This window comes from Eleginops maclovinus, chromosome 16, assembly GCF_036324505.1.
Source record: "Eleginops maclovinus isolate JMC-PN-2008 ecotype Puerto Natales chromosome 16, JC_Emac_rtc_rv5, whole genome shotgun sequence".
Taxonomy (NCBI): Eukaryota; Metazoa; Chordata; class Actinopteri; order Perciformes; family Eleginopidae; genus Eleginops; species Eleginops maclovinus.
Window position 1 is genome coordinate 4,371,074 of NC_086364.1, and position 71,471 is coordinate 4,442,544.

General features: G+C 40.8%; 4 protein-coding genes across 5 annotated transcripts; 2 read left to right on the forward strand and 2 right to left on the reverse strand.

The window, feature by feature from the left end:
* The first annotated feature begins 3,697 nt into the window (after nucleotides 1–3,697).
* si:dkeyp-113d7.10 (uncharacterized) lies at nucleotides 3,698–23,380 on the forward strand. 2 transcript variants are annotated; one of them, XM_063903527.1, is made up of 5 exons: nucleotides 3,698–4,260; nucleotides 11,728–12,021; nucleotides 14,148–14,486; nucleotides 16,608–16,840; nucleotides 17,481–23,380. In XM_063903527.1, the coding sequence occupies exons 1-5, from the start codon at nucleotides 3,870–3,872 to the stop codon at nucleotides 17,724–17,726; spliced, it is 1,503 nt and encodes a 500-aa protein (XP_063759597.1). In that variant the 5' UTR covers nucleotides 3,698–3,869; the 3' UTR covers nucleotides 17,727–23,380. The 2 variants fall into 2 exon arrangements, with proteins under 2 accessions (XP_063759597.1, XP_063759598.1); XM_063903528.1 differs by having other exon boundaries at nucleotides 17,484–23,380.
* A 982-nt stretch (nucleotides 23,381–24,362) lies between these two features.
* Nucleotides 24,363–33,626, forward strand: si:dkeyp-113d7.1 (uncharacterized protein LOC407709 homolog). The gene is made up of 3 exons (XM_063903526.1): nucleotides 24,363–24,591; nucleotides 26,430–27,028; nucleotides 30,205–33,626. The coding sequence occupies exons 2-3, from the start codon at nucleotides 26,639–26,641 to the stop codon at nucleotides 31,339–31,341; spliced, it is 1,527 nt and encodes a 508-aa protein (XP_063759596.1). The 5' UTR covers nucleotides 24,363–24,591; nucleotides 26,430–26,638; the 3' UTR covers nucleotides 31,342–33,626.
* A 5,564-nt stretch (nucleotides 33,627–39,190) lies between these two features.
* On the reverse strand, nucleotides 39,191–43,928 carry LOC134877861 (keratin, type I cytoskeletal 13-like). The gene is made up of 7 exons (XM_063903529.1): nucleotides 43,310–43,928; nucleotides 42,088–42,170; nucleotides 41,414–41,570; nucleotides 40,611–40,772; nucleotides 40,410–40,535; nucleotides 39,722–39,942; nucleotides 39,191–39,435 (listed from the first exon to the last, which is right to left on the reverse strand). Exons 1-7 carry the CDS (start codon nucleotides 43,883–43,885, stop codon nucleotides 39,312–39,314), a joined length of 1,449 nt encoding a protein of 482 aa, XP_063759599.1. The 5' UTR covers nucleotides 43,886–43,928; the 3' UTR covers nucleotides 39,191–39,311.
* Nucleotides 43,929–65,784: 21,856 nt separating this feature from the next.
* On the reverse strand, nucleotides 65,785–71,074 carry LOC134877863 (keratin, type I cytoskeletal 13-like). The gene is made up of 8 exons (XM_063903534.1): nucleotides 70,600–71,074; nucleotides 69,440–69,522; nucleotides 68,167–68,323; nucleotides 67,595–67,756; nucleotides 67,240–67,365; nucleotides 66,659–66,733; nucleotides 66,342–66,490; nucleotides 65,785–65,992 (listed from the first exon to the last, which is right to left on the reverse strand). The coding sequence occupies exons 1-8, from the start codon at nucleotides 71,038–71,040 to the stop codon at nucleotides 65,854–65,856; spliced, it is 1,332 nt and encodes a 443-aa protein (XP_063759604.1). The 5' UTR covers nucleotides 71,041–71,074; the 3' UTR covers nucleotides 65,785–65,853.
* Between the last annotated feature and the right edge of the window lie 397 nt (nucleotides 71,075–71,471).

Here is a 71,471-nt window from a genome sequence, read left to right on the forward strand (position 1 = left end):
TACTTTTGGTACTCTTAATATATTTTGATGCTAATAACCTTTTTTTTTTAAAAGTATGTTTGAAGACTAGACTTTTACTTTTAGTCATGGACTAAATCAGAGTACTACTTCCACCTCTGTGCACAAAATACTTGTATGAGATTTATTGTAGAAAAATAAATCTGCATTTACTGTAGTCTCTTTAATATCTAATATATTTTAGTTTTCTGCAGATCTAGTCTGCAGAGTTTCAGTTAAAGTGTATAGGTTTGAGGCTGTGGAGGAGGAAGTTTCTGTTTTTATCTCTCCTCGCCAACCAGTTTATATTAAAACCCCTCCTACAGTTTACATGCTACAAACAATGGCTTTACTGAATGTTGTTTTATTAAAGGTTCTGTTGTATTTATGTCAGCTCAGATTTTTATATAAATGTTATGCCTCGATCATTTCTTATCGTTTTGTAGTCCTTCTGAGCCTCTTTGTAGTCATTTAGTTTCACTATGTCCTCATTTTGTGTCTCTTTTGAGTTCTTTTCGTGTGTCTTCGTTGTCATTTTGTTTCTCTTTTTTATTCATTTTGTGTCCCTTTGCAAGTGTTTTGTGTCTCTTTGTAGTTGATATGTTTCTCTTTGTAGTCATTTTGTGTCTCTGTCGTCATGTTGATGCCATTGTTGACATTTTGATGCCATTGTTGACATTTTGTGTCTAGTTTTACTAATTTTGTGTCTCTTAGTCATTTTGTTTGTCTTTGTAGTCATGTTTTTTGCTCTTGGTAGTCATTTTTCACGTCTTGCACATGCTATTGTTTCTCTATTTGTAATCATGTTTTCTGTCTTTGTAGACGTAGTTATTTTGTGTCTATTTTAACTAATTTTGGGTCCCTTTGCAGTCATTCTGTGTCTCGGTGTGGTCATGTTGTATCGCTTCTTAATGTTATGTGTTTGTGTATTCATTTTATTTTACTTTTAGTCTTTTGGCAGTTGTTTTCGTGTGTTTGTACATACTTCGAGTCGCACTGTTTCTTTACTGTGTTTGTGATCGCTTTGTGTCTTTGTTGTTACTTGACTGCCTTTTCCAACATATAATACCATTGGAGGCTCTGCCCATGTTTTACCTGCAAACGTTTTAATGGTTTAGGTTTCCTGTCTCATCGCCCTTTAATTCAGCATTACATCACTGACAACACCACAGCGTGTCAGCATGGGGGGAGGGGGGGGGGGGACAGCTCTGCTTTGTGTCCGCAGAGCCTGCTCTCTCATTGAGCCATGCCGCAGCGGAGGGACACTCCCCCTAAAAAAACCTGCGCTTTGTTGCCATGCCTTACGGTAACGGTGACGAGCCCGGGCCTGTAGCGTGAAAGGGGGGCGGGGTCGGCATCATGGTCGCTGAGCTCCATCTTTTTGTTGTGAGGGTTTGCAGGGTCCGCAAGCTGTACCTGGCCCGCACACACGCCCCTCTCTCGGCGGCCTTTGCTCACTCTACGGCAACCTTTGTGGAACCAAGAGGCGGCTTGAATCTGCAGCGGCGCCCGCTGAATGCCTGGAAGTCTGCAGCCTTTTTTTCCTTTTTTTAAACTTTCTGTTTGCAGGCCTGTGGTGTGAATGCAACATGTGAATGCAACGCTATGTTATGTCATCAGTGTGTTTTCAGTACATGCTCATGCAGACACAGACCAGAGGGGAAGTTCAGATCATTTCCTGATTTATTTCGGTGTACACGCATCAAAGAGTCCTTTCAAAATGTTTAATCATCACTTTAACTGCACACACACCCTTTAAAATATGCTTATGGTGCGTTACTGTGCAGAATCCTGTTCCTTAATATGACCTTTAAGAGCTGTTCATTTAAATGTTAACTGTTTATATCCCTTCAATCATCACTTTAACATAGTAAGTAATATTTTACAGAATATGTTTTGTGTGTCTGACCATGAACAATCAAGTGACTATTATTTAATTTACATTTTGCCAATATAAGAAATGTTTTTTTAAAATCACAAAATGTATGTCGTAAGACATACCTTTGACGCGTCTACTTTTATTTTTGTTTTATTTAGAATTATTCTTTTTTTTTTTAACCTTGCCTTACAACAAAAACATTGTGTTATTGTATTATTATTATTATTATTATTATTATTATTATTATTATTATTATTATTATTATGTTACAGTTTTAATGTAGTACTACTTAAAAAATGTAATATATAAGACTTTTTTTTGGACAAATCCAGAATAAAGGATTTCTTTGTGTAATAATATATTTAAATCTTGTTTTTTTTTTTTTTTTCCGGGCAGTAGTTTCCAGGGTTTCCATACTAGCAATCTAATCCTCCAGAGTATTGAAGTTTTCTGTGTGTTCAAATGACTTCTGCTACTTTTCTTTAAGCGTACATATGTAACATGTCTTTCTCTCCACACTCTTACACTTGGATCAACAGGGCTTCGCCTTCCTTAGAGAAACAAACAGAGCTAAGGCTGATTGGAGGTTTTTTTTGGCTGACGTGGAGTAGGGAGGCCCGGTGGTTTTATAAGGCGTGGGTGCCCGTATAGGCCTGTATATGTGGCTAATCCTATAGGCTGCTCCTACAGACTTTTTATTGTCTCCTCCTTGGAAACCAGCCATTCCTTAGGAACGCTTGTTTTTAGGCTGCATGGAGATGAGAAATTACCCAGAGAGGAAACACATGGGTCCTGGGTGTGTGTGTTTGGGGGGGGGGGGGGGGGGGGGGGAGGGGAGATAATGAATTAAGAGCTGACAGAAAGTGGATTTGCCACTAAACCGCTACCAAACACAAATAAAACATAAAGAGACACAAAATGGCTACAGACAGACAAAATGACTACAACGAATATGAGAAAAAGAGTCACACAATTACTTAAAAGACGCAAAAATGAACTACAAAGAGATACAAAATGACTTTGAAAACACAAAATGACTTTGAAAACACACAAAATGACTTCATGGACACAAAACAACTAAAATGAGACAAAATAAGACTACAAAGTCACACAAAACAACAGACACAAAAAAGCAACAATTAAAGAAACATCACAAAGAGACACAAAAGGACTTCAGACTTCACAAAATCTCTAAAAGAAACATAAAATAAGGACAGAGACATAAAATTACGAAATAGAGACACACGATCACAAAGAGACATAACAAGATTAAAATACGCAAAAAATGATGACAAATTAGACACAAAAAAGACTACCAAAAGGTAGAAATAAACATAAAAATTCAAAATGACTACAAAGACACACAAAACAACTACAGAGATACACACAATGACTACAACAAAACAAAAATAATAACTATAAAGAGAGATAAAATGTCAACAGAGACACAATTTAGTATCAACTATCAATTTTACAAAAGGGCTTTCTATGCAAAACATAAAGAGGCATAAGTAAGAACATTTCAGTAACTCCAATAATATCACAAGATTATTTTAATGACTAATGTTGTTTAAATTATAATGCAAAGCAACACTTCTTAGTACCATTATTGCAGTGTTGCAGCCTCAGTGGTGTAATTTTGGAGGTATTTTGCAGTAATAACACGGTCCTGACATTTCGGAGTGTTATTCTCCGAAAGCCAAAATGGCGAGGTGGCTTACTGCAAGGGCGCGAGCGTGCACGGCCGAGACATGTGGGTGGTAAAAAGCTGCTGCACATCTACTCGGGTCTTTCCGGTAGATCCTGCAAAGGAGCAGAGCCGCGCGGTGCGCGGAGGCAGAGAGGGCAACAGCCGGAGGAGCCCAGCCGAGCAGCCGCCGTCACCACGAGCGACCCGGGCTTCGGTTTTTACAGAGTTTACCCGGAGACACGGAGGCCTGGGGGCTCGGGTACAGAATAATGAGAGAGCCCTCTAACCGGAGGGGGCGAAAACATGAACGGGGCCGTGTACATTTCGTTTTTCCAGGGCCAGCTGGAGTCCGTGCTGGAGCAGGTCGTTCAGCTCGCCGTCCAGGAAATAAGCAAGACGGTGGGCTCGAGCCTCAACACGCTGCTGCTGGAGACCGCTGTGAAGGAGCAGGAAAATCGCAGGCTCCGGCTCCAGGTGCAGACGTGGGAGTCAAACCAGCGCAACAGCAGCAAAAACACCGGAGGGTCCCCGGTGGCGGGTAGGAACAAGGCTGGCAGGGCGGCCGGCGACGAGAGGGCGGACAGCGGCAGGACAAAGCCCGAGCACTCGCAGCTACACGCCCCCGGTGGCCACGGCACCGAGACCTGCCTCCACACCGACACACGCCGCCTGGAGCAGCGGGGACGAGTCGTTGGTAGGCAGCCGTTACACAACACGCACATTCACACATAGTCACGCAAACATACAGTTGCGCGGGGGCACTCCTCCCTGTGTGTCTAACAGCACGCACACGTTGCGTAACTCTTCAGGCCGATTTAAGGTTTATGAGTTTAGGGAGAAAGTGAGGCCTGCAGGTGCTGAACAAAGATCCATGAATGGGCTGCAGCCGGACAAATAAGCTCCAGAAGGGGATAAATATGGCTCAGGGAAGCTTAAAATGGGTCATAACTTAACTTTATAATTGAGGTTTAATTGGAGTATAATAGAGATCAGAGTGGTTATAATAGCAAACCGGGACTCATTTTCTGTGAATAACATGCTGGTTTAATTGGACTATAATCAGAATCTGGTTTAGTGCCAAACAGGGTGAGACAAGGAATTTGCTAGTGTGTAAAATGGTGCATACATAAACACAAGTTGTAAAATAAGAGCAGTTAAGGGACCATTTCAAAAACTAGTATAGAACTTGAAAATATTTATGATATTTGATGTTGCACAGAAATATTAATATAACAAAAAGAAAATCAAAATAAGAATTTCACAAATTACTCCTAAAGGAACAAAGAAGCCTCAGACTGGTGCTGGAAAGGGCTGTGACCACATTGAAGTTGAATCAGCATTTCATAGGGGAAGAAAAGAACCGAGGCGGGAAAAAGGAGGCAAACAAAGATGTGGCACAGGAGGTGATGTATTCCGAGTGTGTTTTTCAGTCATTTCGCGGGTGTCAAGTCAGATTAGTCATCAAGAGAAGCATCACCATATGCCAAAACGTGTCTCCACAAGCTTCCATTTGTAGTCTCTGGACTAGGTCGACGAAAGGTCAGATACATGATTGTGTATGCTCAAAAAGTTCTGATGCTAGTTATTACTAACTTGTGCTAAACAAGCATTATCACAACATTTTTTTTGTTGCCCTGGCCGAATTTTTTAACCAAATGCATGTATAATGATATTTTGACAATATTGTAGGGTGGACATTTGATATTACGATATCCAAAATCTAACACAATATTTAGTTTCATATCAGAATGTATCCGACATCCCTACTATTTGGCTCAATACAGGCCGGGGGCGCATAAAACTGAAACTGAACGGCTTTCTTATTTTGTTTTAAAACCAAAATATAATGTTTATTTTCATTCTAATTTCAAATTTTCAGTTAATTTGCACTCGAGCAATAGTAATAAGGCCCTAATTGTCCAATATAAAACATAAAAAGTCAAACATTTTTCTCTTAATAATCTCAAAATGTGTAAATACTCAACAAAGAAACTAAAAAACTGAGTTGAATACTATAAAATCTTGTTTAAAGTGTGAAAAAGGACTGTGAACTCTGCACAAGGGGGTGTATATTAGTGGGCTCCGTTTCAGAACGACTTCCTCTTCCTGTCACGATATGAGCCAAGCTCTAAACACAGATCCAAGATGGCCGCCGGTCTCTGTATACATTCTAAAAGTATAAAACCATGAGAGTTTTTCAACAGGAAGTGATCATGCTGTGTATATTTATCATGTGACAATTTAAAGGAAATGCATATTTTCATATTAGCAATCAATATATCTAGGTTTTCTTGCTTATCTAATAAATTCATCTAAAAATCAAACTAAATAGTTAACAAACAACTTAAATAACTAACTAAAAATCAACATTTGAATATTTCTTTCTGAGAATAAATGTTTTGAACAGTAAAACACATGATTTACTAAAGCATAATTTACTATATGATTTACACTATTTAGAGTATTTTTTGTCCTGATTCATGCAAATAGCTTCATATCACTACGCGATTTGAATGATTTATGTAAACTGTTTCTCGAGTTCTTTGATAAATGTCTTGAACTATTAATGAATTATTTAAAATGGTTGACAATTTATTTGTTTCCCCTGCTTTGCTAATCCATATATTATCTTTGCATATTTGAAATTATAACTAACCACATTAACATGCATCAAATATTTGTTGCCACCATACTGAAAAAGACCAAACTCATACAGAGCTTTTACATAATGAAAATAAATATTCCAATAAAAATTCCCTAAAAACCTTTTTTAACACATTAACAGGTTAATCGCGAGATAGCGTTGACAGCCTTGGTTTTTATGCATGTCTGTTGGTAGGGAAACTCCCTCCGCAGAGAGCACATCGATGTTAGCCTTTGCAGACCATTTACATGCACAAAAATATATATAACACTACAGGAAAGGGAAAACCTTTAAAAACTAAATAGGGGCTCTTTAAAAGAAATTCTAAGTCTGTCACAAAAGAAAGAAAACATCCCCATTTGCATAAAGTCTGCATTACGCATATTATGCAATCAAAACAGAGGGATTTAGATTGCAATGACATCATGTGTTTTGGATTTTACTGTGGTTTCAAGGATCTTGGATTTTCACTGTAATCAGTATCAACTGCTAAACCTCTGGTAGTGTGACATCCGTCTAAATAATCTCAGTCACATTCAGAGGTGTTTGTTTGTTTGGGTGTGTTTCAGTCTGCAGCACACACGCATGCCAATCACACACACATGCAAAGACATGGAGCAGAAACATCCTCAGACAAGGTCGCCTCACTCTCACGCATGCATGCACACATCTGCGCACTCAAACGCAACAACAAGGCTGACATGCAAAGTCCCCCCTTCACCCCCCCCCTGCGTCTTTATAACTAGACCACGAACCTCACACGCCATCATCGGCCAGAAGAGTGACATCACAGCCAGGACACACAATCACTGCCGGCTCTCGGCTGGAGTTTATTCATCGTCACACACACACAGACAACCACAATATGGCGAGTTTATTAATATTTAACACCTTTCAAAAACAAGGCACAAGATGACAAAATGACACTTTTAAATAAGACTTGAAAAAGGGGAATAAAATGGCGGATAAAACACTTTTTTGTTGCATGCGATACACCTCAGAGTATATATTATATTGTAGTTACTCTACTGATTATAATATTTCACTCCCTTCCTGTTGAGTAAAAACTATGTATCTTCAAATGGTTTCCACAATGATGTCTTGTGTTACAAATCCAGTGCACCCGTTGGACTGCAAAGAAAGAAATGTCAATATGTACAGGAATATTTCAGTAGGTTGGGGAAGTATACTATCGCATATATACATTAGGCCTATATATTCATTTTACTAGTTCTCAGTAGGTTGTGTGATCCAACTAAGTTGACATTGTGAATAATTGTTAGTAATATGTGGTGACTGAATTTTGCAACGTTATTTTTTTGGAGGCAACATTACTTTGTCAAATTTCTTAGTATTTATATTATTTGTTATTTATTTAAACGTGTCTAAATATCTATATAAATGGTACTTTTTATCTAATGTATTTTACATTTAGATTCGTATTTATTTTATATTTAATTTAAATTAATAAAAAACCTAATGTCAAAAGAATAACTTGTTCACTTTAAGCATGATATTTCCAAAGTCATGTTAAATACTTGTGATTTTAATATTAGCCATATTGGGTGTGATTTTCACCAAAATAAAACAAAACAATTTCTCTCTCTCCATGCTTTCACTGACTATCTGCGGAGCACAGCAGCAGAGTGTCGTCTGCACGTTGAGATTAACGGAGACAGCTAGATAATGAGACCACAGCCCTGACACGCTGGGGTCACAGTTCACACTGCTTTATTGTTAGGGGGGGTGGTTTTCATGTCTGAAACTAGGCTAGGCTTTCACTGAGATGTGTGCTCACTGAGGACACAAAGGGAATGTGAGTGTAAATTATCAAATGAACCCCTGCAGAGATTTTCAGCCGCTGGAAACTGACAATAAACGCTCCTGAAATGTTGGTTTGAAGCTGGGGCTCAGGATTACTCTGTTTAATTAATTCTACATGAAGCATTGGGTCTTTTTTAAATGAATTAAGTAAAAATATCAATCCCAGTTTTCCAGATGCCTCACAGATGTATGCAGATGTTTAGTACAAAACTCTTTAGAAACTGATTGTCAGGGGGCCTGACCTACAAAATGTAACTTGAAAACATAGAAATGAAAAACAATTACAAAAAACAGAACACTTTTTTAAAGGTCACTAAAACCACTAAATCCTATAAATATTGCTTACAAAGTGCATTAAGTTGCTAGAGGAAAAAAAACCAAATAAAGCAAAAATCACCACAAAGACTAAAAGAAGACGCAGAGCAATACAAATGATGCACACAGGCTACAAATGGAAAGAAGAACACAATTTGACATAAAACCACTACACAGACAAAGGACAATAAGGTCCAAAAGGAGCACAGAGACGGAAAAAGAAAAAGTAGATGCAAAACCAGAAAAAGATGCAAAGTAATCACAAAATGACTAATAGATGTAAACATTACCACAATGATTACAAAGTTACTTCCAATATAAGCAAAATGATTGAATATGGATGCAAAACCGCTACAAACAGGCAAACCACTACAAATAGATCAATAAGACAAGTGTCTTGTGCTTTTTAGGAACAGGGAGGGGCTCCAAAATGTCTGTGCCCAGTGGCCCATTATCTCATTATCTGTCCAAGAGAATTTGCTGTTTTAGTTTGTTTTTAACGATGGAATTTTAATTTGTGTATGGAGGACAAAAGACAACATTGTTGTGCGTTATTAAACATGACTGAGACCAAGCAGAAATTACAGAACATGGAAGTTCAAAAAACTGTCATGCTGACACAGAGTGTCTCCAGTCAAGTGGAAACCCAGACATAACATGCCCCCCCCCCCCCCCCCCCCCCACATACACACAGACACACACACTTCCTACTCCCATTAAAGACCTGCTGCAAAGTATGAATGGAAGTTTATAATAAGCCTGAGAAAAGATCCTTTCTGGAACAACAGTAGTTGTTTAATATAAACGCTATGCATCTAATCCCGCTAAATGTGCTAAAAGATCAATTCAGACAAACTTTATTAATCACAAAGGGGAAACTCCAACTGTAGCAGCCCAAAGACACAGATGTTTTCAGTAATGCATAGATTAATTTTATTTATGGATTCTTCAATAACGGACAAAAACTGGCATTTGGCCCAGACCGGCCCTCAACCATCAAGCCAGAACACAGTAGCAGCTCCTGACCAGAGGAAAATGCTAACTAGCAGTGCACACGCAACTGCCAACATACATGTACCTGAACAGGCCGTCAGAACAAAAACAACAATAATGTTTAATTGTATCGGCCCAAAAGGCACGTCAGTGCCCCGGGAAAGTACCTGCCAGATGGCCAGTCCAGCCATGGTTAACATATTGAAAATAGAAAATAATTTTTCCTGAATATCAATCCTGATGTGTTAGAAAATACCTTGGCATAGAATCGGAGATGAACACTTGAATGACGGAGAGGCAGCTTAGAGCAGCAGGTATGTAAAGTTAAAGTACAGAGACTAATGCGCAACGTCATTAACAATGGCAAATTAGGACCATAACCTTCTAGCTGGATGCTCCACCATGTGCCGAGGTTAGCACCATGTGCCGAGGCTAGCACCATGCGCCGAGGCTAGCACCATGCGCCGAGGTTAGCACGACATAATTAAAGCAGCCTTTACAAGATACTCAATTCCCTCTTTGCTCACTGCGAGGTCAGACGCAGAGCCTCAAGCTGCAATCAAATGATACGCACTACAGTGACTCTGCGCTGCCGTTTAGATTCGGTGCTTCCCGACTACCAATAACCAGCTGTGCGTGTCGCCAATGGTGGCGCATGAGCCTTATTGCCAGCTCACAGAACAGTTTTTAAAACGTTTTTATTTTCAGACATCAACTAACAGTAATAGTCAGTGTCCGAACTACGGGGGGACTCGGGGGATCCGAGACCCCCTGAAACTGACACGAGATCCCCCGAAAACATGATTTGGGAAATGTTGGGGGGTCTCTAAAATATCAGTCAAGTCAAGCGCAAGAGCAAGCGCCCCCCCCACCCCCGAGAGAAAAATGGGACCCCCCGAAAATCTCGGCATAGTTCGAACACTGGTAATAGTGAACACAATAGATGCTGGTAGTTGGTATAAAGATAGCAATTTTTCTATACCTTTTCAGCTGATTATTTTCTTAAGTTTCAGATTCCTGTTTTTGGCACTTCTAAAAAATATACAATAAGTCCTGTTAGCTCTTTTTTTGTTGCTTTTAAGTGGGTACTTAACTTAGCGTGGGTCTACTACTGGGCCGTCCTATAGCTCGGTGGGTAGAGCAGGCGGCCATATACTGGGGTTTGACCCATGCGGTGGAACCAGGTTCAAATCCGGCCTGAGTCCCTTAGTTGTGTGTCTTCCACTCTGTCTCCCTACTTCTCATCTGTACTATATTAAAGGCACTGCTTGCCCCAAAAATTCAAAAACAACATTTTTGAAACAAAAGTAACTTACCTCAGTGGGATGCAGGAAGATGGTGCTTATTGTGCTGATCGAAAAGAAGATATGAAGAATATTAACAGTTTGTTTGTAATACATTTGTTTGGGATTTTTAGTTTCATTATTTATTTATGTGTATTTAAAAGCAGAAAGGGGGTCACCCTGGGTTTTATCGGAGGACAGATGGACAACCAAGAATGTTTCTTCTTGGATAACTACTAGTGTGTGTGTGTGTGTGTGTGTGTGTGTGTGTGTGTGTGTGTGTGTGTGTGTGTGTGTGTGTGTGTGTGTGTGTGTGTGTGTGTGTGTGTGTGTGTGTGTGTGTGTGTGTGTGTGTGTGTGTGTGTGTGTGTGTGTGTGTGTGTGTGTGTGTGTGTGTGTGTGTGTGTGTGTGTGTGTGTGTGTGTGATGAAGACATTTCTTTAATTTAATACAACTATTAATTGCATGCTCTTGTATAGCTGCTGATATAACACGTGATTTACTCCTTTTTAAATATCAGATTTATTGAAAGATGAAACTACAATATGTAGGTTTAAAAGATCATTTCAATACGTGCATGAAACAAAATTTCAGGGACGTTTAATCTGACAAAAATAATAATGGTTTTGATAATCATTGACATATCACAGAATGTGTGAAAGAAGTGCCCCTAACATTTACTATACATAATTGTTTTATGAAATGGCTATAATTCAGATAATGGTTAGTTTTTCAACCATTTTTTGATATGCAATATCTTTATGGCAGTTTTACTTCATTGAGATTTCCCCCGTAAGGATGACAAAGCAAAGTTTCTCAGGAAAACTTTGTGTTTTATTGTAAAAAATAACCTGGCTACTGATAATGACTCAAATGCACAGCAGTTACAGCTTACTTGTTAAAACCGTTTAATCTTTCAACAATTCAACATACTATATTTGAACATAAAATAAGGCAAAATACATTCCATTTAAATGCAGGAATAAGAAAAAATACATGTAGAACGTTATGTAAAATTAAATACTGGCTCATAGAATAAATGCTCTTATAATATGTGATGAGAATAATATCTGATGATGTGTCACTCCCCCCCGCCCTGCAGATCAGCTGAAGTCTGTGATGGAGCAGGTGTTGGACTTTGCGCTGCACGAGCTCACAAAGATCGTGGAGGCTTCGTTTGATGACCTCCTGCTGGAGATCACCAAGATGGAGAGCGAGCAGCATCTGCTGGAGGAGAGGATGGACAAGGGGATGGCAGGAGGAGACAAGGGAAGAGGTGGAGCTGGGGGCCGGAGGAGGGGGTCTGAGAACGATTCGGTGTCCCCCAGCGGGTCTGACGATACCCAGGAGGAGCTGGCCGAGGTCCCCGAGTCCAAGGAGACGCCAGAAGCAGACAGTGAGCCCCTCACTCAATTTTACTAAGGGCCACACTTGAACATTTTCAGATCAAGACAAAAACAAAGAAAAAAAAAATATTTTAACTAAAAGAATCTTTAGCCATCAAATCAGTGACGCAAAATAATGAATTTTGATTGAACTATAATTCAAAAATACTAACATAGTCAACATCTGATCAATGCTAAAACTCAATCAGGGGTTTTTCTAGAAAAATATAGTATGAGGGTGCTAACGTCACTTCCTGACAAAATTACAGCTCTCCCACTTTCCCGCGAAAATAATGCATTAGAACAAAGCGGAAAATAATCAGTTCTTCATGTCTTAAAGCTGCTGAGTCATATATTGCACCTCAAACAACAAATACATCCAGAGTTACGGTTTCTTTACTTCCTCTACATAAAAAAGGAGAGTAAAAGAATAGACCTAATTCAGAAATCGCCTCAACTGGACAAATCACAACAGGTTTCAGACGTAGGGAGAAAAGAGGTGCTGCAGCACAGGCAGTATGAGAAAAATAAAGAGCTTTTTGAACATTAAAGCATGGAGACATGTCCCAGTAGACACTACATACTGATATAATATAGTGATCTTGTAGTTTACATGTCCCATGCAGCTTAGCATTCTGCCGTGAAATTATCTGCACAAAAAACCTTCAAGATTATAAAAAAACATAGTATTATTCTAACTATTATTAATAGTATTTCTGACCTAAATATGATACATCAATGTCAGCGTGCTTCAAATTGGTCCATTTCTCACGTGAATCAATTTCTGTGATGCTAGGTCACCTGCTCCTTCCCCCTGCAACTAGACAGGGTTAAAATGAATGAGAACACGAGTTGAGATGTGGGCCTCAGACCTTTAGTTTGACACCTGTGCTCCGGGGCAGGCTACGCTGGGGAAAAACGAAATGCGTCAATCTCGTTCACGCAAAGCAAAAATGAAGAGGCTAGACCTCTGGAGAACTTTGCCACATTCCCCCCGAGCCTTTCCAAGCAGACCTGGAGGAGTGTGCTGCGGCTCGACACAGACAAACTACCGGGGCCTGACTGATCTATGTGCTGCTTTATTATTTGGATGGATGGATGGATGGATGGATGGATGGATGGATGGATGGATGGATGGATGGATGGATGGATGGATGGATGGATGGATGGATGGATGGATGGATGGATGGATGGATGGATGGATGGATGGATGGATGGATGGATGGATGGATGGATGGATGGATGGATGGATGGATGGATGGATGGATGGATGGATGGATGGATGGATGGATGGATGGATGGATGGATGGATGGATGGATGGATGGATGGATGGATGGATGGATGGATGGATGGATGGATGGATGGATGGATGGATGGATGGATGGATGGATGGATGGATGGATGGATGGATGGATGGATGGATGGATGGATGGATGGATGGATGGATGGATGGATGGATGGATGGATGGATGGATGGATGGATGGATGGATGGATGGATGGATGGATGGATGGATGGATGGATGGATGGATGGATGGATGGATGGATGGATGGATGGATGGATGGATGGATGGATGGATGGATGGATGGATGGATGGATGGATGGATGGATGGATGGATGGATGGATGGATGGATGGATGGATGGATGGATGGATGGATGGATGGATGGATGGATGGATGGATGGATGGATGGATGGATGGATGGATGGATGGATGGATGGATGGATGGATGGATGGATGGATGGATGGATGGATGGATGGATGGATGGATGGATGGATGGATGGATGGATGGATGGATGGATGGATGGATGGATGGATGGATGGATGGATGGATGGATGGATGGATGGATGGATGGATGGATGGATGGATGGATGGATGGATGGATGGATGGATGGATGGATGGATGGATGGATGGATGGATGGATGGATGGATGGATGGATGGATGGATGGATGGATGGATGGATGGATGGAAGGAAAATGTTTGACATTTATTTTGAAACTGGCAGATGTCAGTCATGAGAATCACTGAATGTTTTGCAGGACAAAGGATTCTCTCTGTTTACATGATAAGAGTTTCATCCTCCCGCCTTCTCTCCTCTTTACCTCCTCCATCTTCTTTTACCTTCCCCTCAGACCTGGGGCGCCCCCCTGTCCTCTCCGTAGCTCAGGACTGGGTTCCCATACTGGACAAGGTGTTCGGTCAGAAGTGGTGCAGCGACGTGTGGCAGATAAAGGAGATGGATGGCGAGGCGGGGACCGGTACAGGGCGGGGTCTGGGTGAGGGCCGGGTCCAGCAGGTGGCCCCCCTCTCCAACACCTCTGTGACCCTGGAGCCCTCCCCCTCCTCCCCCCAGCAGGACCCCCGCTGGACCCCTCTGGAGGACATGGAGGTGTTTTCTCCAGATGAGGAGGCTGCAGGCAGTCAGAGGGACACGTCGGGCCCCCGACATGGACGCCCCCACAACCCCACAGGTGAGCCAGAACTCCTTCAGCTGTGTGACAGGAAACATACCCTCTACACACACACACACACACAAACACACACACACACACACACAGAAACATCACACACCAGAGAGCAGGGAACAGAAGCCAGACCTTTTGGGTCTTTGAGTTCTCCGGCTTAACTAAACCTAACAACTGGGGTCTCGCTAAGCGGTCCTATGGCGCTGATCATGAAAGGGGGGCGGAGTTAGCAGCATTTGGCTAATCACAAACATGGAGAAGAGCACTGGCAGCGGAGCGTCATACGTAATGAAAACTAAACTATAATATTAAACAAATAGGAACAAGTTAAACTTAACCAGGATAGAAAGCAACCTAGTTTTAGCGGAAGAGTGCAGGAAGAACGGCAAAAATAAAAACTGTATGAATGTGTTAACTAACTGGTTTATAGCCAAGTGTCACTGCCCTATCATACAGAGAATCATTTTACCTTTAGCAAGATAACACTTCTGCATACAGAGCAGGCACGGCCACACACACCTCAGGAGCTCACACACATGAGTGAATTTATGAAGTCATATGATGTGTACTTATATTGTGGGGCATTGTTAGTTATTAAAGTCACCTCGTCTACTGATTGTTTTAATAGTCAGATCTGCTCTGAAGATGGCACTGGTATTGCATTTGGCTGTTCAAACTGTGTTTCCTTGAGCCTGGAATCAGAAGCAGAATTCTTTTATTCGTCCATCATAAGGGAAATTTACGTTTTCAGAGCAAAAGTAAAGATAAAGACAAAAAATAAAACGCTATTAGATAAAGACCATGCACATAATATTTTAAATTCTAAGTTATTCCAATTTACAGAGCGCACATTTGGGTAAAATATGTCTTCATAGCTTTAAACTTTAAGCACAGAGCTCTGATTGGTCAGCAGGCAGTTCTTTCACTGGTGTTGAGCTGCTCCGAGCAAGTTATGTGTTCAGCATTAGTAACCATGGAGATCTACCCCGGGAAGAAGTAGGAAACTCAGTAACCTGGTTATCCCAAATCCTGCAAAAAATGACCTTTTTTATACGTTTATACAAAAATAGAAGGAAAAAAGAAATAACCAAATAAATGGGAAACATGAAAACCATAATAGCACAGAACAATTCTAAAAATATATAAAATAATACAAAAATGAAAATAAATACATGAACATAAAAACATTTCCCTGCAATAATGTGAACACAGGATTGAGACACACACACACACACTTTATTTATATATGTATTTTATTTATTTAATCTTCCTAATTTAATGAACCACAGTACTTATAAAAACAAGTTAATTCGAAGCATTTCTTGTGTTATTTATGCTACTCGACTCCATCTCAGAGGGAAATATTGTATATTTTATTGATTTACCTGATATAAGGTATTTAACATTAGCGCCTTTATTACCAGCCGTTAAATTAAAGTGATGAACACATTAATTTAACAATAACTTCTAATATTATTAAATTATATATAACATTCTGCAAAATAAGTACTTTTACTTTTGGTACTTTAAGTATATTTTAAAGCTAAAAATCTATTACTGATGTGTGTGGGTGTGTCTCAGTACTGCCCCCCACTGGACAGTTATATTAAAATCATTTAGAACCGTAAAACGCTGACGGGGACATCTTACTGCACAGTTTATAAGCAGGATTTCCTGTACTTTTACTCCACTACATGTAGGCTATTTAATCCTTTCAGTTACTTTACAGATCTGGATTAATGATGGTAAATACAATCAGCCCTTAAATCAGACTGTAGTTCACCTGGAGTAAATCCAGCAGCTACCCTGCAGTATACAAAGCCATTCAAACTAGCTGCACCTTTACCAGCTCTGAGAACACTTTAATGATCAATAATTATAACACATATCAGAGATATTATTCTGAAATGGACCAATCAAACAATGACTACTTTTACTGTCGCCACTTTAAGTACATTTAGATGAGAGTACTTTCTACTTTCACTGGAGGAACATTTTGAATGCAGGACTTTTACAGTAACTGAGTATTCCTACACTCTGGAACTTCTACTTTTAGTCAAGTACAAGACCTGAGTACTTCTCCACCTCTGCTGATTACCTTCCTTCCTTCTCGATGTTTCTCTGCAGGCTCTTCAGGGCGGCGCTCCTCAGCCTCGATGCTTCATCGCCTCCTCACGCTGCCATCTCAGCTGCTGGACGAGGAGGAGGACGCTGCCAACGACACGCTGGTTGCTCTCGCCATCGAGGGAGTCAACGACCTCCGAGAAGCCATTGAACAGCCCCGCCCGTTGCCCCCGCCCAACAGAGAGGAGGACGAGGAGGAGGAAGAAGAGGAGGAGGAGGAGGACAAAGGAAGGAAGGTAATCGAAAAACATGCGTCTTTCAGTTAATTTCAAATATATCCGATGTTTTGTCAGTGAAATAATAATCAAATATTTTTGTAAGATATGAGAATTTTCAAGAAAAAAGATGTTCAAAGAAGTTGGGGTTATGTTTTTGAATGGAGAAACTTTTAAGAAAATAGGATGTATGTCCAGGGTAACGGGCGTTAATATTTATAAAAGAATGAGTCCAAAGTGTTTTTTAGAGAAAAATAATATTATTGTTTCCAGAATTAAAAGAAAAATATTCTTAATATTACCAGTGAAAGAATCTTTCAAGAAAAAAATCGTATTTGGAGAAAAAAGTCTTAATATCTGGATAAATAACGTTTAATATTTCGCGAAATAAAGTCATATTTCTTGGATAAAAAGTTGAAGTATTAGTATTAGAAAAAAGTAATAATGTTTGATTAAAAAAGTGAGTTTAATACCATGTTAAAAATAATGAAGAACAATAGTTTAGGTTAATTTTCAAATGTTTTCATCCAATACTAGATTTTATGTTTGGTGTTGTTATAATTCTTTCACTTGTTATTGTAAGTTGTTATGGGGGAAAGCATCAACATAACAGCTGACTTTTTTTTGTATCAATAATATCTGTTGCTGTGTCCTGTGTTAGCAGAAGAAGCGGCGGCGTGTTTGGTCGGAATGTGAGGAGTGCGGTCGGAGGTTCAGCCGGATGTCTCTCCTGAAGGCTCACCGGCAGACGCATGCCGCGGAAAACACAGCTGCTGTCGACACGGCGTCCCCCGCGCCCGCCAGCAACTCCGCAGCGCTCCACTGCTCCACCTGCGGTAAGAGGTTCTCCTCCGCCACCCGCCTCCATAGCCACATCCGGGCCCAGCACCCCGGGACCCGGACCTGACCTCCAACAGAGTCCAACAAGAAGCTAAACAAACACCAGAGCAGTATCCACAGAGCAGAACCAGAACCATGAAGGGAAACGCATCAGGATCCCAGTCCAGAACGCTCTGGAGGAAACAAACATGACCAAAGGGATAGACCCGTTTTACACTCTTAAATACTTTCATTCTGAAATATAGACTAGCAAGCCGACTCCAGGCCTTCTGTAGAGCACTTTATTATTAAAGCTGCCACTAAATTATTTATTCAACTATTTATTTATATTTCCCATTAGCAGTTAGTCTATGAAATTACAAAAAACTAAAGTGAAGACGCCATTAGCTGAAACTAAAATAATTTCTTAAAACTATTTGTAAAATAGTTTTAAGTAGCAGCATTAAAGTAATGAGAACTTTTAAAAAATGTATTTCCAAAAATTGGATTTAAAATAAAGTTGAGCAATAAATGATCGATAAAATATTTAATATTAAGACCCTGCAAACATAAATTATTATTTTAAAAGATTAAAAATCACACAGATAAAGATTTGAAAAGATCTCAGGTCTAAGATCTGTCTATCCCTCGTCATTGGTACCCGACAACCAATCAGTGTATGGAGGAAGGTCACATGATCGATGATCATCCATAACCAGATGGAGTCCAGGTCCGATCTTGGTTCTGACTCCGGATTTATCAAGTTCAGGCGCTGACAAATCGCTAACTCAAGTTATCAAAATATTCAGCTTTTTTCAACATTGATCATTTTGAATGTAATTTGGTAAGAGATGAGTATAAGCCAACAAAACAATCAAAAAGTCCCGAAAGCTTGACTCCTCTTTCAGATTCTGAATTTTAGCGATGGGGTCCGACATGTAAACAAACAAATCTGCCAAACAGGGAAAATATTCAACTGATTTCACCATTGAAAGGCATTGCTTGAAAAGATGAAAACTGTACTACTGTCAAACAAGGGGAAGTTAAATTAAATAGAATCCTCTTAATCTAGTATTACCATCCAAGGTTTCTTTATGGAAAATTCTGCTCTGTCCTGCCCCTGTTGAACTGGTGTTACCTTCTAGGGGCTTTTATTTTGAAAATAGTTTTCTTATTTTCTCCAGGTTGCAATCAAAGAGTTTTTTCTTCAGGATTCGCCTATTTGAAAATAAGAGTTTTTTTGTGGCTTTTTAAAATGACTTTAACTTAACAACTGTTAAAAGCTGAATAGTTTTGATAAAACATATTTGTAGACATCTGAACTCCACAAAAGACTTATTAATCCCAACTCTGGATTTAATACAGGAAATAAAGAACCTGAACAGGGAATTATTGCTGTGTAAGCATCAAGGGCAGAGATGACGAAGGGAAAAACTTCATGTTTCAATCTCCTCGTACATGCATCTCCTCTTCTTTTTTAAATCCTGTAAAACACCCTCTTGGACAAGAAACAAGCCCCACCTCATGAGGTGAGTCTGAGTCCCAGCAGGAGATTTTATTTTTATTTTTTTGTTGTTGCAATAAGCTTGTGGCCTCAGCAGTCGGACGGTCGGAGCTTCCTGTTGATGATCGTTGTTTTTCCTTCTCGTGTTGGATCTGTAAAACGTGAATTTGCAGGTGGATTGATTCCTGATATCAGTTTTTGTTTCAAAGTGCCCTTTTATTGTTTCTTTCAACAGACTTTTTTTTTCTTTTTTTTCTCCAATTTGTTTTTAGATTATCGTCAGGTGCAATTTTGTCTTCAAGTTTTTTGGACTTGTAAAAACAAGCAAAAGGAAGAGAAACTTTGTCAGTGGCATCGATTGTTTTGGACTCGATGAATGTGAATCTCTGCAGTTGTTTTTGTACAGTTTTTACTTTACAGACAGAACTGAAGATGAAACGAGAGAATAGATGAAGTTTTTTTAATCTGTAATGGTTACCTCCTCTGCATCTTTCTCTCCTTGCTTACATCCTTCCTTCATCCCTTGTTCTTCGGTTAAGCGACCTCATGTTAACACACGGATACCTCCTGAAACAAACACAACCACCTTTTTTTTCGTATGCGATTTCTGATTGGTTACCTTTTAATTTTTTTCTGGCTTCAACTAATTAATTATGTGCTTTTATTTGCTTTAATTAATCAGGTCTGTATGAAGTATGTATTTTTATGAAATGGTGTTCCTGCAGAAGCCGTTGACTGCCAGGAAATAGTCAAAATAAAGAAAATAGTCTTTGACTTATAAATATTCAAAAAAGATTATACAAAGCTATCATTAAGAGTTTATAACAATATAAATCTCAGAAAATCATCAAAGAAAGTTTTCTTTCTATGGCTGTTCACTACACACTGGCTTTACATTTTTATTCTTTTCTTCACTCAATAGGTATTAAACATATGGTAGCCCGTTAGTGCCAGGGGAAGAAAATGTATACAGAAATGTAGTTTTCAACTTAGTGAAATCTATCAAAAAAATAAATAAACTAATAGTTTTATGGATAAAATCTAATTTTTCCTTTTTAATTTCACTAAAGGATCAAAATTCATTTAAATTGCCCCAACTCGTGTTGGTGTTGTTTCTTTAGAATCATTCCTACCTTTCCATCTGTTTGTGACTTTATCTTTTGTAGCATGCATATGTCAAGAAAAGATGGAAGGAGGGATGTCTGTGAATAGAAGGGTCAGATAACAGATATAAAAACAAATATCAGTGATAAATCTCAAGATTTCATGTTTCTGCTCTGCGATGCTTCAGCACGAACAATCGAGACATATCCATTGTCTTTAAGCTTTGTAAATGTGCAAACTGAACGTTTTTCTAGCCTCAAGGTGATTCTGTTTTTACTTGTCTTGAAAGATATGTAAGCAATATGAAGCCAAAACTCTGCCCAGCGGATTGAGTTTGATTTACTGTCAGAGAGCTGATGGTGCTCATGATGCGCAAAATGATATCACCGTTTCCAAAATCATTGGTTTGATTTTGCTGCATCATGCCCACGGGTCCTCTGTGGTATAATACTTTCGCTAATACAATATACTAATGATGCCTAATAACTGTTTAATTGTACAGCCTCTACATTAATAACAAAAGCTAATTATCTGCTCTGCAAACATCTGAATGACCCCACCGCATTTGTGCAAACGCCAAGCATCTATTTCTTTTTCTCTGATTTGTTGCACTTTCAGCCTCCACGTGTTCACACATACCTCATTTTATTTTGTAAAACATCTAGTGTTTTATATGTTCCTCTTCACACATACCTCATTACCTCATTTGACTACAATGTGTTTGTTTTTTTTCTGTTTTTTCGTTTTTGGATTTGACTCAGAAACAGAAGCTGTCGCGTAAAAAACACAAAGCTGCAAAGAGATGGTCTTTTAGGATTGCTTTTTTTTATCATTTTAAAAACGGATTTATCTGCCTTTAATAACAAGCTATGACAGCTTTATAAGAGTTTGCCCCAAAATATGGAATGCTATTTTTGCAGGTGGTTAATAGTTAAAGAACCATTTAAAAGAAAAATATGCATAATGTTAGATACAAATTGAGACCATTTAGTTAGTTGAATGTTTTGAATCTTTCTTTTTGTTACACTTAAAGTTTGAGCACTTTTAAAGCACTTAAAAGGAAAAAGAAAAACAACATCAATTATTAGTGTTGGGGAAGATGCAATTACTAACGACAGTAGGATAAAATGAGATGAAAACATAAAATGGTAATAAAGAAAGTTAAGTTACCACATGAAAAATGTGAAATGTGCAAAAAAAAACAAAAAAAGTTAAATTTAGTAAAAAATAAACTAATTTTAGATGTTCTTTTTTAAAATCCAAAACACACAAGTGAGTAGTTATGTGGTTTTTACATGACAGCTCTGTGAATAAGCTTTTGGTTACTGTCAGAGAAAAACCTTGTACCTCTAAATGTGATCTTATTTTTCTGACTGAAATTCAAATCTGCAATGAACTTTGTGTGACAAACAGAAAATGTCAGACCCAAGTGGAGGTTATGAGGTTTTCTCTGACACAATGGCGCCTTTTAATCAATCAATGCTCCACCTGTTGTTGTTTACAGAAATACATGGAAGAGAGAAATGCTTCTGGTTGAAAATACATAAAAGGGAAAATTGTGAACTAACTAAAAGGGACCTCAGAGAGTACAGACCTCCGCTAGAAGAAATTAAACCATGCAGTAAACATCATGCTATTAGTTTTTCCGTATTTCCTGCTGACAAACACAAAGAAAATGGAACTAATAATTTTAAACGGATATTCACAAGTTGTAAAAGTGAATTAAAAAGTTTGAATTTATATCAAAAGGGACCTTATACTAATATTAGTAATACTAAGCCAGAATTGACAGTAAATCATATCTGTGATGTTTGGTTTTAAGTGATGCTAAAATCTTCATTTGATGTTCTTTAAAAAAAAAAAAAAAATCATATGATGACATAATCTTTATCTGAAAATGGTCAAATACTGATTCAATGTTTTACAACAGAATAATTGTAAACGGTAATGTCGTACTCACTTTTATAATAACTCTTCAGGCTGTCGTTGCGATTATACTTACCAATAATAATTTCCACCAGATGCATTTCTCTCCAATTTGTTTTAAAAAGAGGGAGTCGTTAACAGTTGTAAAAGGTCACACTATAATTTTTTCATTAGCACTGAGACGCATTCATGTGTTCATATCACAGAGCAGATCCCGGCTCCTTTGATTTTCATTTTATATGTCAGTTTTCTGAAAGTGGTTATGTGGTTCCCATGTGTAGCGATGACAATGTTTCAGCCTCTCCGTTAAAACGGGCTGCGAAAGGAAGGGAATGGAAACTTAACGTTTAAGCAGAGGGGACCGCTCTTTAAAAAAAAAAGAAGTGTTCCTTAAATAAACCATATATTCATAGTTAGTTTGAAGAAGTAGAGCTGGAGTTATTGGAACTTCATGCTGGGGTTCCTCAGGGAACGATTCAAGGTCCTCTTATTATTTGATGCAACACGGGAATGAGGGGTGGAAAGGGATTGTTTTATTAATTTCAATTTTAATTGTTTTACTTTAAGCAGACTGTGTGTTTTTATTGACACAGGCAAATGTGACTAATGTTTAAAGCCTGGAAGTTTTATTTCTTAATTTTTAAATACCTATTTCTACTCCCTGTATAATCTCAAAGAACTGACTTGCTCTCGTCTGTCAAAGAAAGTTCATTTTGTGTTTGGATTTGATGCAATACTTTGGATAAAAAATGTGCCCTTTTTTGTAATTTACCAGTCCAATAAAACCAAATCTTAAATAGTTATCCTGTTTAAAAAATGACATTTTAAAAGTGCTGCAGTTGAGTGGCAGGCAGTTGAAGCTTCAGTCAGAATAAGGAAACTTAATGTTCAAATTAACTCAGAATTGATATGACCTTTGACTTTTTTGTCAGTTTTCAGTTAATTATTGCCAACTTTCTCCATCATTAACCAGTGAACTATGGTAAATTCTCACTGTATGTTAGGCTGTTTTTGTGCCCGTGTTGATCACAGCAGCACCGTCTGAATGTCAAATACGCCACATTACAAAATGTCTGCCATGATAATGTTATGATGAAAGCTATGGTGATGGTGCATTTTTTTTATTTCTAGACCTGTTTTAGTCAATGAGACCGGGTACTTTTTAGTGTTAAAATTCAAGGAAAACCAATAAATGTTCACAACGACCAGCCGGGCCTGATGTGTCTGATTTACACTCTGCTGATTTGGGGGGGGGGGGGGGCACTAAATCAACTGCTGCTTAACAGCTACTGAAGTATAAAACAACATGACTATAAATCACATTTGGGATTTATCACATGATTAATAAATTGGTTTTACTCTGGTTAAGACTATCAATTTCTCCAACACTCTTTTTTTATCGTTATGAATGTAAAGTTACATGGGTTTAGTTATACTTTATAAGTGATAATGGGTAACTGCAGCTGTAGTCTAACTTGAACATAAACAAAATAGTTGATGATATATATATCTATATATATAGATATATATATATCAATAAACAAACTGCAGTTAGCCTAAAGGTTTTCTGCCAATCATATTGCCTGGGGGGTTCAATTCATATTTAATGCAATTATGATGGACACTAAAGGTAAAACATGTTTTGTATGCTCTTTTCCACCTGTATTGTGTTCAAAATGTATGAGTGTTACAATACAATCATTCCTCTTTATATTCTGAAGTACAGAGGGCTTTGTTCACATAAAACAATGTGTTCTAATTAATAAAACACTTTGTTACTAAAAATATTAAGATAATGCCTCATTTGCATATCAAATGTAACATTTCGGGAAACTTGTACACAAAATAATTGTTTTAATGCAAGTACTCAACTGCAGATGTTTAATACTGTCGTGTCTCTCTTAAATATGACAATTTACTATTCAATGAGCTTGTTAATTGCTCAGGAGGGACGTCTTCAACCGCCACTTGACCGCGTTGACCCGGATCAGCGGGGGCGCGTGCTACACGCTCATTCATTCCTTTGTGATAATACACCAAGCGCGTGGAGCTAAAATAAATACACGGTCACTGATGATGCTGTAACAATAAAAAAATATTACCGTGCGCGTACCCGCTCGGGTAACCGTGCGACAATAACCCACCTCTCACCACTACCGTTGCCTTAGTTACCTGTGTACCCGCCAGAACGGGTATGCGCACGAGCGACCATTGAGCAGGAAGGAAGGAGAGAAGGAAGGATCGAAGGGGGAGAGAGGCAAGGAAGGGAGGAAAGGAAGGAGGGAGCGGAATTAGTCAGCGATAGAGGGGAGGAGAGGAGGCGAGGCGGCGGGTTGTTATGCCGAAGTGGACGTGGCGGGTCCGGCGGAGTTAGCTACAAGTGACCGAGGCGGACAGCAATGCACCGGACCAACCGCAGGTAACATACCACTAGCCCCTCCGATCTTTACAGCTCAGCCCCGGTGTGTTGCTTCTCTCCTCGCCGCTCTGCTCAGTTTCCGGCTTCTCCTCACAGCTTGCACCGCACTCTCTGACAGATCCGCGCGGGTCGCCGCACAGATTTCATAATTTGACCCTTTTGTTTCTGAGCTGTCAGCAGCTACCCGCGGAGCCCACCCCGCATGCTAACCGTAGATAGTGCCCCAGACAGCGGAGGAGGATAGCTGCTCTTCTCCACCCGCCTGTCTCTCTTGCCCGCTTCACTCTCACTTTCTCCCCCCGTGCTAACATCAGCTAGTTAGCTTAGCAGGCTGCCAGTGTGATAAACAAGATGGCCACTGGCTAGCTCTGCTAGCTAGTTAGACATGGCATCTTGCCCTGTCTTTGTATGCCAGAAATGTGCGTTTAAATAAATGTTCCTCCCCTGTCATGCGGAGTTTTCTCCCCCGAATGGAACAACCACCGAAACTAAACCTCCCCGCTGATGAACCGGGGGTAGCGGTGTTATTGTGAAGGCATCCTCTGAGGGGAAAATCACCGCCAGATTGTGTTTGCTGCGGGAGGCTGCGTGGCGGGTTGAAAAGGCTACCTGAGTGTTTGCAGAGACAGGTAACCCCCTCACATTCAGCCCGAAGAGAGAGAGGACTGAGCGGGCACACCGAGGGCAGCAGACAGGGCTCAGCAGGAACTTAATGGCCTGTTTTCAAAGAAAAGTAAAGACTTCTCGTAGTTTGACGTTAACGGCTGATACCAGCCTGCAAACTTTACCGTGTCGTGTGTGTGTGTGTGTGTGTGTGTGGGGTGGCCTCTGCAGCCAACAGGAGTAACAGTTCAGAGACTCTACTGCAGGAAAAGCATTATCACTTTGAAAATACTGCACTACGGCTACATGTCCTGGGTTTAAAACGTTAGTAAAAGTATTGAGTTTGCAGTAAAATGTAATTAAAGTACTTAAATAAATGTGTAATTTGTAAATAAATGTGCAGTGAAATGTAGGTAATTTTAAAATGTTTGAATGCACAGTTAAATTTAGTTAAGGTACTAAAGTAAAGTTATCCTTTTTGCATCAAGCTGTATGTAAAATATTGAGTTGAAAATATTGTGCAATAAAATGTTTCTTCTAGTGTTTTATATACAACTCTATTTAGTGCAGTACAAACACAATAGCAGAACATTGAAAAACATGAGAAAAGTACAAGTTATACAGACATAAATACCAGCACACTCACCCAGTGCGAACATAAAATTACAAAATATATATAAATACATCACACTCAAACTCTCAAAGCTCTTTTGTTTTAGCTTGAACTTTATATATATGAACCATATGTCTGTATATATAACCATTTCATCCTCAGACAAAGACCTGCAATCTGATCCACAAAATCTATGGAGTCATAGGCGTAATATTGAAACAAATGTGGAAAACAAGAAACTAAATGTGTAAAATATATGTATAATTGAAAATAACTTAATGATTTTAAAGCAATTTTATAAGTAGGGGAAAAAATCCTAAATTATGTTTTACATTTAGTTCTTTTTCTTTTGGGGTCGGTACAAAATGTAGACTTAGGGAAGCAAAGATATGTCGACTGTGATTGGTGTATCCTCGTCACATGATAAGTAATGCTGCGTTGAAGGTTGATGTACTTCAAAGTATGGGCTCCCTGAAAAATAGACAACAGCATCACTCGCATTTGAGCACACTTTCCGCGCATCAAAGAAAAAAAAGGAAAACAAGCGTGCATAAAAAGCAATATGTGTACAGCTGCTTACTCTATCTAGTGTCTTGAAACGGTGTCTTTCACTTTGTTGCAGGCTGGTTCCAGTCCGGTGTGGGTGGTGACCACAGCAGTGAGGAAACACTCTCAGGAACACGCTCCCCCCCGCCGCCACTCAGGACGGGTACATTTCTACAGCAGAGGGAGGGAGGGAGGAAGGACCCGGGCGGAGAGGGTTTTGGTCCCGAGCGCTACCCGAGGTGTTGTACCGCAGAGAGGTGAGGAGGAGCAGCCCCGCCCCTCACCATGACGGACTTGGAGGCTGATTGTTTGAGCCTCGGCCTGCCCCCCGAGTGCAGCTCCCCTCCCCCTTCCCTAGACGCCCCCCTGCAGGTGGACTGCGTCCCGGAGGTAGCTGAGCCTCTGGTGATGCTGCCGTGCGTGAAGAGTGAGCCGGAGGACGGAGACCTGGAGCCTATATGCACCGTGGATCTGTCGGAGATCCAGCCACTGTCCACCGCCGAGCTGGGCCACGAACAGATCAAGATGGAGATCAGCGGCCTCGACTACATCAAGTCGGAGCACCACGGCCACCACGGGGATCAGCACCTGGACCACTTCAGCCACAGCGACGCCACGGAGCTTGATTACAAGTCCCACTACGAGCCCAGCTCTGTTTTTGACTACATCTCCCAGGTACCCCTCTGCTCACAGTAGGTTTGCTTTTGCCTTTTATGATAGTCAGCTGAAGGTAACAGTAAAGGCAAATCTGATTCCAATAATCCTACTATAATAAGGTCATCTTTAATTACACCCACAACAGTTAAGTGTGTGTGTGTGTGTGTGTGTGTGTGTGTGTGTGTGTGTGTGTGTGTGTGTGTGTGTGTGTGTGTGTGTGTGTGTGTGTGTGTGTGTGTGTGTGTGTGTGTGTGTGTGTGTGTGTGTGTGTGTGTGTGTGTGTGTGTGTGTGTGTGTGTGTGTGTGTGTGTGTGTGTGTGTGTGTGTGTGTGTGTGTGTGTGTTCAAATGATTGCACATACAGTAATACACAGAGAATTGATATTGGATGAATTGTGAGTAGCACTGCGGACCACTTGTAGCAGTGCTATTATGCTGTTACCATGGTGAATATGTACTATATGACTAAATCCATGTCAAGATATTTGTTATTTTTAGCTTTGACCGTATTATATAATAACATTTTAAAAACAAAACAGATATTCATCTCCTAAACATGATTTTCTTTTAACTTTGTCGACAATGTAAGAGAACACAGTGAGACGCATTAAAGGTCCCCATATGATGCAAAATGCACTTCTTGCTGTCTTTTATACATCAATATGTGTCCCCGGTGTGTAAGGAGACTCACAAAGTGTCAGAAAATACAACCCTCTTTCTTTTGCTCCTTACCCACATCTCTAAAAACGGGGGTACAAACGAGCTGATTCAGATTTGCTTCAGTTATGACATCATAACCAAAATGTGGTCTGGCTTTACAATCGAACTCCTGGCAATGCCCCGTGTGTGTGTGTGTGTCTGTGTGTCTGTGTGTGTGTGTGTGTGTGTTCAGCAGGACGGACTTAGAGTATTTGTGTATATATAATACTTATATGTCTCTGTTCTAGTGGTAAACACTGAGAAGTGTTTCAGAAATAATGCTGGATGTGGTTTGGAACATAATATGGGGTTTAATCACGGCAGCGTTTAGCGAGTATCTCCGTTAGAAACTTCTCTCTTCAGAGGAGAGATCATGACGCTCCAAAGGGGCGTGGCCAGCTTCAGCTCAGCTCAAATTTAAAGCGACACAGAATCAGCACTTCAGGAACAGGGCTGAGATAGAGGGGGATGAGTCATGCTACAATGGGGGATCTGTTTGGTATTTTGAGCAAAACACTTCACAGACAAGTTTTGTATAGATAATGCCCTACATTATATTGTTCAAATATAGCACAATAGGAGACCTTTAAACCAAAAATATGCATGAAGTGGCTCTAAATAGGAATGTAATGTGACTCATTCTCACAGTTATCAGCCATGTCATTAAAAGTTAATTATATGGTATTGTATCAGCATTCAAGAATATTTGTAGTCAAAATGGCTTTTTCCGCCTTTTTTTATATGCTGTTTACCCATATCAAATTCAGAATTTAGTGGTGTAGTGATGATCATAAGGGCTCATGGACAAAAAGCATTGGGATTATTCCATTCCATTTTAAATGATTGTAGAAAATAAGATTTGTGTCAAACAAACTTTTCTGATACTTAAACATTTTGTTCAGCAGGATAATCTCCACATATTATCTAAACTCCTAAACTAACAGAAAAGAGCTTATGTTAGATGAACTACATCACCACCACTAAGCTAAAGGCAGCTAATGTTTGGTGTGTTGATGTTCAGTCGTTTTATTTCGCTTCTTAATAGCATCCTCTGTTTTAAAGATGCATAATAGTTCACCAGTGGGGCGAGACATGAAAATCTCTTCAGCTTTAGTTTACCAGAGACCATATTTCATCATTCTAACCTAAAAGACACATTATTAATAATAATAATAATATTAATAATATTAATACATTTGAGTTATAATGCCCTTCCATTAAAGATCTCAAAGTGCTACAGGTTTTAAAAAAAGGGAAAGGACATAAAAACAAGATGAGCAGTTTTCTTAAAGAATAGAAAAGGTTTTAAAAAAGATCTAAATTGAATAAAACTGTTGACTTCAAGAAGAGGAAACCAGATGTGGTAAAATGCTACCTCATTTCCGGGTTCAGAATATTAGTGTGCATGTTTAATCAAGTCATTGAAGGGCAACATACTTTAAAGTTGGTACACAGGTGAGCCAGGAAGTCTTCACAGGAAGTGGAATGACTATGTATTCTGTGGATGTTTTCACAGTAACAGAAACTCCACCTCACTGTAACCGGCTCGATGTATAACTGTTCGACCTGGACCAAAAGTAAGCCCTGCTAAAGAGACTCCGGTCCTGATCCTGATCTTGTTAAGATAATGACAAATCTTTTCAAACAAATCTTTTTAAATAGCTGCTTAGCCCTGAGCTCATCCTCTCTCACGGCCCTCGGCTTCAGATGGATTATAACTGCTGGTTTTACTTGACTTCAATAGATTTTATTCACACTCAAAATACACATTTAGCAACTTTAATTATTTGACAGCTTTATAACTAGTCTTTATAAATTAAGCTTTTTGCATACAAAACTCACTTAGAGTTTATAAACATGATGCTTCGTCAATATTCAAACAAGAAAAGCTGAAACAATGCGTCCATTAATCTTTAAGTTCACTGGCAGAAAGTGCATTAAAAACTATTTTGATTTATGTACTTTTTTTAAAACACATTTTCCTGATTCTAATCGCATACATTTTCCATGCAGCCCAAAAAAGGACTTGGCCGTGTTAACCTTTTTATTCCAGTGTGAGTGTCCAGAGGAACATTTGCTGCAGGTCCCCAAGATTACAAACAGCTAGAAAATACTGACGGAATCTTAGTGTGTTAACACAGGGGTAATCCTTGAATAAATCTGAAAGGCATTGATATTAAGAACTTAATTGGTATTAAAATGTAAAGCGTTGAAAATGCTCAGACATTAAATGTGGGATTTTGTAAATATAATTCAAATATTTTTCCAGTAATTTACCAAATGCCTCTCGCAAAAATGTCACAGATCAGGATAGTAAAATGTGTGTGTAAAGTTGATGACAATTATGTTATAATGTCACGACTGGAAACATGGTCACAAACCTATTCACGAGATGTTCACAACATGGGTATCTTCCGTTCTGTTTTCTGTCTTAACTTGTGATATGATTTGGTGTCATAACTGAGTGCTTAATGGCGTGCTGCCTGTCTGCTGCAGGTGACGGACACGCTGGAGTACATCAAGTCAGACCATCATGTGGACCTGCAGTGTTACTACACGGAGCTGAGCGGCCTGAAGTGTGAGTACCCCGATAACATGTCCGGCCACCTGCAGCACAACAGCCTTGAGTCCATCCACATGGCCGAGCTGCGCACCGAACTCAACAAGCTGCGGCCCGACGCACTGCTCATGGACGGCATAAAGCTGGACCCCGAGTTTGGAGCCGGTGCACTGTACGAGCTGCAGCCGACCGAGGTGGGGAAAGCGGCAGGGGATGCGGCGGGGCAGGGAGGAGGCGCATCAACCAAATCCCAGAACGCCGCAATGAGGAAAGCTCGCAACATGCAGGGGGAGAAGCCCTTCTCCTGCACGCAGTGCGGGAAGAACTTCAGCACGCTGGGTAATCTGAAAACTCACCAGCGCATCCACACCGGAGAGCGGCCCTACACCTGCTCGCAGTGCGGCAAGAGCTTCGGCCAGGCGGGGAACCTAAAGCGCCACCAGCTGATCCACACGGGGCAGAAGCCCTACGTGTGTGCTCACTGCCCCAAAGGCTTCACCAAGGCGGATGACCTGCGCTCGCATCAGCGGCTGCACACTGGCGAGCGGCCGTTCATCTGCGTCACCTGCGGGAAGAGCTTCGGCCAGTCCAAGGAGCTGAAGGCACACCAGCTGAGCCACACAGGAGAGCGGCCTTACTGCTGCCAGCACTGCGGCAAGAGCTTCACCAAGGAGTCCAGCTACCGCAACCACGTGCAGATCCACACGGGCGAGAAGCCCTTCACCTGCTCGCAGTGCGGCAAGACTTTCAGCAACTCGGGTGTACTAAAAACCCACGAGAAGATCCACTCGGGTGAGCGGCCTTTTGGCTGCACGCAGTGCGGGAAGAGCTTCGGCCGCCTCGGACACCTGAAGGCTCACCAGCAGATCCACACAGGGGAGCGGCCCTATGCCTGCCCCCACTGTGGGAAGACTTTCAGCCAGTCGGGCCACCTCAAAGCTCATGAGCAGATCCACAAGCGGGATCGTGCTGACACGGCCTGCAGCAGCAGCAGCAGCAGCAGCAGCAGCAGCAACAGCAGCAGCAGCAGCAGCAGCAGCAGCGGCAGTGGGGGGGGCAGCGACAGCAGCTGAACTCCACACCCTTTAACCTCTCGGAGAAACAAAGTATTATTACTCTTTTTTTATAAATACTATATATAAAGTTTTTTCCTTATGAATCTTTTCTTACATTTTCATACCTTTTGCATTATATCTGTGGGCAGGGTGCTCTGACTGATTTGCTCTTATGCAAGTGTCTGCGTGTGTTCATGTACTGTATGTGTGTGTGTGGGGGGGGGGGGCTGTAGATAATCTTTAAACTGAAGTCCCACTACTTATTCTGATACAAGCACAAATACTTCAGTGACCAATCTTGAGTACTTCATTTAGTTTTTTACTGAAAAAGACCAGCAGCTGAACCAGGACCGTGTTTACTCTTCGTCGATACTATTATTAGTAGTATTGTTATGAATACTATTATTAGTAGTATTGTTATGAATACTATTATTAGTAGTATTGTTATGAATACTATTATTATATTTCACCAGCGCTCACAAGTTTCCTTAGCACTTCACAGTGAGTACTTGTTGATTACACTTCACAGTTAAGTGTAACAGAATACAGAAACTTTTCGTACTTTTATAGCCTCATTCTAAATGTTTATCTGGATAAAATCCAGAGGCAATTTACTTCACTTCTGTTTACACTCAAAAGATGTAAAATATTGTATGTAAAAAAAAAAAGGTGCCGAGCCAAGAGAGTTGACGTTACATAAAAAAAGCCCTCTGAGATTAAAGTAGTACATTTATGAAAAAAGACTTAATTACGAGAAAGACAACCAAGAAGTAAGAGAAAAATGATCTGAGATGTTTTCTGAGATTAGTGGTCTTTTTTTTTCTTTTTTTCTAATTAAATATACTATTTCAATCTCAGACGATTACATGTTTTTTCCTCATTACTGTACAACTTTCATTTACATGCTGGTACAAATTTGAACATTTTCAGATTTAAAAAATGTAAACATTAATTTTACAAAAACAATAAATGAATCTTTAAAAACCCAGAAGGAAATAGGAACTTAATTTGCATTTCTTTTTAAAGTTAATTCAAATAAAGAAGGCACTTCCACTAACAGCGTAGTTAAAATCATCAAATTAGTTTGAATTAATATTCCATCAAATTAATTTTCCTCTATTTACAAAATTAAGTAGAGAGTTATGAGAGTAAATACAGATCTAGAGTCACATCATATAAACTACAATAAAAGTAGGGATGCACAATCTTTATTAGACCCAATATAAGGATGTCTATCATGAATTATAATCCAAATAAAGCCTACCATAGGAAGATTAGAAGAAGTATACAGTGTGCAGACAACAAAAACGGATTTTATGTTATTTAAAAAAGGTTTTGTTACCAACAAATGTGCTCATTAGACTTTATTTTGAATTTTAATCTTCTATTTTTATCAAGTTATCAACTTTTTTTTAAAGTGAATTGGCTGAAAAACTTCCATTGCGTTCATCCCTACTAAAATAAATAATGAACTGAAAATGAAACACTTAACCAAAACATGGAAACGTTCACACCTTTAATTATCAGTCTAGCTGCCAGTTTAGTGAACCTGGAAATGTTGAGTACCCCAAAGTTGATGGTAGTATAATACGGTCCCCAGCACATAGAAACTGCCGGATGCTAACTTGCATACATTCGGCAGTTTGTACCATTAGCATAAAAATATGGAGGTTATCATCCGGCTATTTGTATGTGCTGGGACCCGTACTATACATCTCTAACATAAAACTGAACTTCAGGGCTCAAAACAAATGTCCTCTCCTGGTTTTACCTCAGACAGCACCATGATTAAAAACAGAGTCCAGATTTAAGATAAGGGAAAAATCCTTTCAAAAACAGACAGATTAAAAATCTTTTTGTATTTTTGCTAAACAGGGTCCTGGTTCAGTCAAAGTACATTTCAATCTTTTGCCAAGTGTGTACTAGTACTTCCTGTTTGAGTACTTCCTGCCAGTTTACTCGTGTTTCTTCCCCGCGCTGGGAGATTACTGTATTGTTAAAAACCTAATGATATCATTTAGTGTTTTTTTTACTGCCTAGTATTGATCAGGAGGTACCGCAGTGACGATAATCTGCTGATTCGACATTCCTCTTGGTTTTTGTAGCAGGATTTAAAATCATTCCAGTTTTTAGCGTTGTCGGGCTCCACAAGGACCAAAAAAACCCAGACGGCAGCACAAAGAGCCCGACTCACCGATCGCTCACTGTGGACACATCTTTATTACCGCATTCCTAATAAAATATAAGAAGAAAAAAAAGAGCGTCTTGTACTGGAAAAAGATTATTAAAGAAACTAATGACAAGCCGGCTGTGTTTTGGCTTTATTTTTGTCTTTACATCCTTTTTTCAAGGCACAACACCATATTTGTATATTATTACAACACATTTCTTGTCATTACTACCTATGAGTGACACTTGTGTATAAACTGTTGAATAAATCTTGACCACCAGGGGGCAATGGAAGGTCATGTTTAAATAACAAAACTACTCGTTTTAAATTCTCATCTCCTTCATTTAATAAACGCAACTAACAGTATTTTATTTTCACATCATTTATTCACTTTATTATTTGTTTTAAATAATTAACATTAGAATGTTAATCAATCTGACTGTTTCTACTAAGCTTTGAAATCATTTAAAAATCGTAGTTTTCTGCAAGAAATACATTATTATTATTTTATATTAAAACATAATTTTTTCCTTTTTAATCTCAATTAATTCATTGATTAGTCGTATGCTCTGACTTACTCCTTTTTTTATGTTAAGAAATGTAAATGCAAAATATGACATAAATTAATGTTTTTTATCTTTTCTTTAACATCAAACATTTTTTAACATACTTTCTTGGATCTTTAATTTTGTTTATCTTTGGAAAACAGCATTTGACATTTCAAGATATGGAGACTTGTGATAACGAGAAAAAAATGTAAAATATTATTACGAGAAAATGGAGGAAATAAGATGTCTGAGTCATGGCCCTTCCGTATATTTGATAGAAAAACAAATGAGAGCAAGTGTTTATAGTTTTGTTGAATGTCTTTTATGTTATTATAAAGTAATGTTTGTCATGTGACTTCTTCCATCAATGAAGACCATGAGATGTCATTGAAAGCTCTGGAAACAGTAAGTTGGATTAATTTTTTTGTAATTTCTAAGATCAAGTTAATTAAAAACAAATAAAATAACATGTATGAATAATCGATTATTAAACAAAAGTTTGGAAAAAATCTTCAATAATTAAATTCAGAAACTAAATCCGATACTTTTCCTTTTTCAGATGTAAGTAAAATTGTTAATAGTGCAGAGAAAAAATACTACATTAAATGTCTAGAATTAGAAATGTTACCTTAAGTTATTAGCAAAAAAATATACTTAGAAGTAAAAAAGGCAAAAGTTACCTGCAGAATAATACAGTTGTTAAGAAGAAGCTAATTTTATCTGCTATATATTGCTGAGTAACAAAATATTTAATCAGCAATCATGATTTTATGTTTCATAAGTACAATATTTTCCTTTGAGATGTAGTAGAGTAGAAGTATTAAGTAGTAGAAAATGTATATACTCAAGTGCAAGTATCTCAAAATTGTATTAACCCTTAAATGGTTTCAGTATCCTGGGGATACAGCCATTATACAGGCTGTGTCCATGTGTAAGATGGGTGAAATAACAATGTAATTACGGTGTAATATTTGTGACATTAATATTGGTGTTACCTGGGTATACCTGGGTGCTATATTGGTTTAATAACAGTGTAATATAAGTGTAACACAGGTGGAATAGGTGTGTTATAACCAGTGATGGGCAAGTTACTTCCAAAATGTAATACAGTACATATTACTTATTTGTCTTTTTAAAGTAATAAGTTACATTACATTATTACTGTCTCTGAACTGTAATGCGTTACACTACTTTTGCGTTACTTTGAGTTACTTTCACCAGAAAAAATAAATACAATAATTAAAGCTCTCTATCTTTCTGGCAGTACATGCTGAACATTAGGAAAATAGCTAGAAATGAAACTCCTGCTCCGTTTAAGTGGGCTGAATAATATGTGATACCGGTAACATTACGTCTCTGTGTGTTATTAACAACATGTTAGTGGAGCCTCTGCACTGCCCTGTAACCTGCTGTATATGAACAAGTCTCTATGGCAAAGTTAGCTCACCTTATCATTGGTGTGTTTACGGGGATTTTGCTGACAAGCTTTCTAAAAGCCGGGGACTCCACAGAGGACAGAGGCTGCAGATCTTCAACACTCTGCCACGAGTCTCTGAACTTCTCGGGGTTCAAGCAGCAGACCCAGAGAAAGGTACCTTCTGGTGCTTTGGCCTGCGCTCACTCCTGTCTTTCTCTTTTCTCTCCTCTGATTCTGCAGCTCTGCATTGTGAGCCTGCAGCTCTGCGTTGTGAATCTGCAGCTCTGCATTGTGAGCCCGCAGCTCTGCATTGTGAATCCGCAGCTCTGCATTGTGAGCCTGCAGCTCTGCATTGTGAGCCCGCAGCTCTGCATTGTGAATCTGCAGCTCTGCATTGTGAGCCCGCAGCTCTGCATTGTGAATCTGCAGCTCTGCATTGTGAGCCCACAGCTCTGCATTGTGAATCCGTAGCTCTGCATTGTGAACCCGCAGCTCTGCATTGTGAATCTGCAGCTCTGCATTGTGAGCCCACAGCTCTGCATTGTGAATCTGCAGCTCTGCATTGTGAGCCCACAGCTCTGCATTGTGAATCCGTAGCTCTGCATTGTGAGCCCGCAGCTCTGCATTGTGAACCCGCAGCTCTGCATTGTGAATCTGCAGCTCTGCATTGTGAGCCCGCAGCTCTGCATTGTGAGCCTGCAGCTCTGCATTGTGAATCTGCAGCTCTGCATTGTGAGCCCGCAGCTCTGCATTGTGAATCTGCAGCTCTGCATTGTGAGCCCGCAGCTCTGCATTGTGAGCCTGCAGCTCTGCATTGTGAATCTTCAGCTCTGCATTGTGAGCCCGCAGCTCTGCATTGTGAATCTGCAGCTTTGCATTGTGAGCCCGCAGCTCTGCATTGTGAACCCGCAGCTCTGCATTGTGAATCTGCAGCTCTGCATTGTGAGCCTGCAGCTCTGCATTGTGAATCTGCAGCTCTGCATTGTGAGCCCGCAGCTCTGCATTGTGAATCTGCAGCTTTGCATTGTGAGCCCGCAGCTCTGCATTGTGAATCCGCAGCTCTGTATTGTGAGCCCGCAGCTCTGCATTGTGAGCCCGCAGCTCTGCATTGTCAACCCGCAGCTCTGCATTGTGAATCTGCAGCTCTGCATTGTGAGCCTGCAGCTCTGCAATGTGAATCTGCAGCTCTTCATTTTGAATCTGCAGCTCTGCATTGTGAGCCTGCAGCTCTGCATTGTGAGCCCACAGCTCTGCATTGTGAGCCTGCAGCTCTGGATTGTGAATCTGCAGCTCTGCATTGTGAGCCCGCAGCTCTGCATTGTGAATCCGCAGCTCTGCATTGTGAGCCCGCAGCTCTGCATTGTGAGCCCGCAGCTCTGCATTGTGAGCCTGCAGCTCTGCATTGTCAGCCCGCAGCTCTGCATTGTGAGCCCGCAGCTCTGCATTGTGAGCCCGCAGCTCTGCATTGTGAGCCCGCAGCTCTGCATTGTGAGCCCGTAGCTCTGTATTGTGAAACAGGCTTACTGAGTTACTATTCTACCTGCACAATTGTTTCTCTGGTGTCGGAATGTCTCGCGATGTTTGTGAGTTCTTTGAAACTAAGCACCACATCATGTCGGGTTAAAATGTGTTGTAACTGCGGTACTGAGAATTGTAACGGGTATTATATTACCCAAATTTCAGAAGTAATGCGTTATATTACTGCGTTACAGCAAAAGTAATACATTACTGTAACTCTGCTACTTTTGTAACGCGTTACACCCAACTCTGGTTATAACAGTGTAATTACAGTGTCATCACAGTTTAATTATGATGTCACATGGGTGTAATATTTGTGTTACATTGGTGCTATATGGGTCTTGTAACAGTGTAATATGTAATAATAATATAACATGGGTATAATATGGGTGTAATAATTGTGTCACGTGGGTGTGGTAGGAGTGTATTGAAGCGTAATTTGGGTGTAATAGTGTAATATACTTTAGATGTTACATGGGTGTAATAAGGGTCTAATAACAGTAATGAGTGTAACATTGGTAAAATAATAGTGTAACAATGGTGTGTAACTTGGGTTTAATAGGGGGTGTATAAGTGTGTAATATGGGTGTAATAACAGTGTGTTTAGGGGGTAATATGTCTGTAATATTTGTGTTACATAGGTCTAATATTGATGTTACATGGGTGCTATATGGGTGTTATACAGATGTAATCATGCTGTAATATGGGTATATTAATCTGTAATAGGGGAGTAATAACAGTCTGATTACGTTGTAATAACAATGTAATATAGGTAGGGATGCACCGATAAATATGTGATACATTGGCATCAGCTAATCGAAGCCCTATTTACCACCATCAGCACATCGGTAAATAAGGTGGCCTGCGCTGATGGTAGTCGCTGATGCTTGAGTTACGCTTGCGTAAGCTTTTTTTCTTATCTGAGGGACAAAATCTTAAAGGTCCCCTATTATGCCAAATGCACTTTTTGCTGTCTTTTATACATCAATATGTGTCCCCGGTGTGTAAGGATACTCACAAAGTGTCAGAAAATACAACCCTCTCTCTTTTCCTCCTTACCCACATCTCTAAAAACAGGGGTACAAACGAGCTGATCCAGATTAGCTTCGGTTATGACGTCATATCAGAAATGTGGGCTGGCTTTACATTGAACTCCTGGCAACTTCCCATCCATGTGACACGTCCCAAACTATCATCCACAATATAGTCGCGAGCTGAATCCCTTCCGCAGCACCTCTGTGTGTGTGTGTGTTCAGCAGGATGTCTGCAGGAGGGACTTAGAGTTGTTGTTTATATAATACATATAATGTCTGTTCTAGTGGTAAACACTGAGAAGTGTTTCAGAAATAATGCTGGATGTGATTTGGATCATAATATGGGGTTTAATCACGGCAGCGTTTAGCTGAGTTTCTCCGTTAGAAACTTCTCTCTTCAGACAGAGAGATCATGACGCTCCAAAGGGGCGTAGCCAGCTTCAGCTCAGCTCAAATTTAAAGCGACACAGAATCAGCACTTCAGGAACAGGGCTGAGATAGAGGGGGATGAGGCATGCTACAATGGGGGATCTGTTTGGTATTTTGAGCAAAACACTTCCCTGACAAGTTTTGTATAGATATTGCCATAAAATATATTGTTCAAATTTAGCACAATAGGAGACCTTTAAGTCCGGGCATCATTTTGAAGGATTAGAATGGTGACTGTGGGTCTGCCGTATACCTTCTCTTTGTTTACATTGTAAAACATAGGCATCGGCCGACATTTATTAAATCGGTGCGTCCCTAAATATAGGCGTTACATCGCTGTAACATGGGTCTAATAACAGTTTAATATGTGTGTAATAACTGTTATATGTGCGTAATACGGGTATTTAACAGTGTAATTACAGCATAATATTTGTGTTGAATAGGTCTAATATTGCTGTAACATGGGTGCTATATGGGTTTAATAACAGTGTAATATAGGTGTAATTATAGCATAACATGGAAGCATGGTTATAATATTGGTGCAATACAGGTGTTATATTGGTGAATCATGGGTGCATTAGGGGTGTATTAATGTGTACTGTGGGTGTTATATCAGTGTAATTATGGAATAATAACAGGGTTAAATATTTAAGCAAAGGTACTAAGTTACTTTCGCCCGCTGCCTATTGGATTTAGAGATTAAATTTAGTTGAATAATAACTATCTTTTGTCACAGAAACATTCAGACACATTGTGAGTTTTCTTAAGTTTTATTTGCGGAAGCAGTGTAAAGATGTTCCATCACATGAACACAAGCCGGATTGTCGTCAGGATGGAGCTGCAGCTGATGAAAAGGAAGGAGAAACTTTTCCTCAGTTCTCAATTGTCTCCTCAAGGACCTTTGTGATGACGGTGGTGGTCATGGAGGAGGAGGAGAGAGAGCTGGAGAGAGAGCTGGAGAGAGAGCTGGAGAGAGAGCTGGAGAGAGAGGCGGACCTGGGGGACAGACACAGGAAGTTACAGTAAGTTTCAATGTAAAAGTTCAACAAGTAAAAATGACCTGCAGTGTATGTTTCTGAGAAGAAGTCGCTGTGTCAATGTTGCCCATTTCTGTACAACACTAAAACTTCCAGAAATACTGTTCCTTCATTTGTCATTTTTTTTACTGTATTTTTTGTGTATTTATATTTCACTTGTTTGCATTTTTTATTGTTTTTATTTTATTTCTTTTTATTTCATTTAGCATTTTTTGTTCTTTATTTTAAGCATTTTCTCCTCTTACCCGGCGGCCTCTCCGTCCAGCAGCCTCCTGTACTCGGCGATCTCCATCTCCAGGCGGGTCTTGATGTCCAGCAGCATCTGGTACTCCTGTCCCTGCCTCTCCAGGTCGGCCCGGAGCTGCACCAGCTGATTCTCCATGCTGCTCACCTGGTTCTGGAACATGCCCATCTGCATGGAGTAGCGGTTCTGGATTTCAGCCAGCTGCGCTTCAAGAGAGGCTTTCTGCAGGGAGACAGTGAGTTTCAAAAATATGTTAGTTCATCGTGAATAGCTCCTAAAATAAGAATCCTATATAAGATCCACATTCTGTATCTTCCTTTTTTCAATCTTTATCTGGCGTAAACCGATAAGCAAATAAAGGTTTAGAGGAAAAGATCTTGCATTAGCATTGTAGTAAAAGTGTGTTTTATCTGCAACATTTTAAAGCTGACGCAAATAAACATTTTTTTATTTTTGAGTAGCAATGAGTTGAAAGTCACCTGGGAGTCTTTATTTTTTCCTAACTGAAGACGCTATAATAACTATAAGAATCATAGACTGTGTAAAATAATAATAATACAAATAAAATTATGATAATAATAAAACATATTGTAAAATTATAATGATCATAAACTGTATAACATAATAATAATTAACAAATAATATTATTCAATAAATATTAATGGTAATAATAATAATAATATAATCACCATGCTCAACTGAGCCTGCAGCTCGATCTCCAGAGCCTGGAGAGAACTCTTGGTCTCCTTCACCTCTGTGCTGGTGGTCTGAATGGTCATCTTTGTGGTCTCCTCCTCCTTGGCAATAACCTCTGACTGCAAGGAGCACAGGAAGTCAGCACAAACCATCAACATGAAATGTTTTTGCACTTCTCTAACAGAGGTTTTTACCTTGGTAGCGAACCAGCTCTCCAGGTCACGTTTGGTTTTGGCAGTGATGGCCTCGTAGTGTTCTCGCATATCTTCCAGCATTTTGTTCAGATCCGCCTGAGGAGCGGCATCCACCTCCACGTTCACCTGACCGCTCATATTGCCACGCATCGACATCAGGTCCTGGGGGGGGTTAGGGTTAAGGTTACATACAAACTCACAGAAAGGAGTCTCTGACTGACAAATATATAGTTCTGCTGGAGACTAAATCATTTTGTATTTTAGGTTTTTGACTTAAATATTTACAAATCTGAATAACTTATCCATCTAGCCATCTATCTATGAACAGTTCAAGATTAATATTTAGTATTAGTCTATATTCCAGTTCATAGAGTACCCCACGTTTTACTTTGGAAATGTATAGTACGGTCCCCAGCACAAAGAAACAGCTGGATGCTAACTTGTTGGGCAATTTGCACAATTAGCATAAGTTGCATATTTAAAATGAGTGGCATTATAGCCTGTGTGGACAATAATGTTGAATGCATTTCTGATATTTTTTCAGGATCTAAAATGGAAGTTTTAACCAGAAAGTGGCCATATTTATAACAATGTATAACTATTGTCTGCATAGGCTATAATGCTGATTAATGCGACTTAAGCTAATGATGCAAATTGCCCAACATATCCAAATTAGCATATGGCAGTTTGTAATAACTGGGGGTTCAAAACATTCGATCTTAAAACGTTCTGGTTCTCAACATTTCCTGGTTCAAACTTCTCATGACTATACGTATAGATTAATGTTAACTTGCTAATGGTACCTCCTCATGGTTCTTCTTCATGGACACCAGCTCATCTTTCAGAGAGTCCAGCTGCATGCTCAGGTCCGTCATGGCGGCAGCGAGTTCAGCCTTCACCATCTTCAGCCCGGCGATGTCCGCCTCCACAGACTGACGCATCACCAGCTCGTTCTCATACCTGCACCATATGGGAGCAAAATAAATCATTTAAAAGCTTTAATTTATATAGATGATATACCTACATATTCAAGGGGCAGAACCATGGAAGTTCAAAAATATTAAATCAAAAATAAATAATGATAATAGTAACATAACTATGGTAATAGTAATTATAATAACAAAACTGAAATAATAGTAATAAAAGAAGTTGTAATAATAACAATAGTATTTGTAGTAATTAAAATAATAAAATAATGTTTCAAAATATAGCAGAATAAAACAGTGAAACACTTTTTCAAGTGGTATAAAAAAAAGTATTCATAAATATTTGTTGTTTTATGATATTTAGTCCAGCTGCAGCATTTTTCACAGATAATACAAATCTTGACATTTTTATATTTAATTTAACAGGAAATCTAAATTTGTATTGCTTTCATGTTTCATATTTTGCAGGAGAGGAAGAAAGGAAAATGATGATACATTTACATAAATATAAGTACAGATAAATAAGGGTAGATAAATATCGAGTAACTGACTTGACCCTGAAGTCGTCCTGAGCCAGTTGGGCGTTGTCGATGCTCAGCAGGACCGTGCCTTTGACCTTGATGGCTTCCTGGATCTGAAAACACACAAAAAAGTAAGTCATTGTCAAGAGGTGAAATATCACACTGTTCAAGTCAGCTCAAGTTTCTGAGGCGTGGCAGCTTCACACACACACAGAGAGAAACACAGGTGTATTTATAGTTGATATTCATGGAAGACGAGAGTTTGAGAGTTGCAAAATGTATCCTCTGTCTTCATCGGCCAATCATGCTGCTCAGATTTCACACCCACCTTAATCCAAGCAATCACATCAGGGAGAATTATAAAAGTTAAAAATACTTACTTGGGGCATATATTAAAAGGTGAAAACAAGCTATAAAGTTTGAAAAAATTGAAAGTTGACCGTTAAAAAAATGTCAGTTTTTTCTGTTCAATCTGAAATAAAAAAACGTTTTAGAAGCTTTTCATAGAGTTTTTGATTAAGCTACATCTTGCATTAGATATCAGATTATGTCTACACCCACGCGCACGCACGCGCGCGCGCACACACACACACACACACACACACACACACACACACACACACACACACACACACACACACACACACAGGCGTGGTCCATTCCTGCAGCCCTGATTCCATTCTCATCGCCTCGAGTTACATAACTTTGTGTTGTGATTGATAGAAGAACCTGAGGTTTTTATGGTTACATGTTTTTGCAAAACATTTGTTCCATCGTTAAAACAGAGAAGAATTTATTGCAGGTCTTGCTACTTCGATTTATTTTCTCTCTATTCTAATTGTTTATTGTAACAGAACCAGGAATTTGTCATCTTGCTTTGATGTATTTTTCTTATTTTTCATTATTTATGAGTTCAGAACTGCCATGGTCAAGATCATGATTTCTTCTATTTTTTTCATAGAGTTATTTTCTCAATTTTGCATTTTTTGAAAGGTGAGGCTTTTTTCCAGTTCCACTCATTGGGACATGATCTTTTTTTCGTTCTCATTATTTACAGAGGTTAAAGGCTGCCATAGTGATTTTATTTTTTTATTAATCTTGAAAAAATATATATTTGGAAATATTTTCTCCAACAATATTGTCCTACTGTTAAGAACAACATTTTTGTTAACTCAGCTAAGTTAGTTCAGCCAATCCAGAAACTAGAGACCCTACACCGGACTCAATTACCCATGCTGCCCCTCTATCTCACCTTGCCCTGCAGCTCTGCGATGGTGTCGTAGAAGGGAGTGTAGTCGTGGGTGCTGGGGCCGACCTTGCTCTCCACAAACTGTCTGATCTTCAGCTCTAGCTCTCCGTTGGCCTTCTCCAGTGCAGCCACCTTTGCCAGGTATGTGGCAAGGCGGTCATTGAGGTTCTTCATGGTGCCCTTCTCGTTGGTCATGATGCTAGCATCTCCACCGCCACCACCACCGCCACCGCCACCAAAAGCGAAAGCGAAAGCTCCACCGCCGCCGAAAGCTCCACCACCACCGCCGAAAGCTCCACCACCACCGCCGAAAGCTCCACCACCACCACCACCGAAAGCTCCACCACCACCACCACCGAAAGCTCCACTGCCACCGCCAGCTCCACCACCGTAGCCGTAGCCACCACCAGCTGCAGAGAAGTTCGAGCTAGCCCGGGAGACCCGAACACCAGAACCTCCTGCTCCTCCCGAGATGCTGAAGGAGCTCATGCGTCCGCCCATGGATGATTGGCCCATGCCGATGCCACCGTAGCCGCTGCCGCCGCCCTGGGAGCTGCGCATGGAGAACAACGCGGTCATGACGATGGAGGTGTGTATCAGAGGAGTGAGGAGAGATGCAGAAGGATGCTCTTTTTAAAGGTGCTCAAATGGGTAGATCTGCAGGTAGAGGGTGGGGTCGATGCTCCACACTTTTACCCAGCCCCCCTCCCAAGGTAACATGATACATTCAGCTCTGCACTTATGTAAGATTTGTATGAACTTGTGCTTTCTAGTATTTCCACGCTACTTTTTCACACTTCTGCTTTAACGCATATTACATTTGTTACTGCACTAAATTACATTTTTTGCACCTTAAGAGCTCTGCAGGATTTATGTTATTAATGATGATCGACCTGTGCTAAGCTGCAGGTTTGTTTAAACCGTCGCTATATAAAACTGGTTCTGTTCTATTTTTACTGCAGCTCATAAATACCTAAACAACTTGATCCATCTCTGTCACATACACCTTCGAAACCTTCCAGTAGGGCACCTGAATTAATGACTTCAACTTTTTATGCCGCAAACTGTCAGTTTACATAAGTTCACCTGCGAGCAATCCACCAATAATTTAATACAAAATAATTGCATAATGGAGGCTTTCAGTGTGGATACTTTAAGGGTGTGTTCAATCCTGCTTGCTTCCTTCCTTTTCTGAAACATAAAGTTATACAAACTGACTTCTCATCCTGTATCATCACAATGGGAAATCAAATTATTTTGACAGATGTTTATTCAGCTCTTTAATACTTTCCCATAGATGTTATGTCAGCTGAAAGTCTAGATATGTCTTTCGCCGATTGATAACCCACCTTTCTCGACTGCTCATGACCGATCAAATCCAAAAAAACTAATAAAAAAAGGTCTAATTTTCAATTGAGAGTTATTTGCTGTATTGAAAGCTGATCTACCTGCAGAATTGTTGCTTTTCTGTGTTTCCATCTTCACGTTTGATTCTGATTATTGTGCGTCGCTTTAGATAATATACCAAGTATATTTTAATGCATGTCGATTTTACATCGAAGTACATTTCTCTCGCCGCGAGACTTTTATGTGTAACAGTGTGTTTCTACAGCACAGCTGATCTTACTAAACTAAATGTTCAAAGTACTTCTTCCGCTGCTTAGTTACAACAAAACAACAAACTAAGAATACTTCACTACAAGTAAAGGTTGTGCATTTGAAATACTGAAGTAAAAAGTATCATCGCAAGCGTTCTCAGCTTCATGCAGTTAAAGTTTGATATCTTCAACTTGAGGTTGGACGCCATCGCTTAATAATTTTATCCAGATGAACAATTGTGTAAAATTGATTCAATAAGCGTGTGAATTTCTAGATTTACGGCCAACACATGTTTAAGGAAGTCTAACCCTTACCTATGAACACCAATATCTAATTGGAGCATCCATGAGTACAAAGGGGCGAGGCATTTCACTAGAAAGGTGAGGACAACCGGAAGTCATAAATCTTTCACAGAGGCAAAATTACAGATTTTCTTTCTAGTCTTCACTTGGTACACTAGTGCCCAAGTGAAGGTCAAAAACTCCTAAGTCAAGAACAGCAAGTCCCAAGACGATACCAACAAGTCCATAGATAAGTGCCAGCCAAGACTACCAAGTGCCCAGTAAAGACCAGCAACACTAGTAACTAAAACCAAGACCAACAAGTCCCAGAACTAACATCAAGACCAACAAGTCCCAGAACTAACACAAAGACCAACAAGTCCCAGAACTAACACCAAGACCAACAAGCCTGAAAGCAAGTGTCAAATCAAGACCAGATCATCCCAAGCATAGTGTCAACTCAAAAAAGGCGCACCACTATTGCCATGTCATGACCCATAAGTCCATAAACAATTGCTCCAGACAAACAAGTCTCAAATGTAAAAGAACTCATTTTGCACAATGGTCCATTTCAAAATAATTCATAAAATAAAAATTGTTGAGGCTCATTTTCATATCTTTGTTTAATTAAAAAAAGAAATGTTTTATCACTCTTTGTAAATCCCTTCGGACTGTGCTTAACACGTACAGTATCGCAGTAAATCCTGATCTTGCTGGCGTTGCAGATTTTTCTCAGAACAAAGAAGAGCTCACAGTGCTGACTTACAAGCCTCCTGGCATCAAGCTGTCACCTGGCTTCCAGAGTCCCATACTTCAGGTGCACACTGTGGGAAAACGCTCTCGGCTGACAGCAACACCACATTCGTTTGTTGTCTTGTCATGGTAACCTGCAGGCCAGCAGTCAGTAAAACAAGCTTGTTGCATAAGGTATGCACGGTGATATGTGTTCCTTTATTTAAGATAAAACAATTGTTAATCTACAAAAGTATAATTAGAAGTAGAGAATTTTAAAACGTTATTAGACTGTACAATTGTACATATGTTATAAAATACATTAAGAGACCACTTCAGCATTGTCATTTTCTCTTGTTTTATTATTTATAGATGTGTCTTTGAGTGAAATTATTTTTTAATTGTATTCTATAAATAACTGACAACATTTCTGTTGCATAAAGTACATAAATGAATACATTTTTGGAGTGTATCATGTATTATCAACATTGATGTGTGTCATAAAAATCTGTTGTTTGATTATAAGTTGTACTTTACGGTGGCTAGCGCGATGTCTGCCAACAAACACTTATATCGGAGAAAATGCACTGCACTTTAAAACACGATGAAAGCATGAAGTTGAGATTCGTGCACCGTTTTTTTATTTTATTTGCACCGTTTTTTGTTTGCAGCGTTTCCTTAATGCAGTAAATGCCTTCCAAATGCTGCACACGTGTTGTTTTTTTTTGGAGATGCTTCTTCATTTGCAGGTGCAGCACATTTCTGCTAAAGGAAGTGATTTGGGCTACTGTTTAACAAGTTACTATTCCGATTTTTTCAATCATAGTTAAAGCGCCACCTACTGAAAACAGGAAGTTAGAGGTTGTGTACCGATGTATCTGAAATGTGGTCAGAAAGCCTAAAGAAGTGGATGATGCTCCATATTGAACACTGTGCGTCATCGTTAAACACCATGCTGTGGCTCCGCAGCCAATTTCGATGCTTCACCATGAACACAGTCTCCGTTGAACGGGCTGTACACTGGGCCGGATCTTGAGCAAAAGGGGGCCCTCAGTGACAAGAGATTTTTTTTTGTTCAACTTTATTTTTTTTTTATTCTAGCAACGCCCCTGGTGGGAATTGATGAAGTGATCAGTAAAGGAGCCTTTTATACTATAAAGCAGCTGTGTGCAGCATTTACTGTAAGAATCACACACAATTATTCAATAGTGCAGACTTATTACGTGCGGTTACATGTGCTCACATTTGTGTCTTGGGGTGGGGTTGTGGGGCCCATGAGCTCTCATTGCCCAGGGGCCCCTGGAGGTACTAATCCTGCCTTGACAGTACATGGTCCAGTCTTATCACAGTACCCATTCTTGGCTGTTTGCAGCTTAAATGTATATTGTCTTCTGTGAATGTTCCTTTATGTGCTATTAATAATATATCACGTCATCCCTGCAGCACTCAGCCTTTCATTCTCAAAGTCTCTTAGACCTCTTTGTCTTTTTCTGACTCTGCATTCATCTGTAAAGAAAATAAACTGCTTTGTTGACTTATGAGCATATGTGAAGGAGAGGATTGTGATTTTAGAGGCACTCAGCGTCTGTAGTAATCTGTTGAGCCCGCAGCAGAGTTCTGTTCTAAGGAATGAAAAAATGTTTGGGATTTGATTAACGGCCAGTAATCTGCTGACACATGCACCAACGTCAGGCCTGCAGCCAGAGAAGCACTGATTTCTGACAAATGGGCTCGTTTGCAGGGGCATTTGTTTCTGCATGCATGAGAACAGGTATGTGAAGATCATAGTTCATATACTGACTTTAATACCTGCAAGCTAGACGCCCAACCCACTCTCCGCTTATATTTAAACTTGTCACATGGTGTTAATGACATGATCAGCAAACTTAATTTCAGGGTTGGACTTTTTGCATTTTGCTGGTTTCCAATATCGATGTTCAGAAGATAGTCAAAACCAACCAGTCCCAACCCAAAGAAAGTCAAAACTCTAATCAAGATGTTTAAGTCAAAAGACCAAGTCCCAAGTCAAGACCAATATGTCCCAGTGGAAGACAAAGAAATCTTAAATAAAGACCCAGTCTCAAAACAAGTCTCAAGTAAAACATTCCCTAATCAAGATCAACAAGTCTGAAGACAAATGTCAAGTCAAAGTTCACAAGTCCAAAGTTAAGTGCGGAGGCAAGAACCAGTTTCACAGTCAGCCGTATTAAAGACCAGTTCCCAAATCAAGAACAACTACATCCAAGTAAAGGCTAACAATTATCAGGTTTAGTCCAAAATCAAGACCATGGCAGTGCCTAGGAAGTGAACTTGGACCTCTCCGCCAGGCATGGTTTGGGCCCACTCAGGAGAAATCAGTGTTGTTACAGCTTTATTAGACCCACCGGGCATGTGCAGCAATAGTAACATTTATTTGATTTATAATGTGTTTTTTTTGTGCACACGTAACCCAGTTCACAAAGGGTTAACAACACAGAAGTTCCAAGCCAATCAACACGTTTCAACAGAGAAAGTGTGTTCAGAATCAGAATGGAGATCCTGCAGTACCGGAGGCGGGCTTTACTGCACCCCCTCATGCCCGCCCACAGATGTATGTCTGCTGCTGGGGGACTTAGCTTGAACCAGCCACCCTCAGGTTCCCAAGCCTATAAATATAATAATAAATATTTCAGGAACTGCCTCAGAAAATCTGCCACGGGACATACAGCTGCTGCCTTTTTTGTACTTAAATCTGTGAACAGAACATTTTGTTTAGAAAGTTAAGACATGAATTTGAGAATTTGAGATAATGTTTTAAGAAGGGTATTCTATACCCTCAGGTTCCCAAGCCAAGTCCTTATAGAGTGAGCCACTGCTGCCCCACAAATCATCATCATGAACAAATCACAAATTAAGAATAAACCCCCACGTCGAGACAAACTGGGATTAGTTAGCAGGATGAATCTGCAGAGCAGTACACAATGCAAATGTATGTGACAATGCATCTGATAGCAGTTGTAGAGATTTTATTCTGAATCAAAGGTTCAAAGGCTTTATTCTCATATGCAGAGTAGCTACAGTGTAGATATGTCAATGCTGTTCAATGCTGTCAGCACAAACAACGTCAATTGTCTCTGTAAATGAAAAGGCTGGCATCCAATCATGAGATGCTCTAAATAAGGAGAACAGTCTGAAGAAATAATCTCCACATCCAAGCACCAGTTATTGTTCACCAGCACACACCTCCTCCCTTACTTTAACCTGAGTTTACTGTCTGGTCCTTGCAAAAAATATTTGGGGACAACGGCGGAGTCCGCGATAGAGAAGTTAAGCCAAGCCCCGTTGAAAAGCCATCCTGCTTCTGAGTTCATCCAGCATATTGTCCAGTGACTGAACATTTTCTAGAATAGAATACTCAGAAGAGTAAAAATGTGTGTGTGCATATCGATTTTTTAATATGATGCATGTCTAAGAGTCATTAAGGATTTGTTTTTAACCATTGTGATTGTGTCAACAAGGGATTAGGCACGAGGATTAAAGCGTAATAACTCTTTCCATTTACACATCAAAAAATCTAATCCGATCATTAAACTTTCTCTTTAGAAAATGTTACTGAACATGCAGCTTCACATTTGCACAGTTACACCAATTGGGCCATTTTGAGTTCAGTGCCATGCTCAAGGGCACATTGATACAGTGGATCATGGTTTTAATACACTTTAATTCACTGGTTTTGCAGCTTGTTGCTCTCCGTGGATGACTTTCGAACCTCGAAACTGTGACCACACCTCAGCTCTGAATGAAACTTAAGCTCTGTAAACCAGCTGCCAATCAAGCCCAACAATGTGGTTTACCTTTTCACTTTAATAATAATAATACATTTTATTTGAAGGCGCCTTTCTCTGCACTCAAGGAACACCGTACATGATACAAACACAAAGACAATAAAAGGAATCAACAATGCAAATAAAAAAACTAAACAAACAATAGACGGTGACGGAGGAATTGGCATCAAGTGGAATAAGCAGTTTTGAACAGATGTGTTTTGAGTTGTGTTTTGAAATGGGGGAATGAATCCATGTTTCTGAGTTGGGGTGGTAATGAGTTCCAGAGACGGGGAGCAGAGTAGCTGAATGCTCTGCTCCCCATGGTGATGAGACAGTTGGAGGGAACGGACAGGTGTATGGAGGAAGAACAAGGGGGCGGGATGGAGTGGGAACATGGAGGAGGTTGGACAGATATTGGGGGGCAAGGTTGTGGTTAGCTTTGAATGTTAACAGGAGGACTTTGAATTGAATACGGAACTGAACCGGGAGCCAGTGGAGCTGTTGGAGGGCAGGAGTGATGTGGTGGATAGAGGGGGTTTGAGTTATAATGCGGGCAGCTGAATTCTGGACCAATTGAAGTTTATGGAGAGTTTTTTGAGGGAGGCTGAAGAGGAGAGAGTTGCAGTAATCCAGACGGGAGGTGACGAGGCTGTGGACAAGGATGGCGGCAGTGTGGGGGGTAAGGGAGGGGCGGAGGCGATTGATGTTTCGTAGGTGGATGTAGGCAGACCGGGTGATGTTATTGATGTGGGATTGAAAGGATAGTGTGCTGTCAAGGATGACACCCAGACTCTTAACCTGGGGGGAGGGTGAAACATAGGAGTTGTCGATAGTAGGGTTGGGACACGATTTTCGAATAGTCGAATATTCGTGACACGTTCGAATAAAGAATACTCATTTCGAATGCCGCATTGATTGTTTTTTTTTTGTTTTTAAAAAAAAATTTTTTTTATTGTATTGCCGCATTGACTAGTAGGCCTATTGCGTTTCACTGGGAAAGAATGTCGCATTGTTTACATAGAAATATACGTCCGAACCTAATTACGTTTCATGTGGTAAAAAAAAGAATGAAGAGGTTTCCTAGTCCCTAAACGATATTTAAGCTGACATATGCAAATTCTGCCAGAAGATGCCGCTACAGTAGGAGTAGAGTACAGTAGGCGAAACAATAACAGTAAACAAAAAATAACAGAAGAAGAATTTGAAACGTGCGATTGCTCAGGCTACAACAATGCAGCGAGCTAGTAAAAGTTCTGTATGGTCCTCCTTTACTTTGATCAGCGAAAATGAAGTTCAATGCAATCTCTGCCAGGTAAAGCTGGCATACCATAAATCAACCACTACCATGCACAACCACCTGAAAGCGAGACACCCCGTAGAAGTGACTTCGGGACAGCAGCAGTCAGTTGTCGCGTTCATGGTGAGGTCTACTAAGATGAATGCTAGGCGTGCTGAACAGCTAACGGCGCTTCTCGCGAAGATGGTAGCAAAAGATATGCTGCCTATAAGCTTTGTGGAAGGAGAGGGGTTTTGAGAGTTGATGAACTTTGTTGAGCCTGAATACAAAGTTCCATGTCGGAAAACAATCACTAGCAGACTCGAAAAACTTCACATTGAAAATGCAAGCATCCTACGCAATGATTTAGAGAATGCCGATAAAGTGTCCCTAACCACAGATTCGTGGACGGCACTGACCACTGAATCATATGTCACAGTCACCTGTCATTACATGCTTGAATGGGAGATGCGGAGCGCTGTTCTGCAGACCAAAGCCATGCCTGAGCGGCATACGGCTGATAATCTGGCAAATGTCCTGTCTAATGCGAGGGATCACTGGGGTCTCACTGGAAAAGTCACTGCCTGTGTACACGACAATGCCAGTAACATTGTTCTCGCCAATTCCCAGGCTGGGCTGGGATGGGACTCGCAGCCTTGTTTTGCGCACACCCTTCAACTCGCTACAAATGACGGGTTCAAATTGCAAAACATAAACCACGTCGTTAAAGCTGCCAATCGCCTTGTATCTCACTTTCACCATAGCACGGTGGCAACAGAAGCACTGAAGCAAAAGCAACAGCTCCAAAACGTCCCTGGCCACAAGTTAGTGCAAAGCTGCCGTACCCGATGGAATTCAATATATGACATGTTCGAACGCTTGCTAGAGCAGAGATGGGCTGTGTGCGCTGTCTTGTCGGACAGGACTGTCACTAAGCTACCAGACGCGCGCACACTGGAACTGGCCGATGATAGCTGGACTGTGATGGAGGAACTGATGCCAGTGCTGCACTCCCTGAAATGCGCCACTACCGCCTTGTGCGGAGAGTCAAATGTCTCTCTATCCATGATTTACCCGGTGGTTGCAAATCTTCTGTCTAAGCATCTCAAGGAAGTCCCAGAGGAGTCCAACAAAGTCACAAATTTCAAAAAAAATGTGGCGACCTCATTGAAAGCGCGGCTTGCACCTGCGGATACCAGCAGCGCACGAAAAGTCGCCTACATTGCCTCATTTTTAGATCCCAGGCACAAACACCTGAGGTTCACAACTGATGAGGTGCGTGACACAGTTCAGGCCGAGGTGAGAACCCTCCTGTCCATGGCCGATGACCAAGAGACCGAAGAGGCAGCGGAATGTGATGAAGGGCCCTCCGAGCCAAAACATCCCCGAAAGGATTGCTTATCTGCAGCGGCAATCGCGGTCCTATTTGGAGAGGAGTACAGTGCAGAGGGGGCAACATACACCACTGAACTGACTCAGTACTGCCAGGATGTGTGCCCACCGCTCCACACTGACCCACTGACATGGTGGAAAGCAAATCAAAAAAGATACCCCCGCCTGGCAAAGTTGGCGAGCGCCTATTTGTGTGTGCCTGCAACGTCCGTGCCGTCGGAGCGCGTGTTCTCCGCTGCCGGCTTAATAGTTAATAGGCTGCGCACACGTCTCCACCCCGAACACGTTGACATGTTGATTTTTCTGAATAAAAATATGCAATAGGTTTTCGCTATTTTATTACTATTCTATTACTTTGCTATTTCTGTTAAATCCATTCGATCTCGTTGCTGAAACTGTTTCACCCGGTTCCGCCAAACAGGCAGTTAAATGAAAAACAGCGCAGCGGTTGCAATTATAAAACTGTTTGTTTGTTTGTTGTCATGCTGTAGCTGAGATAAATGCTCAGGGAATATGCCCATTTTACCGTTCTGTAATGTTTTTGTTGATTCAGTAAACTGTTTGGTTAAGTCTACTCTTTCTGTCGTGTGTGGTGGTTGAAGGAGGGGGATGTCGCACGTGAGCGCGCGTGTGTGTGTTTTTTTTTTTTTTTTTGGGGGGGGGGGGGGGGGGCTCGATTTTCGAATAAAATTCGAATGTTGTCTAGCGAATTTCGAATAGTGTTTTGGACTGAAAGTCACATCCCTAGTCGATAGTGAGGGAAAAGCTGTCGGTTTTGGATAGAGTGGATTTGGTGCCGATGAGGAGAACCTCGGTTTTGTTACTGTTTAGCTTAAGGAGGTTTTGAGTGAACCAGGTTTTTATTTCAGAGATGCAATCGGTGAGGGAGAGTGGACGAGGGTTTAGTAGTGAGGTAGAGCTGGGTGTCATCAGCATAGCAGTGGAATTGAATGTTGAATTTGCGGAGGATATTGCCGAGGGGAAGGAGGTAGATGATGAAGAGGAGGGGGCCCAGGACAGAGCCCTGGGGCATACCTGAAGTGACGGCGGAGGGGATGGATTTAAAGGATTTGAGTTGAACGAACTGAGTGCGGCCAGACAGGTAAGATGAGAACCAGTCTAATGGAGTGTGGGTGATGCCAATGGATGATAGCCTGTTGAGGAGGGTGGTGTGACAGATGGTGTCAAAGGCTGCACTCAGGTTGTGGAGGATGAGGACGGTGAGGAGTCCAGAGTCAGCTGCCATTAGGAGGTCATTGTTGATTTTGATGAGCGCTGTTTCAGTGCTATGGAGTGGGCGGAAACCAGACTGGAACTGTTCATACAGGTTATTGTGGGATAGGTGAGCATGGAGTTGGGAGGCAACTGTTTTTTCCAGGATTTTGGAGATGAAGGGTAGATTTGAGATAGGACGTAAGTTGTTGTAGTCGGAGGGGTCGGTGCCAGGTTTTTTCAGAATTGGGGTGATTGCAGCAGTCTTGAAGGATATAGGGACAGTTCCAGTGGTGAGAGAGGAGTGGATGATGGCAGAAATGAGGGGGACCAGAGAGGGGAGGCAGACTTTCACAAGTTGTGTGGGGAGGGGGTCCAGTTGACAGGTGGATGGCTTGGATTCCCGGATGAGTTCTGTGATTTCTGAGAGAGTGGGGAGCTGGAAGGAGGAGAATGAGTGTGTGGATGGGTGAAAGTCTGCTGAGATGCTGAGGTGAGGGATTGATCCAAGGTGCTGGTGGATGTTCTTGATTTTTGCCATGAAAAAGGACATAATGGAGTTGCAGAAGGAGGTTGTGTACAAGTGAGGGGGGAGATAGTCCTGGGGTTTGGTGATATTGTTCAGTAGGGAGAACAGTGACTTGGAGTTTCCTTTATTGGCAGTGATTAGACTTGAGTAGTAGTGGGTTTTGGTGCTGGCAATGGAGTCCTTATAATGTTTGATGTGTTTATCGTACATTTCTTTGTGAATGGTGAGACCAGTTTTTCTATGTAATCTTTCGATTTGCCGACCTTTGGCTTTCATGAGGCGAAGATTGGGGGTGAACCAAGGGGCGGAGACAGAGAAAGAAACAGATCTGGTTTTTAACGGAGCAAGAGAATTGAGAATATTATGGAGTCCAGTGTTGTAATGAGAAACCAGGTCATCAGGGGTGGATAGACGGTGGTTGTCAGGGAGGCAGAAGGAGTGGAAACTTGAAGTGAGAGTGGCGGGGTTAATGTTCTTTGAATTCCGGAATGAGATGAGGCGTGGTGTTTTACAGATGGAGAGAGTGAGTTTCAGTGTAAATGAGAGGAGAAAGTTGTCAGTTATGGGAAGTTCATCAGCTGTAATGTCAAGAGGGGGGAGCAGCAGATTAAGTCCAGATTGTGTCCTTTGGTGTGTGTGGGAATAGTTGTATGCTGCTGACATCCCAAACTCTCCAAACAGCATGTGAAGTCTTTGGTGAGAGGCAGATTGGTATTGTCCATGTTGATATTGAAATAACCCAGCAGTATTATGTCTGGTGAGAGAGAGGATAGATGGGTGAGGAAAGCAGCAAAGTCATTAAAAAACATACTATTCGGTTTGGGGGGGCGGTAGACAGCAGCAATGTTGGTTGGAGTGAGACCACACAGCTCGCAGACAGTGGCTTCAAACGAGCTGGAGACGGGCGCAGACCCCGGGGAGACTTTCCAGTTCTCGCGGTGAACTCCACATTCTGAGAGCTGATTAGGAATTTAAGCACTAAAATATCAGAGTTGACAGTTGAGCTCCTGTTTGTTATTTTGAATTTTACTTGCTTTTTCCTTTTTTGTTTTTTTACATTAATTCCTGCATTTTATTTCCATTATTTTGTTTATTACTCGCTATTTTTTCATGATGAAGATTTTTTTACAGTCACCGCACAATACCAAAAAGTTCCGGTCACTGCACAATAACAAATAATTCCAGGTACAGCATGGTGAAAAATCATACCAGTCCCTGCATGGTACCAAATAGTTACAGTCATTGCCTGATAACAAATAGTACCAGGCACTGAAAATAGGGCTAGTTCCAGTCACTGCATAACAATAAATAGTTCCAGTCAATGCAAATAATGATAGTTCCAGACACTGCACAATAAGCAAAAGTTCCAATCACTGCACAATACAAAATACTGTAACTCAAGTCATTTTCCAATTACAAATAGTACCAGTCACTGCACAATAACAAATAGTTCAAGGCACTGCACAACACGGATAGTTTCAGTCATTGCACAATACCAAAAAGTTCCAGACACTGCACCAAAAAAAGATTCCAGTCCCTTCAAAATAGCAAATAGTTCCAGCCACTGCATGGAAAAAATTGTTCTGTTCACTACTCAAATAACAAGGCACTGCAAAATATGGATTGATCGAGTCACTGCACAATACAAACATTTCCAGTTACTGTATAGTCAAAAATAGTTCCAGTCACTGCACGATACCAAGTCACTGCATATTAACAACGTTCCGGTAACTGGGTGATTACAAAAAGTTCCAGTCAGTGCGCGATAGCAGTTCAAACCACTGCATGGAACATTTAAATGACAAATAGTACCAGGCATTTCCGAAAATGGATAGTTTGAGTCACTGCACGATACCAGTTAGTCCCAGTTACTGCAGTATAACATAAAGCTCAAATACTGCACAATAACAAAACGGATCACATTTTGTTCTACAACATTAAATACATCAGCAGCCACCCCACTGGTGATTTTTGAACAGTTTACGTGTCTGAAATCGATGATTGTTAACAAGCTTTTCCAGTTGTAGTTAAATTCAGCGTGGTTAAAAGGAAAAGCTTTGTTAAGATATGCAAGAGCGCAAAATTCAGTTGAAACTCTCAATATGTGTTCTCGTGTGCTCGTGTTCTTGTGAAACGTCATCTCTTGCTGCTTGAGTACTGTCCCCAAGTTCGCTTTCACCAAGTACGGATAAAGTTCCCGGATGCATTCCCGGAAATGTTCTCGACACGCCCATTTTACCAAGGATGCATCGGATGCTAACTTGTGTTAACTCGGCAGCGAATACATCCCAGCATTCATTTCGGCATTCAAGCGGAGGAGCGGAAAATGACTCGACGCCATTGAACAAGGTACGTTTTTACTATTTTCGTATGCTATTTCATCACTACAAATTCACTTTGAGGCGAGAAATCAAGGGTTTAGATTTCAAATATTAGCAGTTTCACGAAAATCGATGGCGAATTCAAAATCTGCTTAAACGTTTTCGGAGTTGAGAAGGTCCACAATTGTGTATTGCGCAATCCCAGCAAGCACGCATCGTCTCAAACCGCCAACAGCGCTCTGTGTGCTGTCAACTTCCAAGTTCATTCTTCCAAGAACAACTCGCAAGAACGTTCTCCCCAAGTACACAAGTCCGTTCTTTACATTCTTGGTATTGAGAAACGGCGAATGTTAAGTTGGCGTGACGTTGAAGTCGTGCGACCCTGCTGTACTCGTCTGTAGTTCCTTTATAGCATAACGTTAGCATTTTGCTTCTGGCGATTAGATTTACGATACGAAAATTATAAAAGTAGGGTAGACATGTGGAGATTATCTGGCTGAACAAAACGTGCATTTATCAAACAGGTTCGTTTTCCACAGGTCTTATTTTTTATAATATTCTAAAAGCCTATGGAGAAATTGCATTGCTTTTTTGTCGAGGGAACCCATGCATAGCTTACTTCCGGGTCGGCCTACAAAAATACTTCCTCCCTGCGCCACTCTATTTGGTTCATGCTTCTTTGCGTGAGTGATTCCAATATTTTTAAATGGAGACTCGTTTGAAAAGTGAGGACATTTTTTGAAATTGGAGACATTTTAAAGCAGAGAGGACATTTTTCAGTGGGGGCATTTAGTAGCTTCTTTGGTTGCAGCGGCGCCACCTGCATAAACACTATGGCCACTGTACAAGCTTTGATTTCGATTTTCTGATGTCGCAGTCTGCGCCAGCGTTATCTGCAGAAGAGAAATGTTAATCTACACACTGTCCAATCATGGATATCAGATTTATGATGTGCTCTTGATGGTTGACAGCAGGGTTATTTAACACGCAGCCTGAGACGGGGAATGGTAGGGTAGGGTACAGATAATTAGAAATCACCTGGGGACAGAAACATGTAATCCCAGATAAGATAAGATTAGAATTACTTTAAAATGAATATTAGATAGGAAAAATCACAGAATAATGTTTTGTAAAAATTACCCAAAACACAGGAAACACTGATAAGAAACGTAAGAACAAACAGACTTCATTAACAAAAACAACATGTTTTGATTTCTATAATTTCTCACGCATAAAATATTTTCTAAGAACTGGTTTTTAATTATACGAAAGTGCTTTTATTGGACTTTAACTAGCAGCCATATAGAGTGAATAACATTGAGTTCTGTGAGATAAAGTCAAAACCACAGGAAGCCAGAGGCTAATTTGATTTTTGTAAATAATAAATATTTCAGCTGCCTCAGAACATCTGCCATGGGACATACAGCTGCTGCCTTTTTTGTACTTAAATCTGTGAACAGAACATTTTGTTTAGAAAGTTAAGACATGAGTTTGAGAATTTGAGATCATGTTTTAAGAAGGGTATTTTTGAAGTGGGCACATTATTAGAATTTGTGGACAATTCTATAGCTCCTTTTGTAAAAGTAAGGATTTTTGAATAAAGTGTGATCAGTTTAATAAGTGATGCAGTGTCTTGGTCTCTCGTTGTTGCGTTTAAAATCTGGAGACCTTTTTAAATAAAACATTTGGACATTTTTTAAAGTTATGTCATTTTTTTTGTAAGTAGGCACATTCTGGGGCGATTGTTTTTGGAAGTTGGGACATTTCTGTTCACAATTTTCTCAAATGTGAACAAATTCAAACAGACTTTACCTGCAGTTTACAAGAAGGGAATAGGCCGACTCTATTTCCTGAGGTAGCTGAGATCCTTCAACGTGTGCAGCATATGTTGGAGATCGTCTACCAGTCTGTTGTAGCTGGTGCACTCTGCTGTCTGCTGGGGGGGGGCAGCAGACTTAACAGACTTAACAGACTAATTAAGAAAGCTGGCTCTGTCACCAGCATCAAACTGGACAATTTTGAGGCTGTGGTTGAGAGGAGGACCCTGAACAAACTGTTGTCCATCATGGATAACCCCACCCACCCTCTCCACCTGCAGCTGGACAGACGGTGGAGCTCCTTCTCCAACAAACTGCTCCAGCTCCGCTGTCACAAGGACAGATACCGGAGAACATTCCTGCCCACTGCAATAACTCTGTACAGTAATTCCCCCCTGGCTGGCAGAAAACTCACTGCTCCATGGCCTCTCTGTCAACTGGACTTAATGTGCACATTTGACACTTTACACAACATTGTACATATATATATATACAGTGGGGCAAAAAAGTATTTAGTCAGCCACCAATTGTGCAGGTTCTCCTATTTAAAAAGATGATAGAGGCCTGTAATTTTTATCATAGGTATACCTCAACTATGAGAGACAGAATGAGAAAAGAAAATCCAGAAAATCACATTGTAGGATTTTTAAAGAATTTATTTTCAAATTATTGTGGAAAATAAGTATTTGGTCAATAACAAAAGTTCATCTCAATACTTTGTTATATACCCTTTGTTGGCAATGACAGAGGTCAAACGTTTTCTGTAAGTCTTCACAAGGTTTCCACACACTGTTGCTGGTATTTTGGCCCATTCCTCCATGCAGATCTCCTCTAAAGCAGTGATGTTTTGGGGCTGTCGCTGGGCAACACGGACTTTCAACTCCCTACAAAGATTTTCTATGGGGTTGAGATCTGGAGACTGGCTAGGCCACTCCAGGACCTTGAAATGCTTCTTACGAAGCCACTCCTTCGTTGCCCTGGCGGTGTGTTTGGGATCATTGTCATGCTGAAAGACCCAGCCACGCTTCATCTTCAGTGCCCTTGCTGATGGAAGCAGGTTTTCACTCAAAATCTCACGATACATGGCCCCATTCATTCTTTCCTTTACACAGATCAGTCGTCCTGGTCCCTTTGCAGAAAAACAGCCCCAAAGCATGATGTTTCCACCCCCATGCTTCACAGTAGGTATGGTGTTCTTTGGATGCAACTCTGCATTCTTTCTCCTCCAAACACGATGAGTTGAGTTTTTACCAAAAAGTTCTATTTTGGTTTCATCTGACCATATGACATTCTCCCAATCCTCTTCTAGATCATCCAAATGCCCTCTAGCAAACTTCAGACGGGCCTGGACATGTACTGGCTTAAGCAGGGGGACACGTCTGGAACTGCAGGATTTAAGTCCCTGGCGGCGTAGTGTGTTACTGATGGTAGCCTCTGTTACTTTGGTCCCAGCTCTCTGCAGGTCATTCACTAGGTCCCCCCGTGTGGTTCTGGGATTTTTGCTCACCGTTCTTGTGATCATTTTGACCCCACGGGGTGAGATCTTGCGTGGAGCCCCAGATCGAGGGAGATTAGCAGTGGTCTTGTATGTCTTCCATTTTCTAATAATTGCTCCCACAGTTGATTTCTTCACACCAAGCTGCTTACCTATTGCAGATTGAGTTTTCCCAGCCTGGTGCAGGTCTACAATTGTGTCTCTGGTCTCCTTTGACAGGTCTTTGGTCTTGGCCATAGTGGAGTTTGGAGTATGACTGTTTGAGGTTATGGACAGGTGTGTTTTATACTGATAACGAGTTCAAAAAGGTGCCATTAATACAGGTAACGAGTGGAGGACAGAGGAGCCTCTTAAAGAAGAAGTTGCAGGTCTGTGAGAGCCAGAAATCTTGCTTGTTTGTAGGTGACCAAATACTTATTTTACCGAGGAATTTACCAATGAATTCATTAAAAATCCTACAATGTGATTTCCTGGATTGTTTCCCCCATTCTGTCTCTCATAGTTGAAGTGTACCTATGATAAAAATTACAGGCCTCTCTCATCTTTTTAAATGGGAGAACTTGCACAATTGGTGGCTGACTAAATACTTTTTTGCCCCACTGTATATATATAATATTTGCTAATTATTTGTCTTGCTTCATATTACATTTTGCTGCTGTAACAAAAAAATGTCCCAGTTTGGGATGAATAAAGTCATTCTGATTCTGATTCCTTTGCACTACTTTTTAACTGCTGTTCTGCACTTTTATACCTGTGTTTACCTGAAGCTGATTATGTGCTCAGCCCTCAAGCATTCTAATAAATGACTGCTTCATCTGACACTTGCTAAAATATTGAGTTTCTTTATGATCCATGATATCATAATCAAATTCCCATCATGCAATCTGTCCTAAAAGGTTATGAAAACCTTTTTAAAAAGGAGTATTCATTCCTAATCTGTGCAGCAGGCATTAAGCCCAGAGGGTTGATGAAGAAGCGAGGAAATATATTTCAATATTAATACATCCCTCTCCTGATCCCGGTTGTGCAGAGACCTGCTCAGCTGCTGCAGCTGCCAAAACACCTGCAGGCATTTCAAAGTAAAAGCTTCAGTGTAGAGTGGCTTTCTGGATCCTATCCCTTCTTACTTTCTACAGTCTTTTGCTCCTGACATTCTTCCTTTTCTCACCCATTTCATCAACATGTCCCTAACTTGGTGCTTCCCAGTTCCTCTCATAAAGAGCAAGAGTGAATCCTCCCCTAAAGAAACCCTCTCTTGACCCTTCTGATTAACAAACTACAGACATGTCTCCTTTCTTCCTTTACTTTCTAAACACTTGGGCGTGCCATCTTGAATCAACTGTCTTCTCACCTTCATCAGAACAACCTTCTCAATCCGCATCTGTCTGGTTCTGAAAACGTTGAACTGAGGAACTGCACATCTTCCATTGCAAACAGAACATCCATTTGTTTCCCTTGTACCTTTAAAAAAAATAAATAAAAAAAAGAAAGAAATAAGAACATTTAAAAATGAGCACTTAGGAGTTTAATTTATGCACCAACGCTTACAATGGTCATGTTTGTTCAAAGTGAATATGTCAGCACTTTCCTTGTTGTTCTGAGTTGAAATCTTTATGGTTAAATGCACTTATTGTAAGTCGATTTGGACTCAAGCATCAGATAAATGCAATGTAATGTAAACAGAAGAAAAACAACGTACAAACAAATAAAATGGTTGAAAAAAGGGAATCATTAATAATCCATAGTCCATATTCCAGCAGTGGCTCAGTAAGTAGGGGCTTGGACTGGGAATCGTAGGGTTGCCGGTTCAAGTCCCCAAACAGAAGTGAAATATGGAAAGACGACTTGGAGAGGTCCCAGTTCACCTCCTATGCCCTGGTGTGGTGCCCTTGAGCAAGACACCGGACACCTCCAATCTAAGGTGACCAGATTTCTGAAACAAAATCCAGGGTCATTTTCGGTTCAGAGGCTTAAAAATCTCCAAAACATGTAGTGTTTTTAAGTTTGAAAAACTAAAACGGGGACACTACCCTTACCGTTCATAAAGCAGTTTCTCTCACCCCATTTCTCCTAAATTGCAAAGGAATTGATTAACAATGAGGTTTTTTTTTCTCTGATGACAAAGTAGCTGAGGTTTTAGAACATCCATAAAGTCAGCTGTAGGCCTCAAACAGGTATCAGCCAGACAGTTCACCCAAATGAAGGCGTCCTCCTTACACCATGTGATTTTCAGAACATTTGAGGAAAACTTTTAAATGGAAAATGCCACAAAGGAGCAAACAGCTACAACCTGGCATGATAGATGTCCTCTTGCTGTACAATATTAATGTCTTATTGTGAATGGTCCCTAACTCCATTCAATAAATAAAGGCAGCCTAGAGTGCTAGTCATCACTGACACTGACAGGCTGGCACAAGTACGTAATGAATAGTTTTTAATAAGTTTCCAGTGGTTTTATTTAATGACACGTTGCCAACTACCTCTAAGGAGCTAGAGTGACACTGAAATGTCATAATAATAATAAAACGGTGTGCCAAAGAGTTACTAAACAGTTGTTTGTAGCATCGCTGCTAATAATGTTAGCAATAGCTGTGACAGACACACAGACCTGTTTTATCAGGTTTTACATTAAACGTGAAACATAGATGATTAAACGGTAACACTTACAAGAACACCTTTGGTTCGCCTATCTATCCAATCAATGATGTTTCTGCTGTGGGTACTGTGCTGGCTGAATGAATGCATTGAATACCATGAAAGAATCGCATACTAGGCTACTAGTTACGTGTTGCTGGCAGCTGCCTCTGGCCAGGGTTGCTCTCCCAAAGAGAAATATTCTACCGCGCAGCTATTCCACCAATCAGATGACCAGAAAGACTGGCCTCCTGGCACTTGTTCTGGCTGGCTTTAGCCTGTGCGAGTAGGGTGCGCAACTATACGTGTTGTTTGGTCAACATTTTCGTCCCCCCCCCCCCCCCCCTTTATTCCAATTTCGGATATTTCAGTCACAGTGTAAACCGGGGCAAGCAGCAGCCGGGGACAGGTCACTGAAAACGGGGACTGTGACTGTCCCCAGAGATCAGGGACGTCTGGGCACCCTACTCCAATCCCCCCTCCCCATTGCTCCCCGGGCACTGCACAATAGTTGCCCACTGCTCCTAGTACTAGGATGGGTTAAATGCAGAGGACCAATTTCACTGTGTGTGCTCTGCTGTGTGCATGTATGTGACAAATAAAGAGGGTTTCATCCTCCGATTCTATTCTATTCTAATCCAGAAGCACCAACAGAGGGCAGCAAAAAGATTATTGTTTGATTGGTCCATTTCAGAATAATATATCTGATATGTTTGAGTGGAAGTCGGAAACAGTACCGAAGGAGTGGCAGACCGGGGTGGTGGTTCCTCTTTTTAAAAAGGGGGATCAGAGGGTGTGTGCCAATTACAGAGGCATCACATTACTCAGCCTCCCCAGGAAAGTTTACTCTAAGGTGCTGGAAAGGAGGGTCCGGCCGATTGTCGAACCTCAGATTGAAGAGGAACAATGCGGTTTTCGTCCTGGTCGTGGAACGACGGACCAGCTTTTCACTCTCGCAAGGATCCTGGAGAGGGCCTGGGAGTACGCTCACCTGGTCTACATGTGCTTTGTGGATTTGGAGAAGGTGTATGACTGGGTTCCCAGGGAGATACTGTGGGAGGTGCTGCGGGAGTATGGGGTGAGGAGGTCTCTACTCAGGGCCATCCAATCTCTGTACTCCCAAAGCGAGAGCTGTGTCCGGGTCCTCGGCAGCACGTCGGACCGATTTCCAGTGAGGGTTGGCCTCTGCCAGGGCTGCGCTTTGTCACCAATCCTGTTTGTGATATTCATGGACAGGATTTCGAGGCGTAGTCGTGGGGGAGGGGGTCTGCAGTTCGGTGGGCTAAGGATTGCATCACTACTTTTTGCAGATGATGTGGTCCTAATGGCTTCATCGGTCTGTGACCTTCAGCACTAACTGGATCGGTTCGCGCGGTCTGTGTGAAGCGGCTGGGATGAGGATCAGCACCTCCAAATCTGAGGCCATGGTTTTCAGCAGGAAACCGATAGACTGTCCACTCCAGGTAGGGAATGAAGCCTTGCCCAAAGTGAAGGAGTTCAAGTATCTCAGGGTCTTGTTCTCGAGTGAGGGAACAATGGAGCGTGAGATGGGCCGGAGAATCGGAGCAGCGGGAGCGGTACTGCAGTCGCTTTACCGCACCGTTGTGACGAAAAGAGAGCTGAGCCAGAAGGCAAAGCTCTCTGTCTACCAGGCCATCTTCGTTCCTACCCTCACCTATGGTCATGAAGGATGGGTCATGACCGAAAGAACGAGATCGCGGATACAAGTGGCCGAAATGGGATTTCTCCGCAGGGTGGCTGGCATCTCCCTTAGGGATAAGGTGAGAAGTTCAGTCATCCAGGAGGGACTCGGAGTAGAACCGCTGCTCCTTCGCGTTGAAAGGAGCCAGTTGAGGTGGTTCGGGCACCTAGTGAGGATGCCACCTGGGCGCCTCCCTAGGGAGGTGTTCCAGGCTCGTCCAGCTGGGAAGAGACCGAGGGGTAGACCTAGGACCAGATGGAGGGATTATATCTCTTCACTGGCCTGGGAGCGCCTTGGAATCCCCCAGTCAGAGCTGGTTGATGTGGCCAGGGAAAGGAAAGTTTGGGGCTCTCTGCTGGAGCTGTTACCTCCGCGACCCTGACGGAAAAGCAGGAGAAGATGGATGGATGGATGGATATGTTTTATAATTATTGATCATTAAAGTGTTCTCAGAGCTGGTAAAGGTGTAGCTAGTTTGAATGGCTTTGTATACTGCAGGGTAGCTGCTGGATTTACTCCAGGTGAACTAAAGTCTGATTTAAGGGCTGATTATATTTACCATCATTAATCCAGATCTGTAAAGTAACTAAAGGGGTTAAATAAATGAAGTGGAGTAAAAGTACACCATTTACCTCTGAACTGTAGTGGAATAGAAGTACAAAGTAGCAGAAAGTGGAAATACTAAAGTAAAGTACAAGATCCTCAAAATTGTAATTAATTACAGTACTTGAGAAAATGTACTTAGTTACTTCCCACCTCTGGTTATTTGTAACGAGATATCCTTCTTACTCGATTGTTGAGACGGAACACCAACTTTCATTTTTTGAATCTCTGCTCACTTTCTTTAAAAAAAAAAAGCTCTCAAATGTCACAATTTTTAAGAAAAACGCTATCTCAATAGTACAAAAAAAAAAGATTGATATCATTGGACGAAACCAATTTCAGAAAACTGCTATCAAATATTTCTTATTACTACTGTTTTCCACTTTCACTGAGTCTTTCACAGCTTCAGTCCTGGACGTAACTACCAAATATTCAATTTCAGATTTTAACCCTTGAGATGGTTTGTTCACAAAAAGGCCACTGTTAAATAATAAATACAGTGTTCTGTGTAACAGACGAAGGAACCCGTAATGACCCCACAGAGGGGAATTTTACATTCTGCATTTGACCCATCCCAGTGTTAAAAGCAGAGGGCTGCCATATGTACGGCGCCCGGGGAGCAGTGTAGGGAACGGTGCCTTTCTCAGGGACACCTCGGTAGCACTTTCGGGGACTTGAACCGGTGACCTTCCAGTTCCCAAGTCCTTACCCGCTTTGCCACATGCACTAAATGGATGAAATAAATGCTAGGGGGGGATTCTTTTTTCACAGTCTGTGATTTGTCAATGACTATCACCAACTTTGATGGATGAGTTGTCCCATATAGGGCAAACACAAGAACATGTCTCCATCTGGTGGAAAAAAGTCAAAAGCCAAATTTTGAAGCCAGGGTTTCAATAGGGACATGTCTGTCTGTGTTTTACATACACACTAACACTTATTATAATCTCTTGTAGTAACTTTTTCTGTTTTGTGATGCACTCATGTGTGCAATGACATCAATTCTGGTACTATCAGATTTTAGTTAAATCACGCCACTAACAAGAAATATAGTTTCAAATAAACAAACACAAACTGAGTTCATTTGGACTCTCTTTTATTGTTTAAGCATTGTTTGATGAAGATGTCCTTTGCTCCACCGTTGAAGTTTAGTTGGCCAGTATGGCGGCGGTAGACGCGGAGGAGGAGGAAGAGGAGGAAGAGACCACTCTTCCATCCACTATCTCTTCAACCACCACGACTGTCTTCGTCAAGGTCCTTGACGAGGAGGACGAGGAGGTGCTGACACTACAGGCCAATCAGAAAACAGAACAGTGTGAGCTCAAACTATTATTATGCAGGTGTTTTTCAGATCTAACTTATTTGGTTAAAACATTTTGCGTTAATGTGGTTTAACTCCCAACATGCAAAGCTTGGAAATTCTGACTTTAAACTCAGAACTCGGAAGGAAAATTCAGTTTTGGAAAGATCTAAAAAAAAAGAAATTCACATGTAGCCCTAATCCTCTTCCATACTTCTCCACACTGCACAGAACACTTATTTATTACTAAATAAATGTGCCTTTTAGGAGACACCGCAACAACGCTGCTTCCAGGTGGGCAGGTGAACACCTGGGCCTCCTCCGGCTGCGTCTCACCTGCTACTGCTCTCTCCGTCCAGCAACCTCCTGTACTCGGCGATCTCCAGCTCCAGTCTGGTCTTGATGTCCAGCAGCATCTGGTACTCTTGTCCCTGCCTCTCCAGGTCGGCCCTAAGCTGAATCAACTGCTCCTCCATGCTGCTCACCTGCACAGGTACGAGATTAACAGGTTAAACACTCCATATGTGCTGCCACTAGAGGGCACTCTATCACAACAAGAGAAAAAACATTTTTTAGAAAATGTTGTATAATATTACATGTAGGATGTAACTATACATCATACTAAACAGCTACCATACTGTATACTGTCTTACCTGCATCTGGTATTGGGACAGCTGCATGGAGAAGCGGCCCTGTACATCGGCCAGGGATGCCTCCATAGCACCTTTCTGCAAAAACATTTTATTCTTTCAGATTAATATTATCATTTTTGAAAATGTGATTATTATAAATATTATATTTTCATTTTAAAGAAAATCAGATTTTTAAATTAAAAAAATAATAACATTTAAAACACAGGTAGTTTTGCATAATTTGATGACATTTTCGCTTAAAAAATATATGTATATTCGAGCTGTATTATTTATGTACCTAACAGTACGCCCAGCTGTATATTATTAAAATTAGCTGCATGCGTAAATCCTGCACATTGAGGTGACTAACAAGCATGAATAATTGTAATGTGTATTTATTCTGCAGTATGAGTTTTACTTTTTGTAATTTTACCGTTAATTCTATTTATTTTAATGCATGACTTTAACTTGTAAGAAAAAGTAAATCATACAATTAAAAACAAAATGTAAATATGAAAGTAAAAATAGCGCAAATAGTTTCAATCCAAAATATAACACGGTGATATAAATGAGATCACATTTTAATGCAAAGGGACTCTCACCATGCTCAGTGCGGACTGCAGCTCGACCTGCAGAGACTGCAGCGTGCGTTTGACCTCTGACACCTCCGACCTGGTCGTCTGCAGAGTCACGGTCTGCGTCACCACCTCCTTGTTCAGCTCCTCCGACTGCACACACACACACACACACACACACACACACACACACACACACACACACACACACACACACACACACACACACACACACACACACACACACGTATTAATTTTAAGTATCTTTTCAGTCATTTCTGTCTTTTAGAAGTCATTTTGAGTCTGTTTATAGTCATCGTCTCTTTCTTTGTAGTTATTTTTTGCTTCATTTTGTTTACAGGAAGTGAAGTCAGGGCGTTACCTTGGTCTGGAACCAGACCTCCAGCTCTCTTTGGTTCTTCGCGGTGACGCCCTCGTAGTACTCTCTGATCTCAGCCATTGTCTTATTGAGGTCCGCAGCCGGAGCGGCATCTACCTCCACATGTACCTGGCCGCTCATCTGAGCACGCATCGCCAGCAGCTCCTACAGGGAAAAACAAGAAACAAGAGTTTACTGTCTTCTATTTCTTATATCACATAATAAAATAACACGTTTATAGCTTTAAATTATCATGATAAGGTTAATATTGATCGCAAAATATAATGGCTGTACAACAGCATTATTAACATTTCGATTGGTTCCCTACAAGCAATGATTTCACTTTACATTCATACAAATATACAAAAGACAGTAAAATTGAATTACCTCCTGATCAGATTTGATTTCTAATAAAAATGATATGACAATGTTTTTTATAATAATGTGTTACTATCCAAGTTGATTAAAAAGGTCCAGAAGCCACATGCTACACTTATTTATGACTAATATTTAAACAAGTAGATTTCAACGATGGTCTTCAATTAAATAAAGCTAGCTTTGTTGTGCTCTCTTACCTCTTCGTGGTTCTTCCTGAGGAAGATCAGCTCCTCTCTCAGACCCTCGATCTGCATCTCCAGGTCGGACCGGCCCATGGTCAGATCGTCCAGGACTCTCCTCAGGCCAGCAATGTCCGCCTCAACGGACATACGCATGGCCAGCTCGTTCTCAAACCTGTACAGAATGACATTATACATTATTTTTTCAAATACATTTTAATTGATTTGTCTTCCATAACATGCCATCTAACAGACAATTTGAAAGAAAGTATCCCCATTGGAGTTTCTTCTACTAACTTTGTCTATTGGTCTCTGCAGATTTGTCCTAAATTCAACCAAAATGTTGCATTACATAAAGCTCCTTTTGAACAAAACACTAGTTGCAGTAGAAGGCCAGTGGCTGAAGTACTAGTTGCAGTAATACCTGCAGTGGTAGCTGTACAAGTTGCAGAAGTAGCTGTGCAGGTTAGACTAATAGCAGCACTAGTTGAAGTTGTATCTTGCTCTGCTGTAAAAGGTGAGGGTATTAGATACTGAAGAAGATACTGCAGCAGCTTTCTTAGCTTTGGTATTAACAGTGCAGTCTAGTTGCAAAATTAGCTGTATTTGTTGAATTATTTGTTATGAGTAATAGCTTCAGTAATAGCTTTTGCGGTATTAGCTTTGTTAGCTGCCGTAGTGGGCTAGCTTTATTAGCTAGGTTAGTAGCTCTTTTAGCTGCAGTAGGCTAGTAGCTTTATTAGCTGTGGTAGTAGCTTAATTAACTGGGCTTTATTAATTGCTGTAGGCCTATAGCTAGCTGAATTAGCTGCAATATTAGCTTTATTAGCTGCTGAGTATGACTAGCTCTATTACCTGCAGTAGTTAAATAGCTTTATGAGCTGTAGTAGTCCTATTTTTTAACTTTATTAATCCAGAGTATTAGCTACAATAATAGCTTTAGTAGCTACAAGTTCATGACCTTCATCAGTTTAGACCTGATCAAACTGTATGATGTATAAACAGTGTCTTCACACCTGTTCAGTATCAGTGTTAGTATGTGGAAAGTAAACAGGTCAAAGTTGACTGACAGGTGGAACCAGGAGGCTGCCACGCCCACTCTTAAATCTGACTGTAATTAACACCCTTCAGGGGAGTAATCTGTTACTCTGATATTTTACTGTGTGTGTGTGTGTGTGTGTGTGTGTGTGTGTGTGTGTGTGTGTGTGTGTGTGTGTGTGTGTGTGTGTGTGTGTGTGTGTGTGTGTGTGTGTGTTTGTGTGTGTGTGTGTGTGCGCGTGTGTGCGCTCACTTGGTCCTGAAGTCGTCTGCAGCCAGTCTGGCGTTGTCGATGCTGAGATGAATCGTTCCATTCAAACAGATGGCGCCGTGAATCTGGAACGGTATACACATGAGTAACACAACTAGAGTGCAGACACAAAGCTCAGTTGGTTTATATCTGTTTGGATAAGATGCTAATACATCTACCCCCACTTCCATGTTATTTATAATACCAAAACTAGAGTTGTTGTGTAAAGAAATAAATAATACTGTTTGCCAGTGACATATAACGTGATCAGATGACAAAATATAAAGTAATTTATCAACTCAGATTATGTTGGAAAACATATTATATTAAGTTATAGTCACATAGTTTGTTTAGTACTTTACTTCAACACTGCATTTACTCAGTTACCCTACTTAGTTCTATTATTAGTGTAATTGTATGGTACTTGTACTTATATTTATATAAAATTGAGATGTTCAAATAAAAAGATGCATATTGTACTGTAATTTATCACATCAATAATTAAATATTGTTGTCATAAATTAAGATGTTTTAGATACAAAACACACTTAATCGGTTATTTTTGGGCCACTATTTGCAGAGATAGGAAGTGAGTAAAAACATGTACTCAAACTGTATTTGAGTACAATATTGTGATACTTATACTTTACTTGAGTATTTCCATTTTATGCTAATTTGTACTTCTTCACAACAATTCAGAGGTAAATCGTGTTCTTTTACTCCACTACATGTATTTAATCCCTTCAGTTACTTTACAGATCTGGATTAATGATGGTAAATATAATCAGCCTTAAATCAGACTTTAGTTCACCTGGAGTAAATCCAGCAGCTACCCTGCAGTATACAGAGCCATTCAAACTAGCTGCACCTTTACCAGCTCTGAGAACACTTTAATGATCAATAATTATAAAACATATCAGAGATATTATTCTGAAATGGACCAATCAAACAATGACTACGTTTACTGTCGCTACTTTAAGTACATTTAGATGAGAGTACTTTCTACTTTTACTGGAGGAACATTTTGAATGCAGCACTTTTACTGTAACAGAGTATTCCTACACTCTGGAACTTCTACTTTTACACAAGTACAATGTCTGAGTACTTCTCCCACCTCTGAACATTTGACACTACTTTTCCAGCAGCATCTGAGAAAATATTACCTTGGAGGTGAGATCTGCAATGGTGGCGGTGAAGGCTCCATGGTCTATGGTGCTGGGGCGGGTCTTGGTGTCTAGGAACTGTCTGATCTTCAGCTCCAGGTCTGCGTTGGCTTTCTCCAGGCTGCGCACCTTGTCCAGGTATGTGGCCAGGCGGTCGTTAAGGTTCTGCATGGTGAACTTCTCATTCCCAATGACACTGTCATCCATGCTAGCCATGCTGAAGCTCGCTTTCATGCTGCCGTAGCTGCCGCCAGCGCCGTAGCCGCCGCCAGCGCCGTAGCCGCCGCCACCGCCACCGCCTCCTCCTCCCATGGATGCTGAGGAGATGCGTACCCCAACGCCTCCCGCCCCAGCGTACACACTGCCCGCCCTCATGCCAATCACGTGGCCACCGGTGGAGCTCCGCATGGAGGAAGATGAAGAACGTTGGAAGCTCGTCATGATGTCTTTGTGCAGGCACAGAGAAGAGAGTGATGGGCTGCAGCACGCGCCTCCTTTTAAACCTTCAGCTCCATCAGTCACTCGACAGGTGCAGCTCTGACAGGAATGCAAAGGAAGCCTCTCCTCTGTGGGTGGGGCCAGGTATGGTCAGAGAAAAATGTAACCTTTATGGATCTGCACACATGCGTGACAATGCATGTTGGCTGTGGTATTACTGTGGGGGGGGGTGTGTGTCTGCAGGCTCTCTGTGACCTTTGCAACTTATTACCCAGAAGCAAAGGTGGGAGAAGTACTCAGATCTTGTACTTTGGTAAAAGTTCCAGAGTGTAGGAATACTCTGTTACAGTAAAAGTCCTGCATTCTAAATGTTCCTCCAGTGAAAGTAGAAAGTACTCTCATCTAAATGTACTTAAAGTAGCGACAGTAAAAGT

What these genes read in the sequence shown, in the direction of transcription:
- LOC134877863 (XM_063903534.1), bottom strand. Translation starts at nt 71,040, where the DNA reads ATGACGAGCTTCCAACGTTCTTCATCTTCCTCCATGCGGAGCTCCACC. An exon ending in TTGCAGATCTCACCTCCAAG is followed by an intron (nt 69,523 to 70,599) that starts GTAATATTTTCT and finishes ATACCGTTCCAG; the next exon opens with ATTCACGGCGCCATCTGTTT. An exon ending in AGGTCTGGTTCCAGACCAAG is followed by an intron (nt 67,366 to 67,594) that starts GTAACGCCCTGA and finishes GTGTGTGTGCAG; the next exon opens with TCGGAGGAGCTGAACAAGGA.
- si:dkeyp-113d7.1 (XM_063903526.1), top strand. Translation starts at nt 26,639, where the DNA reads ATGACGGACTTGGAGGCTGATTGTTTGAGCCTCGGCCTGCCCCCCGAG. An exon ending in TTTTTGACTACATCTCCCAG is followed by an intron (nt 27,029 to 30,204) that starts GTACCCCTCTGC and finishes TGTCTGCTGCAG; the next exon opens with GTGACGGACACGCTGGAGTA.
- si:dkeyp-113d7.10 (XM_063903527.1), top strand. Translation starts at nt 3,870, where the DNA reads ATGAACGGGGCCGTGTACATTTCGTTTTTCCAGGGCCAGCTGGAGTCC. An exon ending in GCAGCGGGGACGAGTCGTTG is followed by an intron (nt 4,261 to 11,727) that starts GTAGGCAGCCGT and finishes CCCGCCCTGCAG; the next exon opens with ATCAGCTGAAGTCTGTGATG. An exon ending in ACGCCCCCACAACCCCACAG is followed by an intron (nt 14,487 to 16,607) that starts GTGAGCCAGAAC and finishes GTTTCTCTGCAG; the next exon opens with GCTCTTCAGGGCGGCGCTCC.
- LOC134877861 (XM_063903529.1), bottom strand. Translation starts at nt 43,885, where the DNA reads ATGACCGCGTTGTTCTCCATGCGCAGCTCCCAGGGCGGCGGCAGCGGC. An exon ending in AGAGCTGGTTCGCTACCAAG is followed by an intron (nt 40,536 to 40,610) that starts GTAAAAACCTCT and finishes TGCTCCTTGCAG; the next exon opens with TCAGAGGTTATTGCCAAGGA. An exon ending in TGCAGGCTCAGTTGAGCATG is followed by an intron (nt 39,943 to 40,409) that starts GTGATTATATTA and finishes GTCTCCCTGCAG; the next exon opens with AAAGCCTCTCTTGAAGCGCA.